General features: G+C 41.6%; 2 protein-coding genes across 2 annotated transcripts; one reads left to right on the plus strand and one right to left on the minus strand.

Annotated features, from left to right (window-relative positions):
* Positions 1-16,854: 16,854 nt before the first annotated feature.
* tdgf1 (teratocarcinoma-derived growth factor 1) lies at positions 16,855-18,956 on the minus strand. The gene is made up of 6 exons (XM_012840602.3): positions 18,775-18,956; positions 18,637-18,683; positions 18,375-18,530; positions 17,961-18,075; positions 17,738-17,847; positions 16,855-17,283 (listed from the first exon to the last, which is right to left on the minus strand). Exons 1-6 carry the CDS (start codon positions 18,876-18,878, stop codon positions 17,177-17,179), a joined length of 639 nt encoding a protein of 212 aa, XP_012696056.2. The 5' UTR covers positions 18,879-18,956; the 3' UTR covers positions 16,855-17,176.
* A 7,028-nt stretch (positions 18,957-25,984) lies between these two features.
* LOC105911840 lies at positions 25,985-52,583 on the plus strand. Its single transcript, XM_031558776.2, has 7 exons — positions 25,985-26,090; positions 27,166-27,295; positions 28,738-31,730; positions 37,842-37,889; positions 47,635-47,779; positions 48,851-48,880; positions 48,979-52,583. Exons 2-7 carry the CDS (start codon positions 27,177-27,179, stop codon positions 51,161-51,163), a joined length of 5,520 nt encoding a protein of 1,839 aa, XP_031414636.1. The 5' UTR covers positions 25,985-26,090; positions 27,166-27,176; the 3' UTR covers positions 51,164-52,583.
* The last annotated feature ends 19,506 nt before the right edge of the window (positions 52,584-72,089 follow it).

Below are 72,089 nucleotides of genomic sequence, written 5' to 3' on the forward strand. Positions count from 1 at the left end.
TGTTGCAGTAGCATACACGGTTAAAATCACCCTTTCGCATCACCACACAGTAGGAAGCCGATGTTATCGGGGAAAGCAGTGAAAGTAGCCTGCCCTGGTTTCCATCTGAAAAAGTTTAACGAATTTAGATTATTGAATTGAATATGTAGCACATGGAATCATGGATTTTCTTTTCTTTACAGGCTCAAAATCTCATAGGCACCGATATAACAGTCTGTTCGAAGGGATGTGGTAGGGCATTTTAAAACAGGTCTGACAAGCTACAATTGTTTCAACGAATTTAAGTATTTGGAACAAAAGAAGAAGCACTACAGTTTATTCCTTGTAAAACTGTCCATAATTCACGGCGATATTGCCATCTTCTTACATTGCAATCTCGTTTGACGCATTCAGTTTAAAAGGATTGCTCGACGTTGCTATTGGTCGGCTTTAACCAAACCTTTTACTAATTAACTGCAGCCTGGCTCTGTCCACGTAATGCCTTTGATTACACCTTAACGCTCGCTTGCACCGTTTCTGCCCTCAAAATAGGAGCACTTTTTTATTGATGGTTTGTTACAAAAACATATATATTCGCATTCATGAATACTATGAATAACCCACAGCCTGCTCTTTCCAAACTGACTTTCTTTATTTCCTTTTAGTTCATCTCTCTATTCTCCCATCTCCATAGGGCTGTGAACACTGTTCGAGATGTTGATGAACTGTTGACACAGTGTCCATGGTAACAGCAAATCAGCAAGGTTACATCAACGATCCTCTGTGGTGTCAGCTGTGCCCAACACAAACAATATGAATGTTTACATTAATACAATGTCTATATTGTCTTGAAACACCACTGTGTTTGTGTGTGTGTTTGGAAGCATGTGGTGGTGCTGAATGAGTGAATATGCAGCAATAACCGTTTCCACTGACCTACTCTAAGAAATGAATACCCAGGGTCAGTAGGTGATGTATTGGAAAGATTGCTGAGCAAGGGTTATTTTTTTGTGGCATGTACTACAAGGCTGCTCCTTCGTGATACTAATCTCTCACATCAAACATCAGGGACATTCATGCCATCAATAACACCTATTAGAGTCAACAGTATCACCTTGACTACTAACAAGGAGAACTTCTGACAGGTATGACCCAACTGTCATGTTGGCAAACCATAGCATGAGTAAGTTGAAAACCATCCTTTCTATTCCCTTGGGGTACAGATAGACAGATACATGCATTTTTCACCTCAATATAAGTCTTAATTGATAGATGTGTGCATTCATTTTTTTAAACGTTCATCTTTTTCACAACGAAAGGGTGCCATTTAGAAATCAAAAGAGAATTCTACACAGGAGCAATCAAAACTTCAACCTGGAACTTTACGGTGAACAGTTTTTTGTTGAGACTGATGTGGTCTAGATGTTTTATGTCTTTCTTACAACTTTCAGCTGAAGAGACAGCTTTTCAACCTAGAAAAAAACATTCTTGTCAAGGACTCATCCTTGAAAACTGTCAAGGATTCTTCCTGTTAAGACACTCTAATTATGTAGAACATAATTAGAGTGTTAAAATGCTTTGTGAGTGTGAAGGCTGGAGGTGGCTTTGTGCTGGATTGGCAGGCAGTCAAGGCGGTCTAAATCCCCAGACCGCTGTGTATCCTTTGGGCCTGTTTGACCCGCTCCTCGTGGAGAATCTCCAAGTGCTGGTTCCGGATCTTGAGCATCTGGACCCACTCTTCCCGTAACCTGTCATGAGAGAGCAGAGAGCCAGTCTGGTAAGCCCAACACCACAACTAGATGCTAGATGCCAGTGTATTTATTAGTTATGCCTACTTTTGTTTCCCCTTTGTGCAAATATGCACAGTTTATATATCTCTCTCTTGTGAGGATATCTAGATTCTCCCTCCACAATGTTTAGTTTCTGGTTTTAATGACTGATGGCTGGATAGATTAATATGGCAAAAATGAAATGACATAGGCTAAATGAAAATGTGAGTGTTTAATTGTTTTGTGAAGGTTGCTACAAGCAAACAAGCTTGACTGCATCTGCTGTTATAGACCTTCAGTGCCCACAGATAAAGATGCTTCATGGGGAGAAGCGAAAGTCTCTTCAAAATGCCTTCAAAGTAACACTTTCCCATTTCTGCTGGACAAAACGTATTTATTTAAACAGATTTATTAAGGACGTCCCTTTGGTTGACTGATTAACATTGTGTCACCTACTCTGGACCTCTTGTTGTTCACATCAGTTTGCAGCAGCTATGACATATGATCCCAATCACACCTCCCGTATGTCTGTCAACACCCAGCAGGGAATGTTAATTAGGGACAATGGCATCTACCAAGGCCCCAGGACACAAACCCATGCAGCATTGCACAGGGTGAAGCGCATCGTCCGTAAAAACAAAGGCGGATTTAAACCAAAGCTGTCTGAACTTCTAAACGCATGTCACAAATTGCATTACTATAAAATTAACTCAGTTTGACTTTCTGTCTCTCTCTGTCTCTCTCTCTCTCTCTCTCACACACACACACACACACACTCACACACACACACACACACACACACACACACACACACACACACACAGACACACACACACACACACACACACACACACAAATTCTAGTGTGTGTATTTCAAACTAAATATAAAAACATACTTGGACTCAGACCAATTATAACAAGTACACACACACACACACACACACACACACACACACACACACACACACACACACACACAGGTGCCCTTTGCCTTGCCACCCTATTGTATTGCTCCATGTGTGAACAATCTATATATTCATTACACGCTTGAAAGCCAGCCTGTCTGTGGAGCACTCCACTATCCAGCTGTTCCAAAGGCTACAAATTCCCATTGATTAGTCTGAGGTCCGGAGCAGGGGGATTACAGAATATTTGTACCGCGGCGTGCGCTAATCCCTGCTGACCTTACAGACGGGCAGACTCATGCCGCACGGAGTAACAAGAAATGTGATGCATTAAACAACAGGTCTGCTGAAGCCAGACACCTTTTGCTGCCTACATTATTAGACGAGTGACAGCAGTCTAGGCATCACACCACCAACCTGTCAGCCAATATATCACCAGTAAACACTCCACCACTTATTCATTCTCACTTACCTTTCCTTTCTAGGGAAGGTCAAATGGGGGATCATTGGAATTGCCATTATATGCTCGCTTAAAGTGATAGCACTCTTTGCCAATCCAACTGTGTGCTGGCAATCACAAGGGCATGGCCAGGGAGAGTACCAGGGAGCATAAATACTGATAAAAATGCTTTCCCCAGTAATTTATTTCAGGGATATGCTATGACAGTGCTTTCTGTCGAAACATGCATTAACTGAACTCAAACTCACATTGTGCCATTGATGGGTTAAAGCGACTAGACAGTAGGTAATGTTAGGTTAGAAACCAATAACACAGATTTAAGTCTGACCTGTTTCACATCTAGCAATCATTTTGCTCATATTATTGGCATTGAGTAGTTCTTGTAAATGCACAAGTTGCCCATGCTGTTGTTGTGCAAATGCAGTAAATAATGTTAGATTTATTCTGTGAAGTGTGAGAATCAATACTTAAGATCAATAACCTTTTTCCTGCCATCATCAGTGACCCCCCACCCAAGCCTTCACTCCCTCTTAATTATGTGATGTGACCAGCAATTTTTCGGTGTTGTCCTAGTTTATGATTCTGCCTCTTTTTTTTGTGATTACCGAGCTCCTCTATCCTATTATAAACTTGAGAGAAGTACATCCCCTCCTGGCAGAAAGGTCTTCTATAATAAAGAGCCGTTTCTACACAACAGAAAAATAATTTTAGTGGAGGCTGTTGCCGTGATGATAGAGATACCAACTTTGATAGAGCACTTCTCTCCATTCTCAGTTCCTCATTCCCCGTCATCTGACCATGACTCTCAATCTTCCGCTCCCAGAAGTTTCTTAGCTTGTGCTTGTCGTGGATTCGAGCCAAATTCATTTCCTGGAACAATGAGGATAAATCGCTGATGGCAGAGTTTCACTTAGTCGGATAAAAGTTAGGGTTTAATTAGGTCACTATAATTCATCTGGAACTCACAATGATCAGTGAAAGCTAACACATCTCTGTGACAGATAGGAGCTACTTCATAGGTCTGGGTTCAGAATGATAAATCACTCATACTGTTACCTTACTGGGGCATATTTTGGCATATTTCTTGAATCACATTTTTCCAAAACATTTGTAATAAATTACCCAAATAGAATAAAACGTCTCACTCTCACTCTCTCATTCTCTCACACACAGACACTCACTCACACACACACCTAGGAGAGGACAAACATGTACTGTGGGTGCATAGCTGAGTAATACGAATATCCACCAGTAAGCTTGTAAGAGTGGTCAACGAAGCAGAAAAAGACTTACCAGCAAATGAAGAGGTGCACAGTGGAAGTTATAGACCAGCACTCATCCTTAGCCACACAGGGTCAGGCCTCTGTTACCTCTGCATCTGCATCTGTTTGGCTGTCTCTATATCTGATAGGGGAGCACGAGGGTCTTTGAGTGCGTTTGGGGAGGGGGTGGCAGTTGTCTCCTTCATCCTGTTTTTATCACACACTCCTCCCCCTGGAAAAGGGATAGAGGAGTCAACCCAAACGTCTCCATTCCCAGCTGAGCTGGCAGCGAGCTGCGGTACAAAGCACAGGGCTTGTCTGGTGACACTTGGCTCAAAGCAGTTCCAATCTGGTAACATGGGACAGGCTGGAGCTTAGTCCGGGATTAGTTATTTTACACATGCTCCTTTCATCACACCTGCCACACACAGTGGCTAAACAAAAACAAAATACACCTTTATCGCTTTCCTACTTCTCTTTTCTCTGTTTTATGTGACCACTGATATAAATGCTATAGTATATACACATACACGGCGGCTATACCATCTCTACCTTTATGAGGCTGCTTTGACTTGCCAAATTGCACTTTAGATATATGTATACATGAAAATGCAACACACCTAGACCATATTCAGAATGATCCTCCCTCGCCAGTTTCGTATATATAATAGATGTCTGTCATAGATTTCTGTTAAACACTTAAACGTCCGGAAAATTCTACAAAATGGTGCTCTAAGCCCAAACTGGAGGCTTATTTTCACCCATTGATACAGTGTATCTTCACACCAATTACACTCTAATGCATTAACGTAAACTACAGAAAACGCATCTGGTAAATGTACTGCTCATCCTCATCTATATCTACAACTAAGCTTTTCATCTTGGCATTAGATTTGAAATGGATTTTGGCACAGTCACAAGTAGATAGACAAGAAATACAAAAGAAATATTGAGAACCAACCTGACAGCCACATTTTCAGATTGTGGGTAAGTGAAGCTGGATTCATACCAGGCATAGCCTAAAGTCCATGGCCTTAAACCTGGAAGTGATGTCCATGGGAAGTGATGTCAATGGGAAGTGATGTCCATGGGAAGAGAAAAAGAAAAATGTAAAAAGATATTATGGTATTATATATAGTATTACCTCTGATGGTGCTTTATTAGAGTCTGCAGTTTTCTTGGAACAGTGGCACTCTTCAGAAAATAATATGCAATTATGTACCACAACCCTAATTATCTTTTCTGCTCCCCTCATTATCTTCTGTAGACTCCCAAACTTCACTGAAAGCTTAAAAAATATGACTAAATGTAACAACTAATTGACCTCTTGTTTAAAAAAGACAGACGAATCAATCTCCTGTGACGACTCTCTTTAATCTTGTATAATTGCTGTCTGTTGATTAGGTACAGCTTTGATTGATTTAATCATTTTCCAGTCTCCCACATATTGCTGCATTTTGCATTATCATTTCAGCTTCAATGCCTCTGGCAATTACCAAAATAAAAGTGCCTAGGGAAACAACGTCAGCAACTTTAGCTCACAAATCTACTGCTATATTGTTATATACCGAAGTGACTGATATCCACAACTCTCAAGTGTAATTGCAAGAACTACTTCCACGGTCATGGCAAACCAGTGTCTCATGCTGAATTTGTCAAAGTACCTTCTCACTCTGGTCACAAACATCTTTTGGTTGAAAACTGACCTGTCACACCTACTACAGTCTAAGCAGTTCCCCACTTCAAAGTCTTTCCTCAGGTCATACAGCAGTACTGTCTAGCCTACCTTCACGCATTTTAGCACAAACCTCAGTTTCACCTTAGGGCATCTTTAAGGCCTCTCTGAGTCAGTCACTGGATCTTATTTTCAGTGTTTAAACAATGAGCTATCTGAGCCTGAAGGACAGGGCAGTCAAACGGAAGGCATGAGAAAACTGCAGTCTGATGTGCTGCTGCTGCTCACCCCGTCAGCTGCCTGCCTGGATTTGAGAGAAGTCACTTGGGTGTGACACGGAGCATCCGAATAGCATGCGACTGTATGCGCGTGTCAACCTGCAGCCTACAAACGTACCCAATAGGCATAAGGCCCTGTGTGAACTGTGAATTGATGGGCCTTATAAATGTTTCCTGGAATTAAATTTGATTTGAAGGGGGGTGTAATATGAGGGCTGCTAAATCCTGTCTGGCTCATAGGCACAGTGCCGCTTTTTGACTCCCTCCTGTTGCACTTTGGTCACAACTGTGTAGCTTTTATCATATGCTACTTGCTAAATCACACAAGCCTTGTCAGTCCCGTTTATTTACTGTACCTCACCGCAAGCGCACCTGGTTCAAGCAAAATTGTATCTCAGAATTTATGATGCATGTGTATTTCATCATTGCTTCTTTTAAAACAGCCCAGTGGCCGAGAGGGCTGCGTGAAAAGAATCCGTCGGTTACAGTCTCCCTCTCTCTCCGTCTCTCAGTCCGCAGCTCTGACCACAGCGCTGCTCATCCTCTCATCTGACATTTGACACCCGGGCGAGCCGGGCGGGGTGACAGCAGCACTGAAGTGGATTATCGGTCGAACTTAATAGACTGAAATGTGTCCTCCCGTTAATTCAGCAGGAATGTAACTGGCAGGAACAAACTGGTTATAAGTGAGGGCACAAGTGGCCACACTCCTACCCCGCCCTCACGTAACGATCTTTCTCTTTGAACTTACACTGTTATTTTTAATAACGCGTTTGCATCTGACCCATACCAAGATACAGCAGCTTACAATATAAACTGGGTCTGTGTCTCCACTTATTATCAAGACACATAGCGTACCTATGTCAGTTATCAGACAGTGTCAATCATCGGCCATTCTGTTTAAAAATGGATTAACAATCTATAACTTCAGTTTAATAATGGATTCACATGACAACGCGAACGTTTGCAGATAACGCACGCAGTCCGATAATTAACACCGTTACGATACTGCACTGCTCGCTCTAAATTCGATTTCTCCTCTTACAGAGTTGCCCTCCTCACATGGTGTTGATTATGAGCCACCTTTTGGACCTTTTCATCACCCATACTTTGATACAATTTCGGAACATTTTAATGAGAGCTACACTGCCGTGGTTCTCATACCACACAGTATGACTCACTGCTTGTGGCTTGTAGTGAGGCTTTTTTTGCACTTGGTTTACACAGCATGCCAGTCATTCTGAAACTGACAAAACTGAAACAGGTCTGTGTACTTCGATGAGTTTCATAACCAGGAGACATAACAAAAGGAGAAATAACAAATAACACCTGGTCAAGTTGACTACATACTCATTATAAACCTCCACTCATTAGGTCTATCTCATGATATAAGAATCCTACTTTTGAGGCAATCCAGATGCTCGCTTTGGACCTCACCTGGAGGAGCAGCTGGTAGCAGCTCAGATCTCTACCAGAGCCACCAGAGGAGACACTAGAGATGAATACAAGCTCAGAACGTCTGGGACGGATCTGACGCGGCCAATGTGTTATTCGGGCAGCATGTGGCTCTGGGCGCCTCAGTGTAAGTGTGAACCAGTAGCACACAGGGCCAGGGGATGAGTGATGGACCCATCAGCTCTGTCTGACCCCTCCCTCATCACCCCCCCTCTCTCAGCGACCCTGCAGCCAACTGCAGTGGTAAGAGCCCTTAATGTCAACGGCTGGGAGAGCAATGAAATGGAAATGACCTCATCGCTGGCCTCGCGCGGTGCCCTCCAACCACTGTGCCCGTGGGACGGTCTGGCTGCCGAGAATGGGGCGGAATGGGATGAGATGTCGGGGCGAGGCGGAGCCACAGAGGTCACAAGGGGTCACATCATGCATAACATCGCAGCAGCCAGTCGGATAACAAGATTGAACTCCGACCGCAGAAAAGAGCACTTAACTCAACTCGCCGTCCAGTGAAACTGCCGTGCTGTAACACACAGCCAGCATCTCAAGGCCAATGGGGAGGTCTGAAGAACTGATAGGGGATGGGGAGAGTATGGACAGAAGTATGGAGAATAGGAAAGCTATGTCCAAAATGGCAGTTGAGGATGAACAGGAAAACATCATGAACCACAAATGCCTCGGCAGACGATTCACAAACCGTGTCAAATGAAGGAGTGGGAGAGCAGAGAGCGTGGAGAAGGTGGGAAGGAAGGAGAACGGGAGATATACAGAGAGAGGGAGCAACAGAGAAAAACATCAGAGAACAACAGGATGGAGTGAGACAGACAGTAGACTATTGGTTGTGTGTGTGTGTGTGTGTGTGTGTGTGTGTGTGTGTGTGTGTGTGTGTGTGTGTGTGTGTGTGTGTGTGTGTGTGTGTGTGCATGTGCGTGTGTCTCAAGAGAGAGAGAAAGACAGGATGCAGAAGGTGAGTGGCAAAAGCGGGTGGGTGTGGACAGTATGAAGTGTGTCTCTTTGTGTGTGTTTGTTTGTGTGTGAGAGAGAATTGTAGAACAGGAGACAGAAGGGGCAGCCAGGCGAGAGTGTGTTGGAGGCAGGAGCTGAGTAACTGTGACAGGGCAGAGTGGCTGTAGAGTTAGGACTGATAGTTTTAATCAGGCAGCACTGATGGCCCATTGTTTGGGTCCCATCTACTCTCCACCCCATTCACCCCCTCTCTGGCTCACTGATTATAATGTGTGTCTGTGTGTGTGTATCTATCTCTCTCTCTCTCTCTCTCTCTCTCTCTCTCTCTCTCTCTCTCGCTCTCTCTCTCTCTCTGTGTATCTCTCTCTCTCTCTCTCTCTCTCTCTGTGTATGTGTGTGCGGGTCCTGTGTGTTTGTGTGTGTGTGTGTGTGTGTTTATCTCTCTCTCTCTCTCTCCCTCTCTGTGCGTGTGTGTGTGTGTGTGTATCTCTCTCTCTCTCTCTCTGTGTGTGTGTGTGTTTATCTCTCTCTCTCTCTCTCCTCTGTGTGTGTGTGTGTGTGTGTGTGTGTGTGTGTGTGTGTGTGTGTGTGTGTGCAGGTCCTGTGTGTTTGTGTGTGTGTGTGTGTGTGTGTGTGTGTGTGTGTGTGTGTGTGTGTGTGTGTGTGTTTATGTCTCTCTGTGTGTATGAGTGTGTGTGTGTGTCCCTGTGTGTTTGTGTGTATACCTGTGTGTATAATGAGAGAGAGCATGTATAGAGATGGACAGAGTGTGAGTTTAACTGTTAGTTGATGTATGTGTGTTTGTGTGTGTGTGGGGGGGAGGGGTGTGTGTTTTCATGTCTCTCTGTGTGTGTGGGGGTCCTGTGTGTTTGTGTGTATACTTGTGTGTATAATGAGAGAGACCATGCATAGAAATGGACGAGAGAGTGCGAGAGTGAGGTTGCGAGAGAAGGTGAAACTTTGTTAAAAATACTGATAGGGAAGGAAACTGTAGCTTGAAGGTTTCTTGACACTTATTGCAAACACAGCACAGAACTAATCATAGTAAGGGCTTTTAGTGCTGGCTGTAACACTGCTGTGAACTAGGCTGTTGTATATGTGTCTGAGATCTTCGTCTCTACTGGCATTAGGAGAGAGCCTTTGTTTTGTCACACTCTAAAGATGATGTTTTTAGTCACTCACCTTGTTATCATAGAGTTTGTCCATAACCCTCTCCACGCTTTGAAAAGGGTAAAAAGAAAGGTGCCCAGAGATTCTGCATTCTGCTGTGGCTCCACACCCACTGGCTATGTTACTCTGACTGGACACCAGGGGGAGACCTTGAGCTCTGGCCCTCTCTCACTGTGGCCATTTCTCAGCTAACCTTGCTGTCTTTCTTCAGTCTCTCTGTTTTTTTGCTCTTTCTCTCATTCTCTCTCCTCCCTCTTTATCTCCACTCTGTTTCTTTCTTTTTCTCTCTTCCTTTTCATTTCTTTCTTTCTCTGTACTTTTCTTGCTTCCTCTTTCCTTTACATTTCTTTCATTTCTTCCTCTTTCCTTTAAATTTCTTTCACTTTCTACTTTTCAGTTTTTTTCTGGTCTTTATGTCCCCCTGGCCCCCTGCCCCCTGGCCCCCTGCCCCCTTTGCCCCCACTCCCTCTCCAACCCCCTCAGCTCAGTGGCAGCCAGACGCTCCTGAGGAGGCCAGCCCTGGCACCTGTGCCCCTGATGTTGTACTGCATTAGCATCCAGACAGCTTTCACAGGGCCCTGCTTTTATCGTGCTGATGAACCGTGAACAGTGGAGACATCGCTCCGCCGATCCACTTGCTGGCTGCAGCTTTTTCTTGGTTGTGTTTATCATGTCAAAGAACAGAGCAGGGGCAGACGGTGTGTGTGTGTGTGTGTGTGTGTGGTACAGCTGCACTCAGGCAAGCGTGATCCCGTACTCAGGTTATGAATAGCCGGGTGTCTGGCCCGGAATGATTTAATCGGGTCTGTATTTTTCTCAGTGATGTTGAGAATATCCTATCCTCCAAAGAGGAAAACAAATCTAGGATCACTGTCAACCACTCTCTCTCTCTTACCTTTTCTTCCTCTCTCTCTCTCTTTCTCTCTCTCTCTCACTCTCTCTCTCACCTTCTCTCTTCCCCTCTCTCTCTCTCCCCCCTCTCTCTCTTCTCTCTCACCCTCTCTCTCTCTTCTCTCTCCCCCCTCTCATACACACAGACTTCCGAATACACACAGCGCCAACACCCACATATAGAGCCTTGATCTGGATCAGTGTCACTCAGTGTCACGCACTCTACAGTGCACACACACACACACACACACACACACACACACACACACACACACACACACACACACACACACACACACACACACACACACACACACACACACACAAAGGCACAGGCACACACAAGCCCTTTAGAGCAGGGTTATTTTGTGCCATCGACTAAAAAGCTGTCTCGATTTTCCTGTTCGTCCCACCATTTTGCTGTCATCACTGTGACGGCCCGGAGGACAGGCGGCGCTTTGATGAACTATAAAGTGTTCTGAACATAAAGAGGTGCCAGTCTTCTGCCATCTCTCCCCACTTCAGAAAATCCAAACAAAGAGATGTGCGGATTTCTTCTCCAATCTGGAGAAGAGACAGACTCTCAGAAAACATGAATGCAGCAGAGCGTTTGGGCATTTGGTGCTCCTAACTGGTGTCTTGACAAATTCTGTATATAAAAATGTCAGCCCTCACTGATCCAAATTATAATTAAATATATTTTTGCAAATATAACCCAAACAGGACATCCATTTCCACTCGTTATTTTGTTTCCTGATGAACTGTTGATCCGTCTATTAACAATATCAATGTGGTCTTTGAAAGTATACCATGTCAGTTCAAAAAGAAGGGACAAGGAAAGAACAAGAAAAAATCTGTCATAACACAACAATTCATTTGAACACAGCAGTTCAGCAGCTCTCCTCTTCCATGGCAGCGGGTCTAGGTCTTTGTAGTTATAATTCCTGTGAGGAGCCAGGTAGTTGAAGCACTTATTTATCAGCACTCACTCACAGTCCTTTTAGCTGTCAGAACCACCACCACCACCTATCGATTCACCCCCTGAAGCGTGTGTTCGCCAGTAGGTGGCAGTGTTAGAGCGTCGGCGCTCCGCTCTGCTCAGAGAGAGACGTGGATATCGGCTGCAGTGCAGGCAGGGTGTTAAAAAAATCCATCTGGTTCCACAGTGCACACACTCCCCCACTCACTAAAGCACCATACATCACCCGGGGTAAAGCCGCAACCACTCGCCCACATCTTTCATTGGCATGAACGATTACTGCCATTTATAGACAAGCACCGGACATGATGAAGCGATCGTCTGCCCTCTTTCCTATTTTCATGCCCTGTTTACAGTACGCACACCCTACATCTGTGGATATTTACTCAAAGACCTCAAGCTAAAGTTTACGCCAAAAGAGATTTGTCCTCAAAAAGACAAAGAATAACAAGCCAGCACATCAACAGCGAGTTAACATGGAGTTGACAATGAAAAATATTAGACTAAACTTGGCATATCAATCTGCCATCGCTCTTTATTGTCTGATGTTGCTGGAGCCAAGGCTCCTTGCCTATGTGCATAAGTCTCTTGACAGTAAGTGAAGATGCATTAGCAGAGAATACCAATGCCACTAAAGTATTTTAAACCGCGTACAGTCAGTCTCGAATAATTTGTTGTGGTGATGCTTAGTAAATGAGAACATGCTCAGAATGCGGCTAATTACTGCGTGTAAAGCTTTATAGGCAGTCTCATTTGTGTTTTTCTCTGTAATGAATACATTGTCTTTAGAAAAGTAAAAAATGTGTGAATTTCTAATGGCGCTGATAACCTTTTAGATACACCAATGGCATGATACATTTATTTCAATTATTACTTTCAAGTAATGTGTCTGTGATGGCAGGTATGTATATAACCTGTGGTAAGGAATGGAGCATGTGAAGGTTGAAATGTGTGCATGTATACAAGGCCAGAATCTTACAGGGCTATTGGTGGAAAATCTTTACAGTGTTATTTTGTCCTTGGATTGAATTAGAGTGTGGTCTGTCTGAGTAAACTGTATGTCTTAAAAGCACAAAGAGTCTGACCACTCTATTAAAGGGCTCGAATGCCATCAGGCTTGGAGGCCATTTTTTAAATGAATGAGCCCATTATGGACTCATCATTGATGCAATTAGTCTTATAGTATTACAACACTGTTGACATTGACAAGCAAAAACAATTTCAGTGTCAATGACAATTTTAACACCCAAGACAATGACCTAACATGATGCCCAATACACTAACCAAAACAGAGTTGTGTTTATTTCCCTGGCCATATTTGAATGCTTTGTTGATGTGTACTCCAAGGCCCTGGGTAAATACAGTGAGACATGTTTTATGTCTCAGTCCCTATATGAGTGCATTAAACGGAGGTGGTCACTAGCTGGTGGACTTGCGGTGTGAGGGAGGGGATGGGTCCTGTACCCTGTGATGCAGAGAGTTCCGGAACGTTCAAGCTGAGCAATCTCAAGGAAGAGTCATCAATCACGGAATCACAGTGCTCCTCTCCTCGCTGGAGTGATCACCTCCTACCTTCCTCCGCACCACACCACACATAAACACACTTTCCCTCCTTTCCTCTCCTCTCCTCTTCTCAGTCCTTCTCACTATCCTTCTCTCTCTTCCTCTGCTCACTCTGCCAGTTTTATTCTACTTGTTCTTGCTCTCTTGGTCTGAGACCTCGCCTTTTATTTTCTTATTTATGATTCTACAAAGAAATATGTATATCTTTGGAGTCTTCTCTCAGTCTCTGGATTTCTGTGTGTGTCTATGTGTGTGTGTGTGTGTGTGTGTGTGTCTATGTGTGTGTGTGTGTGTGTGTGTTTGTGTGTGTGTGTGTGAGAGAGAGAGAGAGAGAGCGAGAGAGAGAGAGTGTGTACACTGTATGTAAAACATGCATTAAAAATACTGGCTGGTGTTGTATCAAACAAACATCCTCTCTCTGCATGGGGAGTAGTTTGGTCTTAGTAGGCTAGCGTTATTTGGGGGGCTTAGGAACTCTAGGCTCCTGTTTTTTTGACGGGGGTAGGAGGACCCTGAGCCTGCCAGATAAAAACTGGATATCTGGTTCGGAGGAGTTGGGAGTTGGGGCCCTTATCACCCTTTTATACGTGGCGCTCCTCAAAGGTTTGCCCAGCTGTGTGGAAACCAGATGGCCCTGGGAAGCACATAAGCAGAGCTCTGTGAAGATAGCTCCCCAAGATAAGTCCCGCATCCTCATAAGGCAAAGAGCAAAGGCAGGACAGCGGGGGGAAAAAACAGAGATAGCAGAGATACACCGAAATAGGTTTGGCTCATATGTGCGTTACACTGCCCATATTTGTTGCAGTGGTCGTTCATTTCTGCAAAGCTCCAGCTGACTCGGTCTCTAACTCCTCAACCAATGCAACTGCTGTCTCCCAGCCCCCTCTGCCTTGTTAAGGGTAAATACAAGCTCCCGCCACCATGATATATTGCATTGTCTGTTGTGTGAGTTTAAGTCAGACAGCACTCTCTTGTTAAACCCCCACGCTTAGCCATCCTCCCTACTCACCACCCCCCTTCCCCCACCCTCAGCCATCCTCCCCACTCTCCAACCCCCCACCACCCCCACCCACATTAGTGGGGTCCTCTGCCTGTCTTCAGTCCCAGCACAGGGCCTGCTGACAAGCCCCTGATGGCTTTCCTCCTGTTTACCCTTCCAAGCCCTGTTTACTGCCACGCAAGAGAGGCATTTGCTACTGCCACACGAACGAAAGCAGCACAACACAAAACACAAAGGCCCACTCCAATCCCTGGGAGAAAAGAGAAAGGGAGAGTGACAGAGAAACAGAGGGAGGTAGGGAGAAAAGAGGGGAGAAATAGAGAGGCAGCTAGAGGTGAAGAGAATGCAGGTGGGAGGAAAACACTGGTGTAAATTTGAGTCAATTTTAATTGTGGTGTATGAGAGTTATTGATCTATGACATACATACATACAAAAATGTTCATTACATTTAAATAAAGAAACATTTTCATATTTCTTCTCAGGCACTAAAGGAACAGGAACTAAATTGTATATTTTGGAACAGCAGTTTGACTATTGTATGTGGAGATCAGAGAAAGTATTTTTGGTGATTCTGATTGGTTGGTTACCCCAGCTGCTCAGATAGCAGAAACCTCCAGTAACTGTTTTAAGTGAGGCAAACCACATAACCCTTCAACACTAGCATGTTTCCTGTTTCATATAAGATACATAGTTTCAGTTCCGCTTTTTCAGGTTTTAAGTCATTTTCAGTGCTCAGAGTGGTAAGCAAGTAACCTGTGAAATCATAATATGATGATAGCCTGTGTTCTCCAATACAGCATGTTGTGCTGGCTTTCTAGGCACATTAAATGAACATTACAGAACCTCAAAAGCTGAAATTAAAGATTCCCAAACAGGATTATTCAACAAACCCCCCAAAAGGACCACCAACAATCTTTTAAGAGAACACAAAAAAAAGCTACACAATGTCAGACCATAGCATTTAGCATATAAGCATTAGCCTCCCCCCACAGCTTTCGATCGACAAACTGATTCTGTGTAATCCTCCCTAACGTGGACCCATTTCCCAAAGCATTTCCAGATAAAGGCAAGATGCCCCGCATTCTCTACAAAGACTTTCCAAAGGCCTGAGCATCAGAAGTGATACCATTGATTCCCCTATGATGCGCCAGTGGGATGCAGGAAATGGAGAGGGGATATGGACATGTAGGGGGGACATCTGAGGCAAAGAGCACATGCTGGGTAAGGGCCTTTCAGGACAGACCAGCTGGGCAGCTACTCACTGCCTTACCTTTTAATCCCCTTTGAGGTGAATGAGGAGACCTAACTATCCGGTCTTCCCCATTACATTCAAGAAAAGAAAAGAAACACATTGTGCAATGCAAGTTCATTGTGCAATGTTGGTTGTTACCCATCACAAAAGTTCAAGATATCTATTAAGCCTGGTAAACCTCAGCTAAATAAAATCAACATTCTTCTTATTAGAAATTCAGTTACCCAGAGAGTCCATTAGTCTGAAACCAAAAGTAAGACAGATTGCCTGAGAGAGAAAAACATCTTGTTACCACAAATGCATAATATGTGGACAGGTTTAGCACTCTTGGAGATCATAACTTTGATGTGTTAATAGCTCAGGATGCAGGAATAGCACTGTCCTTTGAGAGGGTATCGGCCAATCCACAAAAAAACAGAAACCAGCCGTGTGTTTTGATCCAGTTTCTACCAGCCGGGTGAGTTCTGTCCCCACCGAAATGTTTCATTTGAAAACCAAATAGTTGAAGTCATGACCAAAATGACAAGGAGCAGGAAGCCACAACATTCTTCCAAATAATCTCATATCCCACTGTTTAGTGTCAATGCAAAGATTTTTTACTTTAAAACATGTTGGCTCCTAATCGCTATCTATTGCGACTACTGCTGATGCTTCACAACTGATACGGCAATGGACATAAAATCAAAGCTTTGCTTTCAAAATATCACGTGTTATGTCTGCAACATGATGTTTTGAATGTATCCACATATCTGATACCATTACCATCTATTGTAGTCTGTGTGGCCTTTAGATGAGGCACATATTTAAAGGCTTTCACACCATAGCCATTATCTCTCATGAAAACACACATTTGTTCAAGAGACAGAGAAACACAACATTAAATTGCTGGTCAATTAGATTTTACTTTCGGCACACACAAAAATAAAACACTGGGTTCAGTTAAGATAACAGAGCCAAATCAGCCCATTCCATGCTCTACATCTAGAAACATCAGCCACTGTGATTAATTGGCCAAAGTATCTGTTTATTTTAGATAAGGGGAAAATGGCATAGACCTCAGCAATGATCGGTCACCCAAGCTTTATCAACCCAACAGATACCAACAGTAAACAAACATTTCAGGCACAAATAAAGAGAAGATAACTCAGACAAAAATGTAGCTTTGGCAAGTTAAAGGTAGATTCAAGTAAATGAGATAATATACATACATATACAGCATTGAAGCAAACATTTCCCAGCACACACACACACATTTTAGGTTTACAAACACTAAGAGCGATCATATGCATGATAGCAGTATTAAGTCCATTTGGAAACCTAGACAACCAAGTTCATATTAAAAATCCAATAAAAATCTTATGTACAGCTCCCCTGTCTTTCATAAAAATTGCACTTTCAATTTTCACAGCATGAGCTTCCACTGAAAGCAAATGTAATCTCAAATTTTATTTCACTGCTTTTTAACATCTTAAAGCCTCTTTTGAGATTTTCCTTCACAGTCTTTCAAAGGTGGGTTTTTTATGTCACAAAAAAGACACAAAACGGTCTTCAGGATGAGCAGCTATAGGCCTTTCTCACCAAAAGAGAAGATGCAAAATCAGAGGAGCCACGCACCAGAGGAACTTGGTTTGAAATTGGCTGGGGGCATTTGAATGAAACCCCAAGACTTCCTGGGAGTCATCTGCAAGCAAAAGGGAGAAGAGAAAAGAGGCAGAGTTTTGCATGAATGAATGAAGGAAGGGGTACATGTGAATAAGGGGCACAGGAGCCATTAACACATACTCCAACCCGAACACCCTGCAGATGAATAATCTTTTGTGGGCTTCCTGAGGTAAAAGAGATATCCTGTGATGATACAAGGCTCCCTATTCTATGAACTACTCTGCTGTGAATGTTCCCTTCATGGTCTTTTCACAGCCAGACTGGCAACACCTCTGTGTTTCTCAAAGAAAAAAAGAAAAAAACTTAACCTGGGAATGCAGAGACTACTTTAAATAAATTGAAAGAGAATTTTAGACTTAACATGATGTTGTCCATAGAGTAACTGAACAAACATGGAAGCCTACATTTAGCTTTATAACGTCAAACTCCCAAGTGTGTGGTGCAGAAAAGACAGTATACAAACGTATACATACCACAGTCGTTGTGGAACACTTGGGGGAAGCAATGGAGAACTCCATATCCACAGCGACAGTAGGAGCAGCCCTTCTGAACCCACTCTCCATGAGGGATAACGCCACAGTACCTGCGCACACGAGCAAATATGTCCCATATATTACAAACCTACGAAAAAACAAGAGACTACCACAGATAACCGAATTATCACTTTATAGTCCTGTCAACAAAGCCAGTGCCTACCTCACGCGTTCATCGTATTCACAGCTCCGACCACTAAAGTGTTTAGGGCAGGCGCAAAAACTTCCTAGTATGCATCTCCCACCATTTTTGCAGCAGTCTCGACTCTGTTTAGCGCCTGCAAAAAGACATGATCACAAAACAGTCAGTTCTCCATCATGATGCTGATATACAGAAAATAATGGCCTGTGACGTCTGTGACAGTAACCAGAACGGGCCTGGCCTTGTCAAGTCACGTGAATGCAATCAATTTAACAATACAACCCCATAACTTCTATTACTGGACAAGATAACTTTAGAATTAACGTATGTTTTGTAGTATGTAGGTGTATGTATAGGCTAGAGCTGGCCTCCAGCTCGGGTGGTGTACTATGCGGTTTCTTGCCCCTTCATACGATCAAATGACCCAATACATACTTCCTGTGAGGCCGATGAAAGGTAAGACGGATCCGGCGTCGCTACGTTTTCGGTTGTCGGTGGGTGAATTCATCTCGTTGAACTGATTCAGGTACCCGGCATTTTGAGTTGGCTTCTCCGAGAGTTTAGCTTTCACACAATCCACCCCTTCACACGCTGTTAAGAAATAATCACAAAACGAAAAGGTTAATTTTGATGCTAGGCTGTAGGATAATAAAGAACAACCTACTTGACTATGGGTCGGTTTGAAAGCATGGCCTACCTGATCCAACAGCAATACAAGCAGAGCAGATGACGGACAGTAACAACCTGAAAAAGTAAAATAACGTTACATTATTAAGAAGCAGTCGAATATCAGAGCGTCTTATACATGTTAATCTAAGAACATTAATATACTTACATAAAGAAACGACTCATTCTGTTTCTGTTCTTCACACAGTTCTGAGAAATTAAGCTAGTAACCCAGTAACCTCCTAGCAAACGAAACGCAATCCTGCTCCGCATCCAACGTTCTTATCTCTGTCCCTGGAGAACAACATCATGATAAATCCTCAGACCTGGAGATGGCCCTACCCAACTCACACCCCTAACGGACAATTAACACCATGAGGCCCAGCCCCTCCTGTCCATAGTCATGCATGAGGTAACCATTTGCGGTGGTTGTCCAGATGTTATTGTAGGAATGCTAGCTTCTCTTCAGGCTTTGCAAGCAACTTTAAAACTTAAAGCTTAAGAAGAAGTTGAATTGCTATAATACCTCTTGAACTAAATTGCATAATTATTATTATGTACATTTAAAAAAAAACATGTTCAGATCTGTGCTTGCAATGCACTTGGGTCCTAGTTTCAGGTCTGATAGCAATGTTTGTTTATAGGCCCATTCCACAGAGGGTAGCCTATAAGACAATGTAAAAAAGAAAGAAAGAAATAGATACCAGGGGCATGGAATGTTGAGAATTACTGGGAGCTATCTAAAAGCTTTGTTATTTTGTTCTTCTTCTCACTTCTACTTCTCACTGCACCTGCAAGAGCAGCACACGAGTCAGGTTTGTGCCAGTGTGAAGCACTTTTGTTCTTGATTTAAACATCAGACACATTAAATAGTTAAAAATATATTTATATATAAAATATAAAACCAATAGCTTATCTGTGGCAACATATTTCCATTTTCAAGGCTAGTTTACATTCATTGTTGCATGGATTGGGTCCATATGAAAACACATGTCCAATGTACAGTAGTCATCTCAAACATTAACTGAAAGGGAAACGGTATTTTTAAAAGTGAGTTTTTTCAAAAGATGAATTTAAATCTTTTAAAGGATAATATAGCCTGTAATTAAATAAAGCAGCACTGCCCTCCTCTGCTCGTATGTACACTCACATCATCTGCCTTCTGACAGGTGATCTCTTTATAAAAGCAAAGGAGTGGTATTAAACTGAGATGTTCAATCTGGCCAGTTCTTGGCATTTGCTTGTGAAATGAAAATGTAAAAGACCTTCGAGTATTTCACTCACATGGCCCTTCTAACCCATCAGATGTGTCTGATTGCCATGTAATGACTCTAGCCTTAGTAAAGAGGGAAGTATGTAGACCACTTACATATGTTCTGTTACTGGCTATTGCCAGTTGATGCATAGTGTCATTCAGTAGTCTGAAGAAGTAGTATGTTGTGCACATGTGTGTTTTAAATGGAAGGACGTTTGCCTATTCTGCTATAAAGAAGCTCATCAGTAAACTCTTATTCAAACCTTATCTAAGGCCTATCACTCGTCCCTCAACAGGATGTGCGAATGGATACTGAAAATAAAACAGTTGGGTGAATATTTCCTTGTAAAACTGTAACTGTCCTTGCCGACAAACATTTAGCAAACATAGGAATGCAGTCAATAGATGAAAATTAAAGAAGCACTATGGAGTTTTGGTCTAAAACTAGCGGACTACCTACCTACTAATTTTTTTAGGTAGGTACATACAATATATATATATAATATGATATATATACGTATATGTGTGTGTGTATTTCATGCTGTGGTCAGTTATCTGCTGAATGAATTGTGAATTGTGTCTCCAGAAATATACTGCAATTAAAGGTGATGGCTGTAGCACTATGTGAGAATATGTGAGACCCCCCAACTAAAGGTGAAGTCACACCCCTATAGAGCCAGACAGTCAGACAGCTCTCTTCCTGCCCCACAGCAAACCCCCTCAACCCCCCCCCCCCCCCCCCCCCCCCCACCCCCACCCACCCTCATTAGATGAGCACCCTCTGCCTGTTCGTTACTAAATAAAGTTGGAGTTAATATCAGGGGGTCACATGGGCGCAGTGTGAAGGGTGACCTCATGAAGTCAGGGGCAGTGACAGAAATTATGTCTGGTGTGCTTGGCTGAGAGCGGTCTTAAATCACCCGCCGGACAGCGAGACAGACGAGTCAAGCCTCATCTAAGATGACCTGCTCAAGAGACACAGAGGCCCGGCTTGCCCCCTGAACACAAAATGGCTGACCTTGGTGTCATTGTCAAGTAAATAACCTCATCTATCATTCTCTCTCTGGAGTCAAACAGAGATATTTATGTGTGTGATTTCTAACAGTGAGGGGAGGCCCAATAAAGAACTATTTTGTGGCCAAATGATCATCACAGCAAGTGTAGTGGAAAAGACAAAATGTGATCATTTTTTCCCCCAACGATTCCTCCAGTCATTTTTAAGAGGGGAGATTGGGTATTGAATTCTCTCTGAAGACGGAGTTGTGCGCCCAGTGAGCTTTAATTACCGGGGAGAAAATTAGGCCACTCAAATGATGAATCGAAGTCGGTAGAATTAGACACTAAAGTGACCATGAAGCAGAAAAGGGACCTATTGAGCTGCCAAGGTCAGGGATCTTTCCAGAGTGTCTGCCTTTCTCTTAGCGGCCTCAGGGGCGCTGACAGTGTGACAGAAATAGAGGGAAGTCAAAAGTTGATTTACCCGGTTCTGTGCCCAGGTGCAACTCAGTGTGCAGAAGCTGACAGCCTGTCATGTTTTCCGTCAGGGGTGCATGTGCGATAATTAGAGTGACAGAGGGGGGATGAGGGGAATTGGATGTGCTGATTCGCAGGGAAGGGGGGCGATTGGGGGTTCAGGAAAGCGGTGGAAATAACAAAACAAAAGTGGACTTGGCTGGCCTGTGAACGCCTTCAAAGGAAACAACCATGAGAAATCACCATTCGCTCAACGGGGAGAGCAGGGAGTACTGACTGAGACGATCCACCCAAGGAGGGTTGTCATGCAAAGCAAGGAATGATCTGGAAGCCTGTGAGGTCCTGAGGCCATCCAGCAAAGTGCTAATAAACAGTGGAGGTGTGAACTGCATGTTAGAATATTATATCTATAAAGACGCTATATTCACTGACAGAACAACTACTTTTATATGCACAATAATTTGTCAGGCTCACCACCTTGTAAAGCTCTTCATTAAAACAGATTTTATGCATGCGCCGTAATCAAAGTAAACCCTATAAAATCTCATTTCGATATGAGGAGGAAATAAGAAACCTCTGGACTTTTATCTGCCTAATGTCTGCATGTGGCCTCTCACTCAGTAAACTTGATTTACATCATCTACAGCACCTCCTATTGGTTGCTTGGTTTTATTGCGGCTCATAAGCAACACCTGCTGGTGCTCAATTAATCCACACATTCTAGCTGGGTGGTTTTACTAGGGTAGCATACTGGCATGGAGGGACGGATAAATGCCCTTGTATGTTTATGCACAACCTGCAGTAGCAGCTGTTCTTGGATGGTTGTGTTGTCTCAAACTTTACAAGTCCATGTAGACACAACTGTTGATTCCTTTTGTTTCGGAGTCATTTCCTCACTTGCTAAAGACCATACAGACGTACAGTCATTCATGCGCTCACGCACACGCACACACACACACACACACACACACACACACACACACACACACACACAGACAGACACACACAAATACACAAATACTCCATCACCACACATTTGCACTGCAACCCTCCCACACAGACTTTTATTAATCAGTATGGCCTCTTTTCCCATATGGATTCTGCCTATGTGCTTACTGCACGCATCGGAGTAAGCCAAGCTGTTGAAGCGCAGCCAGCAGTTCTCAGGAAACTGCTCAGTGTTTGTCACTCCGCACCCTGTTGGACTGCTTCCAGGTCACAGGGGATAGTTAATGGTCTTGCTGTTAGGCTAGGCGTTTTTTTTCTAAACACACCAATGCGGATTGGAGGGAGGCTAATTCACACTATAATGGTGCTCCAAGTGTTACAACGACGATATGCCACATGCCAGCGCACGACGAGACAAATTAACAGTTTCTCAGCCAGGGAAATGCTATCTGTTTTTTTAGAATGGACTTTAAACCTTTCAGTTCAGTCAGTGAAACCTTACACTTACACAGTGTTATGTTTAGTCCATGTGAGAGGGAATAGGTCATGCCACATTGGGTGTCAGATGGCAGCTTGTGTTACCAAATGTGGTGCCTGTGTGATAGAGCTGAATGCAAAGCATTGGCACGACAGTGGACACACCGTGACAAGCGTGCTTTTTTTCTCCATGTCATCAGACTGGCATTCTGGTGTCCCTGTGCAGCGACAGATGAAGTTATGCGTAAGTGGGAGACAGTGATTATGTATGTTGCTGCCGGGAATGCACTATGCATCTCTTATCTGCTGGAAAAAGGTGAAAGCAGAATCGCAACCTTCCCTGCTGGCAGAGGCGAGGGGTGAATGAAAATTGAGAGGAATATTTATGTTGTAGGCTGCAGAAGCCAAGGCGAAGATCTACCGTGACCCAAAGGGCAATCAAATGTCGACAACTTACACCAGCTGATCCTGTGATATTCACACTATCATTTCGCTAATCCCTATTTTTTTTTTGATCACACCACACATTGTATTAATGTATTCATAACCCACATAGTGCACATAAGTCACTATCAACTAATGCTTTTGCAGTTCCTAATGGTCTAAGTAGTCCTGTTCATTGTAGTGTGTAATTCAATGTTCAATAGTAATTCAAGGACTTCCTCAGTGATTTTGTTTGTGCACACGCACACACATACATACAGTATATGTGTGTATATATATAATACTATAATAGAGGTAAAACACTTAAATATTAATACTAAATATCAATGACTTGAAATGGAATGTCAGAGATTTATGCTTTGTTAACCTTCAGTTGGACTTCTGTCATTGACTTTGCTGGCTGGTATTTGTCCCAGCTAGCAGGATCGCAGTGTTCCGCTCTCTGTGGGTAGACCACTGACAGACCTGATTAACAATTGGATTCATTTTCAGGGGAAAAGAAACTGACAAAATTGACGTATGAATCTTTATCAGACATTCAAAGGTTGACAGTTCTATTCCTAATGAGCTGTCTCTCCCCCTCAGCCATGATCCTCCTTAGTTCACTGAAAGGTTAAAAAAATCAAGTTGTCATCAGCTTCAAACAGACCACAGACCAGTGGGCTTCACAATGACCCACTGCTGTCAAAACTGAGTGCTAATCCTAATTAAAATACAGTCAGTTGAAAGACAAGTGACTCAAACGTATTCTAAGGTACCTGTGTGAATATAATTATATATATATCATAAATATCTTTATATCTACATATATCTGTAGTCAATGACCAGGTACTGCTAGTCACAGCAATCCCAGTGAAGTTAAAATATTGAATAGGCACTTGGGAAGGAACTTGGGAGATGACCTATGATACTACTATTTCTAGCAGGTATTACTCAAATAGTTGAAACAAGGGTGTGCATAGTTCAGTGTGGACATTAAAAATACATGGTTATGGTTATAGTATTTATACAATATCATTTATATAATAGATTTTTTGTCCAAAGTGACTTACAAAACAGCAATTAATAATAACAATAACAAATACCAAAACTATGACAATAGAGTAGGCCTCAAGCAAATAAACTAATTAGACAGATCATAGTTGAAAAGGTGAGGTTTTTAAGCACTTTTTAAATATACCAAGGTTGTCGCTGGAAAATACATAAAATCCAATTCCGTTCACATGAAGTCATCCTTTCTATACAGCAGTGCTCTGGGACTATGTGGTGTCACAGTTCTTACTCTTGCTGACTTATCTGTTTGATGTCTGTCTGGGGTTACACAGCACTTGCAAGGCCACTATTGAATCCTAATGCAAATAGATGGGAGCTGCAGTACCCGCATGCTAATTGAACCAGAGATGCACATTACAATGATGTTTCTGTGACTCTTTCCATTAGCAGCAGGTATACAAACACTGTAGGTTATCATCATTCCTGACAGGTGAATGCATCACATCTGAGACAGGGTGTGATGTGGTTTCTTGCTGCTGTGACATTCAGCCAAAACCCTGAATGAGGGAGGAAAGATGAGACACCTCAACAAAGATAACTCTTAATCCAATTCTAGCAGTCAAATAAATGTACCTTGCACCTTGAGATATGCTATGCGACGTGTGTTCCCCCTTACAATAAACTAAAAATAGAAATGCCATGGCTTATATAAAAGTAGTTCATATGATATCCTGTGTTAATGGGCATGGTGGTCACTCTGCACTCTACATAACATGTGGTCCATGCCGTCTGTACCGTAAAGGGACGAACAGTGCTAGACTATTTATATACCACGGCTAAATTCACTCCTTAGATGTAGCTGCATAGGTTGTCGTGTAGATTTTTCATTCTTAACAGGCTTCTCACTTACTTACATTTAGCATTGAGAAGCTGTGCAGTTGATCCTATTCCTGCGATCAGAATAAATATGGGTCACCCCTCAGCTATATCACTTCCTTAGGAGGTTGGCAGTCTTAACTGACGGTAGACATGAGTAATTCTTCCGAGGTTGTAATAGAACATGGACATTTTATATTAAAAAGTCTTACTGATACCTGTAACATACATGCTGGAAAATATAGTTGTACTATGTAAAAATGACTTCAAAGATGGGGCTGCCGAAAGCAGTCCAACCTGATGTTGTCAGGAAGATGGGGATATCCAGATGACCTAAACTTTTTCTCAGAAATCACAGCCAAAGGGAATTGGCCTTGTCCTCAAGCAAGTTCATTTTCATGCGGAGCAACATATCCATCATCCACTTGGTAACTCAAGCCCATTTCTTCAAAAACATGTAAAACACCCCATTAGGTGTTCTTGAAACGCCTCAACCGTGTCTGGCAAAACAATTGTGAATGAGAGGTGGGTCAAATGGGTGTGTCACCTCAACATATGACATGCTGCCTATTGTGGCACCAGGCTTTGTAGGAGACAGGCGGATTATAGCCTTTATATATATATATATATATATATATATATATACTATATATATACTGTATATATTCACTACTGTTTTGTCCAACTGTCTTTCCCTATCAGCGTGGTACAGAGCGAGTCCCTGTTGCAACATAAGGCTCTTTATGCCAGCAGATTTGTCTCCATATCCTGAGAATAGGCAGCTGAAGACTATGTCTGTAGTATGAAGTATGTCTGTTGTATGTACCACAGTAAGACGAGAGGGAGGGAGGGAATCATGTCACTCTTAGGGTCTAGAAATAGCAATGACTGAAGCATCCTGGTCACATGGGCCCAGTTAATTACAGTTGACACATTGCGATATATAGGAGTTGCTCCTGCCTGCCTGTGTGAACAGGCTATCTTTAAGTTTGCCCCAAGAGCTGTGACTCTGGACTCTGGTGAGTTTTCTTAATTGTGTTTGACTTAGATGCTTTGACTTAAATGCTTTAACTTAAATGCTAAAATGCAAAATCAATGTTGTCCCATGGGGAAAAAAATTAGTAATTTAAAGAAACTATTTTTAAAATGTTCTTCAGACATATTAGATTAGATTAGATTAGATTAGATTCAACTTCATTGTCATTGCACAGAGTACAAGTACTGAGACAATGAAATGCAGTTTAGCATCCAGAAGTGCAAAATAGCAGTAAAAGTGCTGAGTACGTATATGTAAAGTCAAATAAATGAATAAATAAGATATGTACAGTAAGAAATAGATATGTAATATGAACAGTATTGGGAGAGGAGTAGCAGCAATTGAAGTAAGAAGTGTAGATGTAGTATACGTAAGTATAAGTAAATGTAAAGTGCAGGAGTATTAGTCGTGGTAATAAGTGAAATTAAGTGAATGAGGTAGTAGTAATATTATATTTAAGAAGTATTGAAGTGATAGTGGTTGACTGAAGGGTGCACCGTTGGGCTTCTTTCTCCTTTGAATATTTTCAGTTACACGATGATTGTGTGCTCTTGAAGGATTACATTGAATGAAAAAGTGAACAGTATTTTAAAACACATGCATGTCAAATATTGTCCTTTTTAAATCAGGAATTGTCTTTCCTCCTCTAAGCATGGCTATGCATACTTTGGCAGGCAGATGGAGTTGCTTCATTTGCTTTGGTGTTTTATATAACATGTTGTATGGCGTTTGCTGTCTCTCTCCCTGGCAAAAGAAAAACAATACACAACAAGATGAGCAGGCAGTTTTATGGGAAAAAAACATGTCTTGAATATGGTTTGTTTTGGATTGCAATCCTAGGCAACAGGAATAAGGTTCACAGATGAAACGTTGAGGTGTTGATTAATACATATTTACGGCACTACAGAAGTTATTGGCACGGGAAACCGGTATCCTTACACCCCCACTTATGGATCAATTGTTCACAGACTTGTTCAAAACCCAACACATTTCACATGTTGTTTTTACACATTCCGTCGGACTCGCCTTGCTTAAAATGATCTTTTAACTGCCTACAGAGATAGACGGGATGGAATCAGTAAACAGTAATGCAGACCTCATAAAGAACGTGTGGGAGATCAGGTTCAGAGACCAGGTCCAGAAGCAGCAGCTTGAAGGAGTGCGGGCGGAGCAAAGTGCCCTGGAGAAGTAAGAATCTGTTGCTATACTTTAACTGGGCGGAACAATTACAAAAGCCACAGACAGGGGGGGCTGTTTTGAAGCTATGCATGTTAGTGGGACTTTACCACTAGTTGCAACGGTCCAATAGCATTGGATGAGGTTAGGTTAGAGTCTTTTTTTTTTATAAGTGAAATCTTGCTTTATACTGCCTCGGCACGCCAGAAAATGACATCCTCCTACACAACACACCACAAAACATGAAAAAGCTCAATGCGCAACACACATTAAAGGGCTTGTACTACATAATTGAAGAAATGATTTGAGTTTGTTTGTGCAATCCATTAATCCATAACTGGGGTGTGTGAGTTAATGTGCACTAGTGTAGTGTTACTAACAGACAGAGGTGCCAACAATGACGAGATAAAAGCTATTTTGGACAACAGTGTACATGAAGGTCTGATGTATCATATGAGAAACAAGAGGATTATTGGTTTGTAATTAAGGGCTTTCCTCTGTATGGAATGTAGCTAGGACAGTTTTTTTGTCATTTATTTTGGTCGGCTCTGCTAGCTTGGTCCGTGTTTGTTTTTGTCACTCACCCACATATCAGATGACCTGCATTATCCCAAAGAACCCAAGCAGGCATATGTCATTTTGCGGCACCATATGTTGCAAACTAAAATTAGACAGCACATATGAATAGCAGAGAAAGAGACCTCTGACCTTTTCTTACATAACTGACAGAAAAAGTAAAAAAAAAATTCTTCAGGTTTGCCACCTCTACCACACACACACACACACACACACACACACACACACACACACACACACACACGCACACACACACACACACACACACACACACACACACACAGAAAACATAATCACATTCACATGCTACACCTCTCAGTCTTTCTTTCATTGTTACAGCACTCCAAACTGCTCCTACATCCTCTTCGGATCAAAGCTTTTTAGAGTTTTACATTACTAAGGGAACTAGACCGGAACCCCTGCTTCATTTATAATTCTCCTGGTGGGCCAGCAGGGATTTTCTCAATGCTCTTCTGGACACTGAAACACTTTGCTCCAATTTCACAGGTTCTACATCAACATTGATTTCCATTACAGGTTGTCCTCTAGAAGAACATTACCCTATCAACCTGTGTCTCCTTAGGAAACCTTTCGGGACCTGCCTTGATAACCCCTATGATGTCACAGTGTATTTAATTGTACCCATGATTAGCTTTTCTGACTATTTGGAGGGAAGTCTTGTTGATCAATAAACCTTTTGGGTTACAAATGCCAACAGTTTGACATTTCTGAGGCCAGGAGTTCCAAGCCTCTCTATACTCCACATGAGAAATACATCCAATCACGCTCTTTTGATTTGTAAATTGCTTTATTTTTATATTGTTTTAAATTTTTTTGAGCATGTTAATAAAATTGCTTGTGTTATGTCTTTGCTACAGGATCAATCGAGAATGGCAGAACCGTATGGGCGACAAATACAAGTCTCAAAGGAGGCAGGAGAAGAAGCCTCCGGTACCTGAAAGTGCACCACCAAGACCTAGAATTTCAGTGAGCAAAACAAGGTCACCAGAAACCGATAACGGGCCTAGTGGCTTCCCACTTGGTCGTCGACCTCTGTTGAAGACTCTTCAGAAGGGTGACAAGCTCTCCTTGCTGAAAAGCTCCCAGCCTAGTGGGTCAGTATGGTCAACATCTTGGAAGTTCTCCAAGGCACCAGGAGAAGGTTCAAACAAACCAGAGGGTTCTGAGTGGGGAAAGTCATGGAAATGCTTGAATTTTCAACCACAGCTTGATGGCCAAGCTTGGATTGAGCAAGAGTGCACCAACTGTGAGCAGAGGGAGGTAAACTTGTGGGAAAAAACGGATAGGCCTATTGATACATTGCCATCTTTGGAGAATCAGTTGTCATCAGAGTGGGAGACATCTTGGAAGTATAAAAAATATGGGGGGAAGAAAATGGAGGGTGCAACCAACGAGCCCATGTCTGGGCCGATGGCTCGATTAATGTGCCTTGAGGCATCACAGCGCAGAAATGAGGAGAACTGCTCATCTGAATGGAGTCAATCTTGGCAGAGCACAAAACCCTCCGATGTGTGCTTTGAGGAAGATATGGCCCAGAATGAAGAAAGTTATCAACAGGGCAACGGAGAACAATCCGAATGCAAGTGGGGCTCATCTTGGAAGTATTTCAATCATCAGTTCCATTCTGTATCAAACTCCTCTGGAAAAACATCAAAGGTATCTGGATGGGCTGAGGCTTGGAAGATCTCAAAACCAGTTGAGAAACATGATGAGTCTTCAGAAACATCAGGCGATGTATTGGATAGTGCACCACTAGACCCCAATGTTTATGGCGTGATAATACCGGTATGCAGGCCTGAGAAATATAAATTAGGGAGTGCCCAGTTCTGTGAGGGAAATAACCCCATGGCTGAATGGGGAAATTCTTGGGAGGTTGCTAAAAACATGTCCATTCTAGAAAGTGTGAAACCCAGAAAGAAAGTGGAACCCAAGGAAAAGAAAGATGAGGGAATTAAGGTAGAAGAGAGTGAACCTGATAACGGATTGCCTAAAAGGCTCAAGCCCAAAGATAGATTGGAAATTCGGCAAAATCGTATGAATCTTCTTTTAAAATGTGACCTTTCTTATGAGTGGAATGAGGCTTGGAAACTCCCCAGATCTCAGCCTAAGAAAGACCATTGTGCAAAGCAAGATGCTGCTGTACTGAATGGCCCAATGATCCTCCAACCCCATTTGAAGAAAAGATGTCTGCCAGATTGGAAGGAATCTTGGAAATGCTCAAGGTCCCGGCCCAGTTTCGGCAAGCCCTCAGCCACTGAGTGGAAAGATTCAAGCTTATTAGGTTATGAGCTCAGAACAGGCAGAGAACAGTGGATGAGGGAGATAGGCATTGGGAAAATACAGGACAAATATGAAGTATTCTCTCTTCCAAAAAGGGGCATAAAAGCAGAGATGCTGAATTCCATTGGCACAAAAGAGAAGTATACTTTTTCTCCTGAATGGAAAGAGTCCTGCAAGTCTTTGAAGCATCAGATCAGAACTGAGGTAGTCAGAACTAGGCCCAATAGATCAAGGCAATTTAGAGAGCCTGAAAAAGGAGAAACACCTGCGTCTGAGTGGGCCACAGCATGGAAATGCACAAATGGTACACTGAACCAGGACAGCAGTCTTTGGGATCAAGGCTGGTCCTCAACTGAAAATGTCAGACAAGACAGAGGGGCAAGGGAACATGAACACCACAACGAAGAGGTTCCTCACAATGGCCCAACTGGAAACAGAGGATGGCATGACTCTTGGAGGTTCACAAGAGGACAGCACCGCGTAGAGGGCGCCACTGCAGCACAACCTTCAGCTCTGCCTGCTCAGCGACAGCAGCAGCGCAGGAGAAGCCCCCTTGCAGCAGGGTGGGAGGACTCCTGGAGGGTCTCAAGCACCCAATGCAGACAAACCCTTCATGACGGACCCTCTATGATAGAGTGGTCGGATTCATGGGAGTTCTCTGGAATCAACTGGTATGAGAGTCCACCACAAGAAAAATGGCTTGAAGAATCTATGGAGATCAGGCCCAGGAAAACCCTCCATCGTGTGCCAAAAGTGGGGCAATTTAGCAGATCTTTCAACCCTGATGTGTTTAAGGAGAGAGTTCCTCCATCAGAATGGATGGAATCGTGGAGAGTGGCAACCCTTCAGAGACACCACAAAAGATTCACTTACAAAAGTTATTCTCACTTGTTTGCCTCTCTTCTTGAGGCAGAAGAGGTTCCATCCTGGGGCAAAACCTGGAAGTTCGTGAATCTTCTCCCTCATCAGAACAAGCCACTCTGGGACAAGGGTTGGGAAACCTTTGAAGTGGAAAAGCAGCCTCCAGTGCCTGAATATGTTCCCCTCTCAGATGTACCACAGGGCAAACAGTCAGAATGGGGAATGTCATGGAAGGTTTGTGGCCCTCAGCCTCTGGAGTGGGATGACACTCCAAAAGTATTCCATCGTAAAGATAAAGTGCTGTGGTCAAGGAGAAGGTGCAACGATGACCTCTATTCTCATCTCAACTCCGAGGCCCTGTCACAGAAATTGTGGGGCACATCTTGGAAATTCATGAAGTCACAGAGTAAACTTGTGCCCCAAATAAGTAAAACCTCATCCAGTCAGTCAGATAGCTCACTTATAATGCCCAAAATAAATAAAACAAAGAAGCACATATATTCTGGAATAGAAAAATCCAGTCCACCACCAAAGAGGTGGACAGATGCTGCGGAACTAGCCAAAACCCAACCCCGGACAAGGAGAGGCCCCACCAGAGGAGCCAAAGGCAAAACAGAGGCTGAGAATATGGCACTTGAATGGGTTGATTCATGGATGTTTTCAAACGATTCAATGAGTTCAATGGAAAAAACATTTTTGTCTGAGTGGGGTAACTCCTGGAAGTTCCTGCTGGCGCCCTACCCTACTGAAAAGAAAAGTCCCTCATGTAAGTCCATTTAAGAATGTGTGGCATCTTGGTGAATCTTGGTTTATTTATTTACAGTTACAATTCAACTTGTACAACAAAGTGCCCTTGATAGCATGTCATGATACAAGTCAATCACCATATATTATAATTGTTTTCAAGAACACCATACACAAGAACCCTTTTTGGAGGTGGTAGTGGCTGGTTGAAGTATATTACCAAAAACCTACAAGAGGCTGATGATATTGATATTGAGTAGGCACACAAAACCTTACACAGTCTTTGAATGGTAAGATGTTGTTTGTGTGTGTTGGCCATAAAACATTTTCTACCAGGTGAAACTACACTGTAATAAAGAAACTGTGCAGATCAGTTGTGCTGTTTTCATTTGCCCTTCTTCAAAATTAGGAACAATAGTATGAAGGTAGACTTGCAGACTTTCTGATTTTTGCACAATAACAATCTGAATTTACATGTTTGAATTTGGGCTTAAAGCTCTGAAGTCAGAACATGTCAAATAAAATTCAGACTTTGTGTATACAAATGTCACAAGAAACCACACACTTGTGTTCTGAATATTAAACCCCAAATGAAAATTCACAAATGTGTAAAATCAGAGCTACTTGAATACAATACAAGCCACATACTTGCAATTTGAATCACTTGAATTTGATTAGCACTTTTCAGTACAACAGTACGACTTGACATCTTGCAAGAAGCACTTTAAAAATGGATTTGTGCACTTGTCATCTTGAAAGTGTCAGAGCAGGCTGGTCTGGGTGTATGCAGGGCAAAAGCCAAGGAGGGATAAATCCCTGACCGTTAGAAGCAGGAAGCAGTAGCATGGTAACTTCATCAGAAACATATAGGGCCTTTTCCAAACTAGCCCCTCGACTCACTCTCTACCCACTCCCACTCTGTTTGCACACTCACGTGGAGGGTCTGCCACATTAAGTGCCATCCCAAACCGATTAGAGGATAGTAGAAGCGGGTTATAAAACCCCTCCGACAGCGAGTCAGCATCTATGCAGGTTTCGTGAGCATATGCAACAGGTTTTTGTGTGTCCGTGCAGCACTTAATTCTACCTGCCAGTTGTTTTTCTGGCCGCATAGCCGTATTTGTGATGAAGAATAATTTGCAATATATCAGTGCAACAGCAGAAGCAGTAAAACACTGAATACTGAAAAGAAGTAGACCTACATAATACAGGTCTACAGGTCTACACATTGAAAAGTAAACATAAATAAAACATGATATTCAGCTTCATACACACATAATGAAAGGGGAAAAGAGGAAAGAAATAGTATATTTTCCAGGGTCTCCAAAAATGTATACTTGATGGTGTTTTTTTATGTTTATGGTTAATTTAAATGAAAACAACATCAATTTCCTTTTTCCATCGAGCGCTTCCCAAAGTTTGTCGTTGTATCAAACCCTGCCCCTTCATTAGAGTGGCCTCCACAGTCGTTAGTGTGACTACAAAACAGAGTTGACTCAAAGATGTTTTCTTTCTCAAATTGTGTCTAAGTCACCATAGAATGTACTATGATCCATTTTAGATAAAACATTGACAACAGGGCCATTATTTACCATTATTTGTTATGAACAAAACATTTTATGACATTTAAAGATTGCATTCTGGCACAGAATAACACTATTTAGCCAATTTGACATCATCGAAGTAGGAAAGCCCATGTTTCATGTTTCCAAATGGCACTGTGACGGGTTAGACTCCGCTCAGTTCTGCAACTAAAATCTTCAAGAGCTAGCATGATAAATGTAGCTGCATAAGGTGTTGTGTAGATTTTTCATTCTTAACAGGCTTCTCACTTACTTACATTTAGCATTGAGAAGCTGTGCAGTTGATCCTATTCCTGCGATCAGAATAAATATGGGTCACCCCTCAGCTATATCACTTCCTTAGGAGGTTGGCAGTCTTAACTGATGGTAGACATGAGTAATTCTTCCGAGGTTGTAATAGAACGTGGACATTTTAGAGTAAAAAGTCTTACTGAGGTGCACTGTGGCGTAAACAGTAGCCCCAACCACATTCGGGCTTGACACCCATGGAGGACACGAGTTCGAATCCGTCCCCAATGTAATTTCTCCTGTCCACTCCCCACCTCTTCTCCCTCTCATTTCCTGTCCCACTCTTTACTGATCTGTCAATTAAAGGCATAAAAGCCCAAAAACAAATCTTAAAAAAGTCTAACTGATACCTGTAACATACATGCTGGAAAATATAGTTGTACTATGTAAAAATGACTTCAAAGATGAGGCTGCCGAAAGCAGTCCAACCTGATGTTGTCAGGAAGATGGGGATATCCAGATGACCTAAACTTTTTCTCAGAAATCACAGCCAAAGGGAATTGGCCTTGTCCTCAAGCAAGTTCCTTTTCATGCGGAGCAACATATCCATCATCCACTTGGTAACTCAAGCCCATTTCTTCAAAAACATGTAAAACACCCCATTTGGTGTTCTTGAAACGCCTCGGCCGCGTCTGGCAAAACAATTGTGAATGAGAGGTGGGTCGAATGGGTGTGTCACCTCAACATATGACATGCTGCCTATTGTGGCACCAGGCTTTGTAGGAGACAGGCAGATTATAGCCTTTATGTATATATATATTCACTACTGTTTTGTCCAAATGTCTTTCCCTATCAGCGTGGTACAGAGCGGGTCCCTGTTGCAACGTAAGGCTCTTTATGCCAGCAGATTTGTCTCCATATCCTGAGAATAGGCAGCTGAAGACTATGTCTGTAGTATGAAGTATGTCTGTGCTTGTACCACAGTAAGATGAGAGGGAGGGAGGGAGTCATATCACTCTTAGGGTCTAGAAATAGCAATGACCGAAGCATCCTGGTCACATGGGCCCAGTTAATTACAGTGACACATTGCGATACATAGGAGTTCCTCCTGCCTGCCTGTGTGAACAGGCTATCTTCAAGTTTGCCCCAAGAGCTGTGACTCTGGACTCTGGTGAGTTTTCTTAATTATCTTTGACTTAAATGCTTTTACTTAAATGCTGAAATGCAAAAGTCAATGTTGTGCCATGGGGAAAAAAAATTAGTAATTTAAAGAAACTATTTTTAAAATGTTCTTCAGACATATTAATGAAGTGATAGTGGTTGACTGAAGGGTGCACCGGCTTCTTTCTCCTTTGAATACTTTCAGTTACACGATGATTGTGTGCTCTTGAAAGATAACAGTGAATGAAAAAGTGAACAGTATTTTAAACACATACATGTCAAATATTGTCCTTTTTAAATCAGGAATTGTCTTTCCTCCTCTAAGCATGGCTATGCATACTTTGGCAGGCAGATGGAGTTGCTTCATTTGCTTTGGTGTTTTATATAACATGTTGTATGGCGTTTGCTGTCTCTCTCCCTGGCAAAAGAAAAACAATACACAACAAGATGAGCAGGCAGTTTTATGGGAAAAAAACATGTCTTGAATATGGTTTGTTTTGGATTGCAATCCTAGGCAACAGAAATAAGGTTCACAGATGAAACGTTGAGGTGTTGACTAATACATATTTACGGCACTACAGAAGCTATTGGCACGGGAAACAGGTATCCTTACACCCCACTTATGGATCAATTGTTCACAGACTTGCCACTAAAACACCCCAACACTTTTCACATGTTGTTTTTACAGTATTTTAAAACACCTACATGTCAAATATTGTCCTTTTTTAATCAGGAATTGTCTTTCCTCCTCTAAGCACGGCTATCTCGTTATGCACACTTTGGCAGGCAGATGGAGTTGCTTCATTTGCTTTTGTGTTTTATATACCATGATTAGCTTTTCTGAAAGTTTGGAGGGAAGTCTGTTGATTAATAAACCACTCTCTTGGGTTACAAATGCCAACAGTTTGACATTTCTGAGGCCAGGAGTTCCAAGGCTCTCTATATTCCACATGAGAAATACATCCAATCACGCTCTTTTGATTTGTAAATTGCTTTATTTTTATATTGTTTTTTTGTTGTGTTATGTCTTTGCTACAGGATCAATCGAGAATGGCAGAACCGTATGGGCAACAAATACAAGCCTCAAAGGAGGCAGGAGAAGAAGCCTCCAGTATCTGAAAGTGCACCACCAAGACCTAGAATTTCAGTGAGCAAAACAAGGTCACCAGAAACCGATAACGGGCCCAGTGGCTTCCCAGAAGGGTCACAAGCTATCCTTCCTGAAAAGCTCCCATCCTAGTGGATCAGTATGGTCAACATCTTGGAAGTTATCCAAGGCACCAGGAGAAGGTTCAAACAAACCAGAGGGTTCTGAGTGAGGAAAGTCATGGAAATGCTTGAATTTTCAACCACAGCTTGATGGCCAAGCTTGGATTGAGCAAGAGTGCACCAATGGTGAGCAGAGGGAGGTAAACTTGTAGGGGAAAACGGATAGGCCTATTGATAAATTGCCATCTTTGGAGAATAAGTTGTGATCAGAGTGGGAGAAAAATCTGAGGGGAAGAAAATGGAGGGTGCAACCAACGGGCCCATGTCTGGATGGGCGGATGCTTGGAAGATCTCAAAACCAGTTGAGAACCATGATGAGTCTTCAGAAACATCAGGCGGTGTAATGGATAGTGCACCACTAGACCCCAATGTTTATGGCGTGATAATACCGGTATGCAGGCCTGAGAAATATAAATTAGGGAGTGCCCAGTTCTGTGAGGGAAATAACCCCATGGCTGAATGGGGAAAGTCTTGGGAGGTTGCTAAAAACATGTGGATTCTAGAAAGTGTGAAACTCAAAAAGAAAGTGGAACCCAAGGGAGAGGAAAAGAAAGATGAGGGAATTAAGGTAGAAGAGAGTGAACCTGATAACGGATTGCCTAAAAGGCTCAAGCCCAAATATAGATTGGAAATTCGGCAAAATCATATCAATCCTCTTTCAAAATGTGACCTTTCTTATGAGTGGAATGAGGCTTGGAAACTCCCCAGATCTCAGCCTAAGAAAGACCATAGGGCAAAGCAAGATGCTGCTGTACTGAATGGTCCAATGATCCTCCAACCCCATTTGAAGAAAAGATGTCTGGCAGATTGGAAGGAATCTTGGAAATGCTCAAGGTCCTGGCCCAGTTTCGGCAAGCCCTCAGCCACTGAGTGGAAAGATTCAAGCTTATTTGGTTATGAGCTCAGAACAGGCAGAGAACAGTGGATGAGGGAGTTAGGCATTGAGAAAAAACAGGACAAATATGAAGTCTTCTCTCCTCCTAAAAGGGGCATAAAAGCAGAGATGCTGGATTCCATTGGCACAGAAGAGAAGTATACTCAGTCTTTGAAGCATCAGATCAGAACTGAGGTAGTCAGAACTAGGCCCAATAGATCAAGGCAATTTAGAGAGCCTGAAAAAGGAGAAACACCTGCGTCTGAGTGGGCCACAGCATGGAAATGCACAAATGGTACACTGAACCAGGACAGCAGTCTTTGGGATCAAGGCTGGTCCTCAACTGAAAATGTCAGACAAGACAAAACCCTCCATCGTGTGCCAAAAGTGGGGCAGTTTAGCAGATCTTTCAACCCTGATGTGTTTAAGGAGAGAGTTCCTCCATCAGAATGGATGGAATCGTGGAGAGTGGCAACCCTTCAGAGACACCACAAAAGATTCATTTTTAAAAGTAAATCTCACTATTTTGCCTCTCTTCTTGAGGCAGAAGAGGTTCCACCTTGGGCCAGAACCTGGAAGTTCATGAATCTTCTCCCTCGTCAGAACAAGCCACTCTGGGACAAGGGTTGGGAAACCTTTGAAGTGGAAAAGCAGCCTCCATTTCCTGAATATGTTCCCTTCTCAGTACCACAGTCAGAATGGAGAATGTCATGGAAGGTTTGTGTCCCTCAGCCTCTGGAGTGGGATGACACTCCAAAAGTATTCCATCGTAAAGATAAAGTGCTGTGGTCAAGAAAAATCCAGAAAAATCCAGAAAAATCCAGTCCACAACCGAAGAGGTGGGCAGATGCTGCGAAACTAACCAAAACCCAACCCCGGGCAAGGAGAGGCCCCACCAGAGGAGCCAAAGGCAAAACAGATTCAATGAGTTCAATGGAAAAAACATCTTTGTCTGAGTGGGGTAACTCCTGGAAGTTCCTGCTGGCGCCATACCCTACTGAAAAGAAATGTAAGTCCATTTAAGAATGTGTGGCATCTTGGTGAATCTTGGTTTATTTATTTACAGATACAATTCAACTTGCACAACAAAGTGTCCTTGATAGCATGTCATGATACAGGCCAATATATTACCATATATTATAATTGTTTTCAAGAACACCATACACAAGAACCCTTATTGAATGTGGTAGTGGCTGGTTGAAGTATATTACCAAAAACCTACAAGAGGCTGATGATATTAATTGAGTAGGCACACAAAACCTCACACAGTCCTTGAATGGTAAGATGTTGTTTGTGTGTGTTGGCCATAAAACATTTTCTACCAAGTGAAACTACACTGTAATAAAGAAACTATGCAGATCAGTTGTGCTGTTTTCATTTGCCCTTTTTCAAAACTAGGAACACTAGTATGAAGGTAGACTTGCAGACTTTCTGAATTTTGCACAATAACAATCTGAATTTACATGTTTGAATTTAGGCTCAAAGTCAGAACATGTAAAATAAAATTCAGACTTTGTGTATACAAATGTGTACTCACGAGTCACAAGAAACCACACACCTGTGTTCTGAATATTAAATCCCAAATGAAAATTCACAAATGTGTAAAATCATAGCTACTTGAATACAATACAAGCTACATACTTGCAATTTGAATCACTTGAATTTGATTTGCACTTTTCAGTACAACAGTACAACTTTGGTGTTTACAACCTCTCAAATCTGACTTGACATCTTTATCGCTTTAAAAATGGATTTGTGCACTTGTCATCATGAAAGTGACAGAGCAGGCTGGTTTGGGTGTGCTGCAGGCCAGCTGTAAATGTCTGGCTGTATGCAGGGCAAAAGTCAAGGAGGAATAATTCCCTGACCATTAGAAGCAGGAAGCAGTAGCAGTAAAGTGGTAAAGTGTCAGAGCAGGCTGGTTTTGGGTGTATGCAGGGCGAAAGCCAAGGTGGAATAAATCCCTGACCGTTAGAAGCAAGAAGCAGTAGCATGGTAACTTCATCCGAAACATAGGGCCTTTTCCAAATTAGCCCTCGACTCACTCTCTACCCACTCCCACTCTGTTTGCACACTCACGTGGAGGGTCTGCCACATTAAGTGCCATCCCAAACCGATTAGAGGGTAGTAGAAGCGGGTTATAAAACCCTCCGACAGCGGGTCAGAATCGATGCAGGTTTTGTGAGCATATGCAACAGTTTTTTTGTGTCCATGCAGCACCTTAATTCTACCTGCCAGTTGTTTTTCTGGCCGCATAGCCGTATTTGTGATGAAGAATAATTTGCAATATATCAGTGCAACAGCAAAAGCAGTAAAACACTGAATACTGAAAAGAAGTAGACCTACAAAATACAGGTCTACAGGTCTACATATTACAGCATGTTGAAAAGTAAACATAAATAAAACATGATATTCAGCTTCATACACACATAATGAAAGGGGAAAAGAGGAAAGAAATAGTCTTCCAGGGTCTCCAAAAATGTATATTTGATGGTGTTTTTTTATGTTTATGGTTAATTTAAATAAAAAACAACATCAATTTCCTTTTTCCCAAAGTTTGCCGTTGTATCAAACCCTGCCCCTTCATTAGAGTGGCCTCCACAGCCGTTAGTGTGACTACAAAACAGAGTTGACTCTATGATGGGTTGGGAGTGGGGAGGGTCCATCTTGGAAAAGGCCCTGCCAAGAAAACAGTTTGGTAATTTGAAGGTAATCCGAAGAATGATATCAGATGACTCCAGCAAACCCCATACTACACATTACACATTGGACCCACAAAAAACATTTTCAAAGGTTGTAGAGTTGTGGAGTTACAGAACAAGACACATCGCTAATGCTCACTTTAGCTAACTAGTTTAACATATCACCACAACATTCTAACGATTCTATAACATTTGATATACCGCTGGCACCAAACACCTAAAATATCATATCTTGATAGTTAGAAGATCATAAGGCCATCAGTTACAACAAAAACTGGCTGGCTCGCCTCGCCTGATTTCTCGGCTAAAGCTCGGTCACACCTGAGGTAAGACACAAGAATAAGACATTTTCACAAGGTTTCATAAACAGCTTGCGGACAAAATTACAATAGACGTGAGATGATGCTTTAGACACTTATATCACTGTAAGATACTCCTCTCCATAAACAGTGCCCATCTCTCAATTTTGTTTATTAATTGGCCACCGTCTCCAATGTTATAGCTTAATATTTGAATCAAGCACCATGTTTGAGGTTTTTCTGGCACTCTCCCTGTTTAATACATGTTATTTCCTGCAATTTGATGCCCGGAATGAAAGGTGGGTGGGTCCCACAGATAACTATCGACAATAAGTCAAGCAGTGAAGTGGGAACCGCCTGCAAAAAAAGAGTTAGCTAAGTTGTTAATTCAGTAGCCTATTTATCCTATATTTATCCTATTTAATTTTAGTATCGTTCAACATTACCAAAGTCTCTGATGGAGTTCCACCTCGGCTATGCTTTCACACTCCTGTGATTATAAGTGCACCAATTAGTCTTTTTAAAACCATACCACTTGCTCCCAGCTCAGTTTTCACCTAGTTATAGTCAGGAAGTGAGTAATGCACAACTGTTTCTCCAGCCACCATGTGCGGCTAATCAATCAGTGACTAATGTAGAATGGCCCACAAGGACAAATTGTGTTCAAGTCACCACAGAGTTTATGATCCATTTTAGATTAAAAAAAAAACATTGACAACAGGGCCGTTATTTGTTAAGAACAAAGGGCGTAGAGAGAAAGATTGCGTTCTGGCGCAGAATAACACTATTTAGCCAAATTGACATCATCGAAGTATGAAAGCCGATGTTTCATGTTTCCATGTGACGGGTTAGACTCCCCTCATTTCTGCAACTAAAATCTTCAAGAGCTAGCATGATAAATTAAGTTAGCTAATCTAACATGAATGTATCAATGATACATGCTTTTGTTTAGAAAAACCATACGTTTACGGAGCTCATATTTTTTTTTATCTTAACTTACAGTTAGGAATTTGACACCTACTCAATCATAACACCTCTCTGCAGCCCATGGTCTACATTGCGGCCATTCATTCCTTTCGGCAGTTAATTACTGATTATTTTTTCATGCTAATTGATGCATGCTATGGGTGGGTTGATACACTGGCTTAGTGTAGGCCTACTGACATCATGGAATGCGAATGATTATGTGCACGTGCTACAACCCATTTGCCTGTGGTGCATAATATTATGCTGTGTAATTCCTGTCATTTTTGTTTTTTTCCTGTTATTGCACTGTGTTGTCACTTCAGTGTGTGCTGTCCATAGACTAAATACACACATTGTAGTTGTCTGGTCCAGTAATGATTCTGCTTACACGATGAGAGTTGTCTGGTCCAGTCATGATTCTGCTTACACGATGAGAGTTCATGTTGAAGTCACAGGCTACGCCCCTAAAAGTGCATGGACGTCTGCATAGGGAAACCTGAGAAGGTAGAGTGGAAGCTTGAGTGTTTAATTTGGGAACTTAATTCATAAATCGCGATGGCACGGACATATTTAATCATTCTTTTCATTAGGGTACAAATTTGTAGTTATCATTCAGAAAATTCTTTAGTTGTTTAATGACTGATACTGCCTGTCACAGCTATCATTAATGTCTGTCATATTTTGAAAGAAGTCATTGGTTAGAATTAATAATTCATTAACAGCCAACCCATGTGTTTGTACTGAGTACATTGAAATGTGCTTGTGTGGAAACAGAATATTTGCCATCCAAATTACCTTTTAGAGATGCACTGTTGTCAAGTCATGAAAGCATGATTGCCCAGTTGCATACATGGTAAGCATACCAGCACATTCCTTGCCAGAGTAGCTATTGAACATTTTGTGCAAGACTATGTTTATCCCTTGACAGAGCATGCTTTAACCATATATGATTTTGCAGGCCTGATATAAATAGCCAGTTAGGACCACATGGCATTGACAGAGACACATATGTGCAAAGTGAAATATTTATTCCTCATAGGATGGATTACATGACCCCTTTTTGTATTTGGCAGACTGCCAATTGGTATGGCAGATTGTACCTCACTGCTCACCTAAACGTTGCGATGGAAATGTGTGTTCTATATAGTGGCATGTAACCCCATATGTCGCTCAATCCTTCGACATGCAAACCAGGGAGCCCACACGCACCCAGTCACACCCAGTTCCCTTGCTTTTAAATAGCTGGACTGAGTGCATGTACCAGTAACATGCAATATATTTATCCGCATTCTCACTCTTCAGCACAGTGTCACATTTCATTCTCTGTGGACACTTTAAATATAATGTTTATGCCTTGGGATTCACACAGTCACATTAACAACTAAAGAAGCTCCATCAGTAGGCCATTTAGGCACCATCTGTCTGATTAGTCTACATAGTCATGCACATGTTTGTTGACTCCTGTTAGCAAATGCATCCATTACATCAGAAAACAAAATGAAAAAGCTTTTGGGCATCACAACAAAGTTGATAAATGGGTTTACTGAAAATGTACAGCCTTACAGTAGACAAAGGATTTTCAATAAACACTCTGTTATAAACACATTCTTCAGTTACACTGTCGTTGATTGAATTTCAGCCAAACCTTATTTACCTCTCTAGGTAAAATGAATCAAACTGTTTTAAAAATTGTGGCATAGAGTGAATTAGATTCTAGATTAGAATTCTGAATAGTGACCATAACCTTCTGGTCCAATGTTAGAATAGAATCCCACCAGTTTCACCCTGACATCTCTGCTTCAGTCAAAGTTCAAAGTTCAAAGTTCAAGTCGGTTGGGTTAGAGTTCTCAAACTTCTACGCCGAATACCCAGCATGCAAAATGGCTTCAGTTAAAATAGCACTAGCAGTACAAGATTCTGCTTAGCAACTACAGACAGTAATCGGGGGTGCAATTCAGACTTTTTTCAAAATCATGGATAAATACTGTTTTGCTGACTAGCATATAAAAACAATAAGAGTCATGAGGCTTATGACACATCACAAATGTATCAATGCTATGAGCATGGAGGGTGCACCACTTCTTACACTAAAAACATGTGAAGCCATGGTATATTCATGTAATATGCCTGTTGAGAATTATTGCCTTCTGATGTAATGAATTAATACCAGATCAATATGACTTATTGTTAGATAAACAATCCTTCCCTTCCATGGAGTCAAATCCACTTTATATTTTTACCAGCCACAAAATCACAAAGTAGTTTGCTCTCCAAAGAGACAGAGCTCAGAGCACCAACAGCACTCTACTTATGATACTAGCAGGGAATACTCCCTGCTGTAAGTGAGAAATCCTTGGGAGCAACCCGACTCAAGGACAGAGTCCATCTGCTTCTAGCTGTGCCAGGGAACTCAGAATGGAATTCATCGAAAATGACACATTAGTAGCCATGCCACAAAGCAAACAACATTCTATCGGTTATTCACAACTGTACTCTTCTCAGTGTATTGGCAACACGTACCGTTCAAAATGTATTCGTACATTTAACACCAATACAAGTTCAAGTTTAGCTTGGTTTTGGTTTGTTTACTTTGTTTAGAGTACATTATTCATGGTTCACAGTGATACAGCCTATGTATGCTTGATACAGGGTTGTTTGAACATGTTAAGCCCCAGGCAGTCTCTCATCTGTGCAGTATTTTTCCCTTTTTGATAACATTTGAAATGCATCCCCATAGAGCCTCAGTCTGTTATGAGACAGTAGCGTACCCATCAGTGCTGGAAACTAGAGCTGCAGTGGGAGGATATAAGTTGTCACAATGCCACACACGGAGTATCGAATGTCTTTAATTTATTTGTGATGGACATTAATGAAATATGAGAGATATATGATGAGAGTGAAGAATAAAAGACTAAAAGGTTAAAGTAATTCACCCAAGGAGTCACAAAGACAACAAGCCAGCAAAACTGTGTGAAGATCCTAGTTTTCGATTGCTGTGGCATCACGGAAAAGGCATTGGCAATGTGTGTTCTGCTTGGAATTACCATGTCACATCTGCACCCCCCCCCACACACACACACACACACACACACACACTCTCTCTTCCCCTCTTTGTTTCTCTCATTCTCTTTCTTTCGCACAAAATGCTCTCACTTGATTCTGGCTTATTCAAACACTCTGTGAGAGCGTGGTGTTTATGCCACTAATGATGGAACCATGTCGTCTTGCTAGTCTCTCTGGTGTTAGAGTCGTTTCCCTTCAGCCCGAGCCCCCCCAGCAGGAGCCCTTCATGTGTCACTTGCTCTGTCGGGGGCTCTGCCATCCCTCAAAACTCCCTGCTGGAGGGCTGGGCTCACTTGCTTTCGGGGAGCCAATTTAAGCTGGTTTCTGTCAGCACCAGCAGCACGAGTGAGAATACAGTGTACTTGTGGCTGTGGTGGGGGGTCTTTCCTGTGGGCTGGCCTGGATTCTTTTCTAGCTGCTGACTCAAAAGTTTGTGGTTCCAAGTCGTTTACCATGCTACGAATTTTGCAACGCTGTACGTCCCAAAACTGAAATTCGTTTGTCGTCTGCGAAGTTTTGGAGTTTTTGGAGTGTGTGAAACTTTAGTTTTGATGTTTAAGTCAAAAATCATCGTGGCATCTATGTTGTCTGCCTGAGGGCAATGGAAGAATATGAAATGTTGCTTTACACTTTCAATTCCCAATTAGCAGTTTGATGCATGCTGTACTATTAAGAAAACATGACACAGATGGTTTCATCTGAATTTGTATTCAACTATGTATCATGTGTATTGTGATAGAGATAATTAGTGTAATGTTAGCCTCCCAGTATAATGTGGATTCAACAATATGCAGCAAACCAGTCATTAATTGTTACCCAACCTTGACAGGGTGACCAGATTTACAAATGACATGAAGGGGCCGTTTGGGTACCATTACACCTTGAAGTGCATCATTTTCTGCTGCCCAAACACATTCCATTAATCCACCTGTTGCCACACTAGCATTATATAATCTGTAGATATAATTTACATGTTTTCATCATTAAAACAAACTTGTTTGTAGAACTACTTCTTTCAGCAACTCATTGGGTCTTTTTTTTTTATTACAGCCCAAATTACTGTTTCTGGTTCTTAATGGATTGTCCATAACTCCAGTCGTTAGTTCCACACTTCTCATTGCTAAACTAGCATAACTAGCCTTCAGTTTCAACTAGCTTCAGCTTTGTAAAAATCATTGGGGGCTTTGGCCTAGATATAGTGTAATGGTACATGTTATTTCACATTCTCTCTGTACTTCAGTAGATCTATTAATTTTTTACTTTGTCAAAGGGACAGTGAATTTAAAGCATTAACTACTTCATAGGTGTGCAAATATCAAAATGTTAGATGCTACAATTTGCTATATTCACTGTTGATATTATTATTATGTTATCTTATTACTTGGTTCCCTAGCAAAACAAATCAATAAATGATATATGAATATAAAGGTTGCATACTACCTTCTGTTTAGTCAGTTAGGCCGCAAAGCAAACAATAAAACAAGACCTGGTTACTTGTGGCAGAAGCACTACTGATTACATTTAGACAAAAGATAACTTAGTTAATACTATAACTTTAGCCATATTCCTTGGCTTGATCTTATGTGGAAGTGAGAAACGGAGTGAGGCAGGACCATACCCTCTGATTTGTGGCATTTTAGCTTGAAAGTGGAACTCTGATGATTTTCAACAACATCATTACATAAGTCAAATGAATATTTCAGCCCTTTAGAGTGAAAACAAATGAGCAAATAAAAAAACTGGTCGAGTTGTTAACAGTTTTATGCAAAAATTGTTCTCTTTATTGCCCAAGTTGGCACACTGGTGATATACTCCAGGCGGGCAGTGGCACTAAAGTCACATTTCTGAGCTGCCCTGCATTTTTAGTCTTGCAACCTATGCATGACAGAAGTGAAGTTAGATAGATAGATAGATGGATACTTCATTAATCCCGAGGGAAATTTAGGTCATCCAGTAGCTTATACACATATACACTTATACACCTCACCGACATACATACATAAATCACATATACATACACATAGGCAGAACATATTCACACAGAGTGTTTCCAGATACAGGAAAGGGTCTGACCCTATTGTACAGAGTGCAATTATTTTGACAGTGTCAAAATTATTTTGACAAGTTACAAAAATGTGTCAGTAATATTGGTAGTTTGTGAGTGGAAGAATAGAGGATAAGATGAAGAGTCGAACACTGTCAGGTCCATCTGCTGCGTTCTTCTGCTGTGTTAAACATTTAGCTTTTTTTTTTTATCTTATCTTGCAGTGATCATCAGCTCCATGGTAAATGCATTTATTACCTTATTGGTTGTTACTTAAGTTAAGTTGTACATTTGTTGGCTTCTTGGCTGTTGGATTTAGAAATGTAAATGCAAATGACAAATGTCTTAATGAGTTTGACTTATTTGTGGTTGCAGTGCAGGGTAATTGATATAAACATTCAAATATATCCTGAGCCAAGTTTTATGTTCAAATGGCAAATCATGTTAGTTCATGTGAATTAATGGCACTGCATGCGATCAGGCATGTAACTCTGGTGAACGACACAGTGTAACGTTACCCAGAGCAAATAAAAATAGCTCACTCATGGGATGCTGGTCATATGTACAGGTTATATATGAGATGCTCTCTGTCCATGCAAAGGCATTGTGGACTATCCACAGAGGAGGGTAGAGGAGATTTTTTGCCGTGATTCTACTCCCACGGTAAGAAGTGTTATGGTAACTGTATAAGGGAAGTGACTCTACACTCACGGTAAGCAGTGTTATGGTAACTGTATAAGGGAAGTGACTCTACACTCACGGTAAGCAGAGTTAGGGTTAGTGTATAAGGGAAGTGACTCTACACTCACTGTAAGCAGTGTTATGGTTAGTGCATAAGGGAACGGCTTGAAAAGCTCTAGGTTATTCTTAATATGTATGTGATATATACTGACAGAGACAAGTTGTTATTCAATGCAATAACCAAAATAGCATGGTGTTCAGGGATGAAAATGTTTGTGGACAAGTTTTAATCCATTTGCAGGATGAACATAACTAGCAGTAACAATAATGACTTCACGACCTTTGAATTTCTCTGACAATTAACATGAAAAAACAAGGGCTTTCATATAAGTGAAAGAGGCAACAAACTCATTTTGTAGGGGATATGAATTATGAGTGATGAGATCTGCATCTTTGCACGCTGTTAATCACATCACACAATGTTATTTAGATGCCCTGATTATCTGTGATTTATGATAGTCTCAACACAGAACTCGCAGGTGGAATATGATCACTTACTTTAGCCACCAATTATCCATGTTGAGCCAAATTCACTTCTTAATTTTATATAATCTTTATGAGTGTCATTATCTTGGTAATAATCTGTCATCAAATATTTGTTGTCTGTACCGATTTAGAATGTGCATACCTGACTGTTGATTGTTGATTTGTGTACTCTAACGAATGTCTTTGTTTATAGAAGAGGAGTTATTTCTGTTTCGGCACGTCAGTTATTTGACAACTGGCAGATGAGATTGCATGTGTTCTTTGTTTTTCTAATTCTTCAACCATGTCAAAGTCACAGAGGTCCATTCAGAATGCATGTGGTGTGTCTCCTTTATGACTAGCTGTCTGTGTGTCACAGATTTGTAATTTTTTTTAGAAAATAAACATATTACAAACAATAACAATGCATACAAATATTAAGTTATATATTATATACCTCACATCTCTTTTCAGCCCGGAAAGTTAAAATGGCTGAGAGAGTTGAAGTGACTGTCATTGACAACAAGCAGCTGCGCGACAGATGGGAGGATCGTGCCAATGCCTTCAGCGAGAAAGCGATATTTGAGCGCAAACGAGTGAAGAAAAGTGCCCTTAATGGGTAGGGATTCAACACATACTACACATACAACACTCATTACACCCATAGCAGGTGATAGTTCCAAATTGGGCTAAAAACTACAATCTCAGGCATGGAAGGCAGTCTACTAATGAGGAGACTTGAAGTCATGAGAAGTGAAATGTACACTGAATTGTCCTGTAATATTCTTCCCTTGGGGAACATGGTAGTCTACTGGTGCGGGTCCACATTAAAGGGTAATGCAAACATCATTTATTAATGAATACAAACATAATAATGCAGACCTAATTCTGAACTTTCTGTAAAAATATAACAAGATGATTTGACATTCAATGACGGCAGCCATTGCAACCTTTACCACAAGAGCAGTGCTTTCATGTGCTGTTCGTGGAGCCAAATAATTGGTTAATTTTGCCCGCTAGCCAAATTGATTGATTGAAAATGATGACCAATGATTTGGACGTCACTGGTGCAATAACATAACTCTATATGTATTGCAGACACAGAATATTTAAAAAAAATATGTTTTAACCTTCCAAATCTGCTAATTGCCATTACAGACATGGAACAGGCCCCCACACATGTACGTTTGTTGGTCACACATACAACAACAGACTGTCATTTATTTAGTTTTTTCATTTTTTTCTTAGGTGTTTTTTTTCACAATTTGTGAGGATCATACAGTTTTTAACCGATACGAGACCTCACTCCCTCTTTAAATTGAGGTTTTCCTGCCCATCGCAGTGACGACAGCTGACGACAAAGTTAAGAGATGTTCACAAGAGTTTACGGGTCCTGATAGAGATCATACTGTATCATATCGGTAATGTTTTGCACATTTTTGGCTAATCTCCTTACACCACATGTCTCACAGATAAATCACGAAAGGGCGGAAGAGGGGAAAACCTCCTGTATCAGCTAATTTTGCATGTTGGTCTACACAAAAGGAAAAAACGGAAAACACGTTTCAGTTGATGTCCAAACAAGTTACCAGACGTAATCTAGACACCCACCGCTACTGAAATATGTAAGATTGATAGATTCAAGATTTTTCAATCTATAAATGTTTATAAATGTTTGTCACTCTTTTAGCATGGCTGGAAGTAAAGACCGCTTCACTAGGTCTGGTCTTTGATCCCAAGGATTCAGGCTTTCAAGGTAACTTTTGATTTAACTTTGCTTTTACACCTCTCACTTTTTTCGCTTTGCGTTTTATTCAGGCTGTTTCAGGAATGGAATTACCGGCTTGCCCTCAGAAGTGGGCTCCCTACTTCGGGGGAGAAGAAGGCAAAAGAACAGTCGGATTTCAGAAAGATTGTGGTCGCAGCCCCGGATGAAGAGCAAGATGAGAAGGTCTTGCAAGCAAAGTTTAAGGTGACCGCTGCCCCGAGAAAACAGGCACCACCGCCTCCACCACCACCACAGAAAAAACGTGAGCCCAGACCTGCACCTCCACCCAAGAAAGACAGGGCACCGAAGCCAAAGCCAGAGGAGAAGAAACCTACCAGAGCATCACAACCAGCCAGAGCACCAAGTGCACCAAAACCAGCCAAAGCTCCGAGTGCACCAAAACCAGCCAAAGCTCCGAGTGCACCAAAACCAGCCAAAGCCCAGAGTGCACCACAGCCCATGACAGCCCCAAGTGCACCACAGCCCATGACAGCCCCAGCAGCAAGGTCAATTGTTCACAAGGACCTTCTGTCTGAGGCTGGCTGGAATGAGTCCTGGAAGATACTGAAACCCCTGATAAATATGGAGAGAGCTTTAGGCACAGGAAGAGAGGCCTTTGAATTTAATGTACACAAGTACCGCTCTGTTCAACTCCCACATGATGATAAGCAGCCAGCTTCGTCAGAGTGGAACAACTCCTGGACATCCATGAAAAATGGAGAGGGCAAAGATTATCAAGTGGAACCAAAACCCTTGAGGTCTTTCCAGCAGCCTGAAAGTCTCAACTGCTCAGAGTGGGAACAGTCATGGAAGTTCCAGAATTTTGAGTTTAATCAGCAAGTGGAAGCCTGGGGCCAGGAGTGGTCCGGTTATCGCCGACAACCCAGAGACAATAGCTCAGCTGATGCTCAACTCGGTGGAGATGCACCTCAGGGATGGGAGGAATCCTGGAAATCCTTCAAACCTCCACCAAAACAGGAAAATGAGCACCTGGAATTAGAGGACTACTGGTATAAGGAATTCTTGGACTTGTACAAACATGGAGTTTTTTGTCCTGGTTGGAATGACTCCTGGAAAGTACAAGAAGTAAAAACTCAATGTAAGGCTTTTGGGGAAGCATGTTTGAAAGACTGGGCTGAGTCGTGGAAATGCTCCTGTCAGCCCAGCTGGTGCGAGGAATCCATGCATCTCCGTCATCGCCATCATGTCTGGCTGATGTCAAAACGCTTGATGTGCAACAAACTAAAGAGCTCTCGGCTACAAGGAGAGCTGCCATCAGAGTGGACATCGGAGTCCTGGAAATGCCTGAAAACTCAAACTCAGTCACAAGAGATGGAGTCCATCTCAGCAGAAGTAGATGTTTCAAACGTACCTATGCATCTCCAGTTTCATATGTTGAACACATCGTTCCCTAGTTGGGATGAGTCATGGTCTGTCTCGAGGATGCCCAGGTCCAGAGATGAGACACAGCCAAAACCCCAGTGGGGAAACTCCTGGAAAATCTCCAACTCAAATCCATCCGCTAGATCTGATATCAAGCAAGATATTGTGAGTTGGTCAAACGAGCACAAAGCCTATATGGAATCAGACACAGATCATATGAAAGAACACATCACCCCAAGTGAGTGGAGTGGATCCTGGCAGACCATGAAGCCTCCAGCTCAATCAGAGACAGAGCCCCAGCAAGACTTTACAGAGGCCCAAGATAGTCTACCCAATCACGTACATCTTATCGAAAATCTACTTTTAGATTGGAACGACTCCTGGAGATCCTCAAACAACCACGCCAGCTCGAACACACTGTCACTGTCAAAATGGAGTGAGTCCTGGAGGTTCTCAAACCCCAACCACCCTGATGCTCTTCGACAGAAAGAAACCAACAGACAGAAGAACAGTGGCCTGAAGTATCAAGAAGGTCCCCTCACAGGGGAGCCACAGTTCACAGAATGGAGTGAATCCTGGATGTACCTGAAGTTTGACTCTCAGAAGCCTGAGACGCCTCGGGAGGACAATGGGGAGTGGGGGGAGTCCTGGAGGGTGCTGAATCCCCAACTCTACCTGAAGAAAGAGGCCTGGAGCGAGCAGGAGTTTGCCGGAGAGTTTGACGACCTCCGTCTGCAGCCGTCGTTCCTGTTGAAGGAAGATAAAAAAGTACTTAGCCCTGAGCTCAGCATGTCAGAATGGAATGAGTCATGGAAGTTTTGGAAACAGGAGGCAGAGCACGAAAAGAAATAGGACATTGAGATGAATCGCTTCAGTACTGGGTGGTGCTCCTACACTGTTGTGTGTGTTGATTTAATGATTTGTTTTTTTGTTGTTGTTGTTGTTGAGACAGTTGACTGATGGTTTTGAGTTCCACAAATGTGACATATAAACACTATTCATTGTTTGATTTCTTATTTGAAACCACTAATGAATCATTGCACAGCAAAGCTAGCAACAGTAGATGTGTTTGCTGTTACTAAGTAATATTGTATTTTACCTCAGGCCATAACACCATAAGACATTTCATCAGAGTTAAAATGGATAACACTGGGGAGAATATAAATCAGCAAACGTCTGGCAGCGAAGACTGCTTGTGTGTCTGCCATACACACATAAACTTAGGAATATACCTCAAGTTCAATAGTATTCATATTGAACAGAAAGATACATTTTGCAAAGGTCACTCCTCCACTTAATTGAAAGTATCAAGCACACACCCCTGTGAAGGTTTTCAGATATTATTCAGATGTCAAATGTAATGCAGCCAAAATATTCAAAGTACATAGCTTGCTGTAGTGAAATATTTCCTTTGGTACTAATTGTTTTACATGGCCAATGGATACATCTACTAAAACTTCTTGTCACAAAGTAATTGACTGATTAAGGTTTACTATGGACTATGATAGAGTTCAACCTGACTTTAATTACAGCAAGAATGATTTTCCATTCATACACTCAGTCTTACAGTACATGTTGGAAGGTTTAAAGTTAGCTTCTTTCTGAGTTTGATTGGTTTTTACATGCTAATATAGCTAATAGAAGTGCACTCTTATCAAGGTATTCAGTAATGTTGTCCAGTAATATCACAGCAGCATGCCAGTGTGGTCTCAAACCAAGGATGGATGCCTGTTATCAACAAAAATGAATTGCATCCTTTGTGCCAGCCATCTTGGAATTGAGCATAAAAATGCCTATAATGCTATGACTAGTCATCTATTTCAGAAATAGATTTTTTTGTTGTTGCTTTGTTTTGATCCTGAAATGGTGTTTATTCTTTATTTATTATTATAATTGCATCAAACCAGTGACTCAGAAGTAAAAATGTTACTCAGAGAACACAGACTATAGTGTACCAATAACTTAGACACAGGCCTTAACTGCTGTTTTACGCTGAAGCTGTTTCTATTAGTCTTAAACTGATGAAATTTGTGATGGATTCATATAATTTAATTTACTGTCCATGTTTTACATCCTAATATAAGCTTGCATAAAAAAAATGGCAATATTTTTCTGCCAGTTGTCATATATACTTTTTTCCTTTGTTTAGATACATGGTTTAGTACTTGCATTTCTCTATGAGGGGCCGTCTAGGACATAACTATTGAGACACTCTCACACTCACTACTGAGAAACTCTCACACATACTAATGAAACACTCTTACATTCACTACTGAAACGCTCTCACACTCACTACTGAAACACTCACACATACATACATACTCTGTAAACCTATGCACGCTCAGGGGCGGACTGGCCATCGGGGATACCGGGGGAATCCCCGGTGGGCCGACGAGGTTGGGATGGTCCAAAATACCAGCCCGCGTCCATCCGGCCCTCACACTATCACCACCGGCACTTTTAACTATTTTCCATACTACTCAGAACACGTATAATTTCCTCTATTGACTATAAAATTGAAGTCACTGACTGATTTTTATACTGCTCCTCGCGATCTGTATTCACACTCATGGTGCCTATTTTTCGAAAATGTTCTGAAGTGTCTTCTGAAATGTGTTCTTACGGACTTCAGAAATTCAACGTAAGAAACGATCTCCACCTTATTAATGAACACCTGAATGGGTTCTTACACAGCCGAAGTGTTCTCAGCTGTGCGGATTGAGGATGAGGATTCTTAAATTAAACGCACCTGGATTTGCATATACGCCCCACCAAGGCACGCAACCGTAGTGACGTGTGCCGTCAGCCCTTCCAACACGGAGCGGCCCGTGGGGCATCTGGTAGTTTTGAGGAATTGCATTTAAGAAAACTCTGGGCCATTTATGACTGTTATTTCGCGTGACAGTGACAGTGATACAAGGTAAATTGTGGCGTTGACTTGGCCAATGTTAGCTTGCTTTTCACAGATGAGGTAACGTTCACTACCAACTAGCCTAGCTAACGTTAGGTAGATAAATGTCCAAAATTGAGACCGTTATGATCTGGTAAAATAAGCAAGCTGGCGCTATTGTCATCATCGAGATGATCTACTTTAACATGTTAGCCGTAGTCACTTGTTTACAATCGATGAGCAAGCTATCCATGGTGGTAGTTGTAAAGAGGGCAATCTTATCATTTCTAACCAGCTAGCTTGTTATGCTAAAATCACCGTGTTACACACAACACTAACATTATAAACAATGTTAATATGTTATCTAGATTAGATAGTGAGGTCATACTAACACATGAGTATACTGATATTGGTTTTTATTATCATGTGACTATAATGCACCCGGGCCAGCAGAGTTAGTTTAGGTTCTGTTACTTAACTTATTGTTTTGTTATGCACCTTCAACACCCCTACACACACACACAATCACACACCCAGCATGCAATACTACTGATACCACTGATGTTCACACCCCATCGTATGTTCTATTCTGTTAATTTCTACAATATAGTTCATACTAATTCTACCCTCTGATTCCAGTTTCTTTATTGTGTGGATATTCATTCCTTAATGTTCTGTAGTTATACGTATAACCATCTGATACTATGATACTAGCCCAAATTTAAGCCTATTCATCTAGCAACCTATACCTACCTTGGAGTGTTACAATAGCCAGTATCATTTTATTCCATGTGTCCACCCAGGCAAATTGGTGGATCCAAATGTTATTAAAAAAAAACATATATGATGTAATTTTTTTGTAATCATCCAAAATAATGTTAAGTGTATGGGTATTTTTCCAAGTAGGCCACTGACTGGTCTATATGTGCGATGCATTGAATGGGCAACGCGCAGTGTATTGAGTGGGCAGCGCGCCGTGTACTGAGTGGGCCGCGCGCCGTGTATTGAGTGGGCCGGTCTGACAGTAACTCCCGGGCCACTTTTTCCCCCCAGTCCGCCCCTGTGCACGCTCATATATAAAACATTATACATACTCGTCTGAAACACTTACACATACATATGAGAAACACACACACATACATACATACCTCTGTGTCATATACACATACATATGAAATGCTTACATGCATACAAGTGAAACATGTATACGTATCTATCTGAAACACTCATGCATGCACATATGAAAATGCAGTATATATATATATTGTTGAACACTTATACATTCATAACTGAATCTCTTGCATATGATTACAAAGATAGAAAAAGTTTAGATACATGTGCAAGTGTTTCACATATATTTGTATAAATGTTTCAAATGTGTATGTATACGTTTTTCAGTTATATGTATGTATGCTCTTACATGAGGATGTGCAAGCGTTTCACATGTATTCATACAAGTAATTTCAGTAGTGACCGTGAGAGCGTTTCAATAGCGAATCTAAGAGCGTTTCAGTAGTATGTATGAATGAAATCTCAAGGTCAAGGTCAAGGTCGTCAGTTACGTCAGCTACGTCAGTTACACCTTACGTCTAGATATAGTTTTCAGTCCCACTATGTTGGCTATCTGTAAAGCATTGTAGGAAGCACCTGGATGATCCTCGAAGTAGGAAAGTATTCCTTCAAACACATTTCAAACATCTGAAGTTTATTAGGACCAACGGCAACGGTCAATGGTATAGCAGCGAGTAAGAGCGTGACATTTCAGGGTTATTTCAATCAATATTTTTTTTTGTGATTGAATATGAAGGTGCAACTTCTAACTATTTTGATCAGTCTGCAGGCTTTATTTGTAATTGGCAATCGCGATGACATCGTTGAATTTTTTCAATAGGGTGCTGCGCTGCGTTCAATGCCTACAGCAAGACCCAGGAGAAGAGAGATTTTTTAGAGAGCTTGATGACCACACCATTACCCTAAATTCTATGTTGTCTATGGTTCGTTCTAGGGAAGGACCTGATGGAGAGACTGTTGTTTTTTTGGAGTCAATATGTTTTTGTTTTAATAGGTTTGGTAACTTTAGAACTAGAAGAAGAGATCAAGAAAACTGCCTTCCTCCGGTTCCACCTACAGCCAGAAATGCCCTTCCATGTCGCCCACGATATGATTTATCAATTGAGCAATTTAACCAGTGCATGGGACTCGGTTTTAACTGGCAGGGAATTGCTTTTTTTTTATATATATATATTGATTGAAATAACCCTGAAATGTCACGCTCTTACTCGCTGCTATACCATTGACCGTTGGCGTTGGACCTAATAAACTTCAGATCTACACATTCAGCCTCTCGACTCTTGATTGTGGAATTGTAAGATTGTTGCTAGTTTCGCCGCAACAACCAGCACTATATCTAACTTTCCGAAAGTGTTGTTTGAAATGTGTTTGAAGGAATACTTTCCTACTTCGAGGATCATCCAGGTGCTTCCTACAATGCTTTACAGATAGCCAATGTAGTAGGACTGCAAACTATATCTAGACGTAAGGTGTAACTGACGTAACTGACGACCTTGACCTTGACCTTGAAATTCCATTCATACATACTACTGAAACGCTCTTACATTCGCTTTTGAAACGCTCTCACGGTCACTACTGAAATTACTTGTATGAATACATGTAAAACGCTTGCACATCCTCATGTAAGAGCATACATACATATAACTGAAAAACGTATATACATACACATTTGAAACATTTATACAAATATATGTGAAACACTTGCACATGTATCTAAACTTTTTCTATCTTTGTAATCATATGCAAGAGATACAGTTATGAATGTATAAGTGTTCAACGATATATATTAGTGCTGTCAGTTTAACGCGTTATTAACGGCGTTAACGCAAACCCATTTTAACAGCGTTCATTTTTTTATCGCGAGATTAACGCAAGTTTTATTTTTTTTTTAGATTAACATTCTTTTTTGCCTCGCAAACTGTGTAGTAGGCTAACGTTACGGTTTGAGTGAATGGTGAGCGCGATACGGCGAAATGGATGATAAAAAGCTTCTGAATAGAAAGTTTACTTTTAAAAGTTGTGCAAAAGAAGCGAGCCTGACTTCTATGTTCCCAGCAAACTTGGAAAAAAGAAAATATTAAGCCATGGTTTAACTGCACTATAGGCTGAGTCCTTGTTTACCTGAAATGTGCACTTTATAATTTTATTTTGTACCGCCCTGTTTGGCAATGTTGGTTTTCAATAAAATAAAACATTTGCATAAAGCAAGCCAATCCACTTTTCCATGTTGATAAGGGCATTAAAATAAAAATAAAATGATGGAAAAAATAAATAAACGAAGGGACATTTAGAATAGATACAAATTTGTGATTAATCGCGATTCATTTTGAGTTAACTATGACATAAATGCGATTAATCGCGATTAAATATTTTAATCGTTTGACAGCACTAATATATATATATATATATATACTGCATTTTCATATGTGCATGCATGAGTGTTTCAGATAGATACGTATAAATGTTTCACTTTTATGCATGTAAGCATTTCATGTGTGCGTGTGTGTTTCTCATAAGTATGTGTAAGTGTTTCAGACGAGTATGTATAATGTTTTATATATGAGCGTGCATAGGTTTACAGAGTATGTATGTATGTGTGAGTGTTTCAGTAGTGAGTGTGAGAGCGTTTCAGTAGTGAATGTAAGAGTGTTTCATTAGTATGTGTGAGAGTGTCTCAGTAGTGAGTGTGAGAGTGTCTCAATAGTTATGTCCTAGACGGCCCCTCATAGAGAAATGCAAGTACTCCCCCTCATATTTCTCACATCACTTCATTTTGGACAGAAATGTCTCATTAATATCATCTGCTTTTTATACCTGTTATGGTAGATACATTTTGTGTGTGTTTTTTTTGGTTTGTAACAATACAGTATACCTGCAGGAGTACACCACTATACTTCACAACAGATGTTTTTGCTGCAACCAAATGAAGGATTTACTGAAATGAGCCCATAAACAGAGCATCTGAGTCTGAGGAGCAGGTGGCATAAAAAAAGAAAAAAAAGAAAAGGTCACCTCGTTTTCTCAGGTTTCCTTTCGAGACATGCTCTCTCATGCCATGAGCTCCTCAATAGTTCAGGCTTGGTGCATTTCACTGTGACAGACATGTATGCGAGCGATGACTAATGTTGCTGAACTGGCCCCGAACATGTGACATACATGCCAACAGGACATGTGGGGCATACATCCCATGGGTAAAAATAGGCCACAGGTTATGTGAGAAAAGAAGGATTGCTGACAGGCCAGTATAAATAGCAAGTAAATCAGTCTCTGCCTCTGCTGAGACCACATGGACATAACGTTTTTCACAGAAAATGCTCAAGCTATTTGTCAAAACGTATCAGATCGAAGGTTTGCCTGTGTCAGGGTTTATGAATTTCAAATAGACCCCCCAGCCCTAGCTCATCCCTCAATCATTTTGTGACGCCTGACCTGCAGTTTCTGCAAATCTTCATTGCCCGTTCCCCTTTGTCCATTAGGGGGCGATCAAGAGGCCAGCATGGGCTGTGAAAGTCTGCTGGGCCAAGTGTAAGGGGGGAAAAGTGACAGGCTATAACACAGGTTGAGCAAAACTCCAGGAGGTCTTTGTGCCAAGTGTGAATGGCTTTTCCACAGATGTCAAATCCAGAATAGACAGACTGCAGAGTTCTTGTAGTCTGGCCACACCTGCCAAAAGGAGGCTGTAAATTAAATCTGTCACATTATAGAAGCTCAAAGCCTAAGGCAAAGATGTTTTAAAAGAGCTGCTGCCCCTTGTGTTGTAAGGGTTCAATCCTATGACAATCCCTGTACCATTTTGTTACATAAATAACACTTAAAATGGCAGTGCCCTCGTGGAACAGATGTAGCATGAGTAATGCCTTGTGGCTAGGGCGGCCCTGCTAACCAGTGAAATAAGTAATTTGTCCTGGTCCTAGTCCTCTTTCTTGAAAGAAAAAAAGAAAGACAAGCTTGTGGTAATTGGTGGATTAACTTTTTTCAGCTCTGACCTGAACACGATTCACCCAAGGGAATACACATATGGAGTGAAGGTTCATTCAGCGTGCAGTTGCATTAACCTCAATCAGTAAAAAATTCTGAAGTATTATGGTTGCCTTAAAAACACTTGATGCAGACGACACACATATTGAGACAATGTTATAGCACACAGTTACTGTTATGATATATATGTTATCATCCTCTGGGTGTGCGGTCTTTGATCAATAATAAAGAGTGTGAACCAGTTTCATGTCTTTGTGTTAAATGATGCTGTTGAACTTTTAACAACTTGTTCCACTAAATTAACACCTCATATGCGAGGAGACTAAGAGGCATTTATAGGTTAAGTACATTCCTCAGCTGAGAGAGAAGAGACAATGTGAACGGGGCCCACTGAATGTATTCACTGTTGCTGTCACCTTTTATGCTTTACTGTCAAGAATTCAGATAATACGGCTGGGATTATAGTTTTTTTTTACTGAAGTGGCAAGACATTTTTATTTGAAAATGCACAGTTGAAATGTGTGAAAAACTGTGGCACGCATCTGAAAATAGTGCTGACTGTTGAATAAAAGGAACAATGTCTCAGGGAGAAAAATACAATGTCGCCTGTTGATTTTCTTGTCAAAAGGGTAGGCAGAATTGAGATTTGAAGTTTATTATTTGCTTCTGTACAGCAGTTCTGCTGTTGTCATGGCTTTGGTGAGATGAGAGTTTATGCTTGGCCTTCCCTGAAGTTTGTGTCTGAATGGACTCAAGTTTGGAGAAGGACACGCAGGTCACATAGGTTGCCTGCACCAAAATATTGCGGCCTGGCCTATCCCCCCCCCCCCCTCAAAACTCTAAAAAGAATAATCTTTTTCTTATAATATATTATTATATTATATATTATATTATATTATATATATATATATATATATATATGTCTGCACCATTTGGAACAAATTCCAGTAACTATTGAAACATTCATTTGACCCATTTCACTTTCTACTTCAACAGCTGGAGGAATGTAGTGCAATAGCTAAGTCATCAGTTTCTTCACCAAATGCACCTGTTTAACCGGTGAAGCAAGACTTGAGCAATGCCAAGGTCACAGATTCATTTCCTAGTGAGGACATCAGTGCCAAAACTCCAGAGGAAAGCTACTGCCAAGAAAATGTTTGCTTGTTTTCATCACATTCCAAGTGTCTGGGAAAAAATGTATTCGGACTTCATTAAACACGAGCCTTTAAAACATTTAAAAAAAAAATACTAAACATATGACAAATAACAATTCAGTGTATTCCAGTATTTGTTTGATATATTTCATATTCTACAGAAAACTCTAGCGTATCTTATCATCAATCATGTGGATGAGGTCCAAACAATACAGGCTTCTTCGGCCCCTTTCGTGGTGGCATCAGCCATCATGCCAGTAAAGGTTTAGTACCTGAGAGTGAATATTAGAGAGGGAAGTGAAGTCCATTGTGGAGCCCATATTTGGAGCTGGTTTAGCCTGAACTCTGCTTCTTGTCCCCATTACTCACCTGTGACAAATGGGCCTGTCCTGGCAGATGTTTGCCAGCTGGCCAAGGCTCCTCTGATAGAATAAATGGCCTCCTGTCACCCATCAGAGAGATAATATCGGCCACCGAAAGCCCAAAAAGTGTATAGTGAGAGACTACTGTCCCTCACAGAAGAAAAAGGCATCTGTTCCTACGAGCACTTACAACATGAGAGTTTTGGTAGCTGGGGATTTTTGACAACTTTTTCTTATAAACATACACATGTCGTTGTTATATGGCTGCTTATGCTAATATCACTAAGGAATACATTCAGACAGTCACTTTAGTGGTTAAAGAAGAATGGATGCATGTGTCGTCAACCACAACTTTCTCCATATGAGTGATGAAGGCCTACATAGACATTTGAATAGTCACCTGTATAGGTGCGTCAGGTCAAACGGTGTCAATCTGTTTTCGGCAAGATGTCACTGTCTTTCTCATAGATGCTATTAAATGACACTCAAAAGCTATTTTCTCAAGAGAGGGGCCTCATCCATCACCAGGATCCTCAGAAAACGGCAGCGTGGACACCCCTGAACACTTTTTAAACAAGAGCTTTGCCTCCCCATCCCCCCACAGCCACATGTAAATCACAGTGACAGCTCACATAAATCTCACATAAACTCTCTGAAGCACTGATGTTACTCCCCCCCCCCCCCCCCCAACCCTTCCCTCAGAATGCTGACCTTTGGATATTCAAAGAAAGTTATTCTGTTAGGAGCAGCATTTTCTGTTTTTCTGTTCTGTGGCTTTCTCTTGCGCAGGCCAGTGGCACAGGCGCGTCGGGGGAATACTGCAGACAGCGGCACTTTCCTTGGCTCTAAACAAAATGCATGTCTGAGGTGTAATGATTAAAACCGGTGATGACTTTACACACAATTGAATGCTGGGAAAACAGCAAGAGAGCAGAGGTAGCAGAGGAAGTTCTTAAGAGGCAATACGCTCCAGAGCACAGCGGTGTGCCAACACACAGCAATAGTAAAATATTGATGAGGGGCCTGTTATTTCATACAGTTGTTTATTCACTGTGATCATACCTTCCATTTCAGTGCTGTTGTTTCACTGATTTCATACAGTAATAAAACTGTTTTTAAACTCATTTGTTGCTCTTGTTTAACATTTTGTCTCTGTCAATAATTACTTTTCATGATGACCTCATTACAGCAGTTTTTTTTTATCTAAAGATGACAGTGACAGAAAACATAGTGGTATACTTGGGTCAAAGCACATCTTAAACTTGGTGACAGCAACTGAATAAGACTGCAAGGTGACACCTTTTGATCTAATTATCTATTGTAGGCTGAAGGTTGGTGTTCTTCCTCTTGATATTGGACAATAACATTCTATATGCGTACACATTTTAGCCACTATCTACAATAATTCGATTTTGTGGCAGAAAAAAGATCTGTCTGAAAGGCAAGTCACTGAATTGTAGATTTTTTTATTTTAGTTTTTTTGGAAGACTGAGCTAATCGGAATTTCCTCTGAGTAGGCATTGCGACTTGTAAAGGCACACACACACACACACACACACACACACACACACACACACACACACACACACACACACACACGCACGCACCCACACACACACACACACACACACACACACACACTGTAGAACATTTCCACTAGATCTGGCTCCGCAGGAGGGGAGACCAAGACATAAAATAAATGCTGTGCGCAATCTTCCAAGAACAGATATTTTCTGTTCTGGCAATCTGACTTACAAGTGTAGTCAAATGGGTTATCAGCGAGGCTGTGGGTGCTGTTGAGAGCAGCAGGGAAGGTTTTTGGCTCTGGACAATCTGTTGGAAAAGCCTTTATTTTTCGCTGCACCATCATCACGTTATGCTGCAGCAATCTGCTTGTGAAGATCAACAGTAAAACATGCATTTTATTGATATTGGAATTGAAATTGGATAAAAAACCTTGTGTTTGTTCAAAGAATAGTGACCGTAAGAAGAACAGAAGGATTGAAAGAAAGGGTAAATGCATGATTTAGTAGTGTAGCACTGAATGGGTGTAGCTAGAGTGAGAGAGCGCAAAGTTGTTACATTTCATTTGTTTCATGTTGTATAATCCTGTTATATGATAGTTGTGCCGTGGTTTTCTGTGATTTTGTCTTTATGTCTGGTTTGGAAATAATCGTTCAAATGAAATACTTTAATGACTAATGATACCTAAACAGCTTTCGTAATATTGCAGTGTCAACTCAGATTAATAGGATTACTGAGTGCTACATTTTTCACATTCTAATTAGCATCAGCTCATCACAGCTGGTGCATGTGTTGTGTTAAGGGTGGGATAGTCAGGATGTAGCATTTCATTATGGTTGCAAATTGGTACATTTCCTAGATGGCCTTAATATATTGCATGATAATTTTCAGGGGGCTCCTTGAGTAGGTGTAACCCCAGGGTCCTTAGTGTTCCTAATTCAGCCATGCTAATAAGTCCTCTTTGCTAGTACTTAGGCAAGGAATGGGCCACACCTTAACATTAACTCTAACTGTCTGTGAGAAGGCTGACCTGTGAACCAGTGGTGGTACACCTAAATAGGTAGAGAAAGAGCCTTAAAAGCTTTAAAGAGGACCTATTATGCTCATGTTCAGTGTTCATAGGTTTATTTTGGGGGTATACTAGAATAGTTTAACATGTTTCAGTGCTCTAAAAACATATTGTTTTTCTCATACTGTACACTCTTTAACCCGTACCGGTTCCAATGAGCCCAATGTGCTCTGAATTGTCAGCTAGGCGGGCAATAAGGATTGTGTCACAAGATTGCATCATCTTGTAAGGAACAGGGCTGGAATTCCAACAGGGCATTTCAGGCAGCTGAGAAAAGTGGTTTCCTCTGGTGTGTACTTTGTAACTTTGCAGACCATTTACATGCACAAAAAGCTGCATAACAGAGTAAAGGAAAGGGGAAAAACAGAAAAGTCGAAAATAGTAGGTCCTCTTTAAGGGTTACGGTTGGAGTAAGAGTTATCTGTGTGTAAGAGGGATGTACGCTAACATGTGTGATAGTGAAACAGTGATAACGATCAAATTAAATTGTTTAAATTAAAACAAAGGAGGATCAACCCATAGAGATTATTGATTGGTCCTTGGCAACACTGTTTGAACATGCGCAGCTCATACACGTCTATGCCAGATGTTGCCTGGGCTGAGTGTGCTGCTCTGTCTCCGCCACTCACTGAACAGAGTAGACACAGAGAGAGGTGTGCCACTCACTGAACAGAGTAGACACAGAGGGCCTCATTTACTAACATTGTGACCGCAGCTTAATCTGCGCTTTTGCCAAACCGCATATACCGCACGGTATTTTTCCGTGGTATTTAGAACCTCGTCGTAATCAGTGCCTAACACCGCCCATTAGTGTTATTTAGCGCTCCGCTAAAATAGGGAAGAAAGAGCCTGCGTGTTCCTGCCACCATGGATGATGAATTAGAATTAGAGCTTTTGGTTCACGGGGTTACAGCAAACTAACCCGGGTAAATATAGAAACTCATAAATATTTCTCCGTTTAGCCCTTCCGTCCACACTAAAAGTTGTGATCACTTTTTATTCAAGACTGTCTTTTATTGGTGAGCTGATTTGGGGAAATTAATCTTTTCAGCGAACATTGAGTTTCTGGGTTGCTATGGTTACCCCCAGGGTGCCTGTGCAGTTTCATATTAACGAGTTTATGTTCACAAGTTCATATTCACACATATTAGTTAATCACACACAGGCAACTGCAAACTGTTAAGATGGTTCCCTAAGCTAGAGATAGCTAGGATACTTAATAGCCAGGTTAACTGCTCCATAGCATCCCGTTAAATAGTCTTGTAGGAATACACAACACCCCCTACTTTAAAACGGCGTATTCTAGCACTGAAAACCGTGCTTTTCAAAACGCTGCTCTAGGCGGATACATTTGAAAACTGGAGTTGTAGCCTGGACAGGGGAAACTGAAGTTTTCAGACGTTTGGTTGCCATGGCACTGGGGGTAGCTTGCGCTCGAGAGGCTATAACGTCAAAATTAACATGGAAGGTGAAATGAATATGCTGCTCTGTCTACAATTTACTTACCGGTAGTTTAGTTAGTGTACTTCGAGTACAAGTACTTTTCCTGAATAGATACGCATTACTCCTACTCAAAAGGTGTGCACTGTACTCGGTGTGCTTGAACTATAAGTGAAAATACGGTTTAAACCATGCAATGAGTGGTGATTCTGGGTAACAGCTAGCTGGTGGGACAGTTTGTATATGCCTATATTAAATTATAGATATATATAAAAATAAAAAAAAACATTTCTGATGTTCATATTTTTCAAATTTCTCGCAGGCACATAGTTTTCATTTAGCAGCTGATATGTCGTGCTAAAACACCTCTTGTTTCGTTACTAATACACAATTAGGCGCACTTTACGCATCTCCTCCCATCTCTTTGCGACGAACACCCACTTTCCCTTATACCCTCCCAGCAGCGGCAATATGCGCTTTTACTCAGGTGCGCCTCCTTTGGAAATACGGTTTTATGTCTTTACCCGCTATTTTACGCCTGAAATGGGCGCAATCCTGTTAGTAAATGAGGCCCAGAGAGAGGTGTGCCACTCACTGAACACAGTAGACACAGAGAGAGGTGTGCCACTCACTGAACACAGTAGACACAGAGAGAGGTGTGCCTCTAACTCCCGGTGCAGTACTGGCCACTGTCGTCTATGGATAGTAGCTAAGGTTTGTCCAAAAAGTCGCTATAGGGATCTGAAATGTTGCTAAATTGGCAACAACACCTCTGGAAACACTTTGGTGTAATTGCAGTGCGTGTCTGTAATGTGTTGTGCTGTCTAAATTTGCATCGCATTTTCTAAACGCTGTACATGTCAAATGTTTTTTAGTTTTTATTTGCTTGTGTTTGGTCTATTTACATGTGTGTTCTTAAGCTGCAGTGTTCTCAGGGCCACAGTAGGAACCGCTTGCTTATATACTTTACATTAGGGATGCACCGATACCACTTTTTTACAAACCGATACGAGTACGAGTATTTTTATTTGTGTACTTGCCGATACCGAGTACCGATACTTCTTAGATTTGGTCTCCATGAAAGTGCAATTAATTTGGAGGCAGATCTTATTTTATCCTCTGCAGATTATGTCAAGCCTATAGTACAAAATTAACAGAAGGCTATCCCAAGCCAAAAATAAACAGAGCTTTCTGGTTTTAACACACAAAAAAAAGCCTTCAAACAGACAATATCATCACATTAGACCAAATGCAAATATAACCAGGCAATTCAATTTGCTGCATAGTTAACAACACAGTCTGCTTAACAAAAAGTGAACAGAACTATGACTGGATTAGCACAAGAGCACATTTCAGTTACAACAGGATCAGAAGAATCTCCTGCTCAAGTACACAAACAATCACTTAACCTATGTGGCACAGTCTTTCTCTCTACCTCTCTCTCTCTCTGTGTGTGCGTGCGCTTTTTTTTCTTTTGAAAGACGTCAGTTAAAATTGGTTGCTTCGGTCTTGCGCCACTAGCATCAGTGAACTCTGTGTACTTAGCACTATGGTGTGTCTTTAGATGTTTAATCAAATTGCTTGTGTTAAACAAAGTACTTTCCTTTCCGCCCCTCGACACCGTAGCAGTGCAGCTCTTACACTGTGCCTTACTCCTGTCGTCGTCATTTATCTTAAAATGAGCCCAAATCGCCATTAAGGCAGCACAACGGAATTGCTAATCGCTAACGAGATGCTAGCAGCTAAATTTAGCGAAACCTGTATACTGAAATACTTTGACACTATGACAAACTTTCCTAACACAGTCAAACATCAAGCAAATGCAACACAAGACGGCAAATAAGCTATTTACTAGTCTGGCAGAGAGTGGTAGGACAGGTAGGACAATAAATCACATTTTGTGTCAGCATAGCCCGGCCAGTTTGATGCAGTGAAATACTGATGAGTGGTATCGGTGCTTGGTATCGGCAATTCAAAAGCGAGTACGAGTATTTCAACGACGTATCGGCACCGATACTGGTATCGGTATCGGTGCATCCCTACTTTACATTCATTGCCACAGCCCTGTTATGATTTAACTAGCTGTCTAGTAATCTTGTCATTGATTGAGTGAATGCTCTGTGTTATTATAAAGCCTCTAATGGGGAGAGATCTATAGAGACGTGGACATCAGTCCTCCCATTTAGGGATGTAATTAATGTTTTCATCTGAATACACCTTAAAGTTAAAATACCCCTAAAGCAATACTGAGCTACCATGCTTCCATTTACTAAGTTACAGGTTCATGCAAAGACATGCTCTAGCATGAGAGCATGCTAACCACCGTATGTCAATTTGAACTTATTTGTCCAAACACTGGCTATATTGGCATGTTATCACCACCGAATGTTTCTGAACAGGTTCACCATTCTTATCAGATTTTGTTGTGGTGAGAATGATCTAGCTAAATTATGTAGCGTGCCATTTGTTTTATATTCCATCATGGGACTTGTTCCAGGAGGAATTCCTTGTGCATATGGAGCTATTTCCTTGACTTGGCTTCTGCTTGTAATTCACAAGAGCATAAACACACAGAGAGGGGATGGTTTATAAGGCCAAACGTATCGGCAAGGATTCAACAGGATTGCAGGCCTAAGCGTCACTTGTAAAATTCGAATCCTCTTTAAAAAGACTTTGAATGACAATGAGTATTTTGGGCACAGTATGATCTCTGTGCTTTTTAATGTGATTCACATGACGCTGTGTTTGCCACTGGAGTCTCGAGTGGTTTAACAGCCCATTAATAATTCATAATACATCATTGTCATAACAAATCTGCCTCACTTCACTTTGCTTCAATTTAGCTGTTAGCAGAATGTCTTTAAATAAGGAGTTTAACCATATCGGTCTCACTTGTGGGTTCATAGGTCCTGGTCATATTTTGTAACATTGAGTGTGATTGTGGGTTGATAGGTGAGAACTGATCATTCTTGAGGTCTCATACAGTCTCATTCCACCTGACTCACAGTGGCAGCTCATCATCATAAATCATCACAACTGTCCTTCATTTGTGTGTGTATTTCAGTTTTCAGTTCAGCAAAACACAAACTAATCTCAAACATGATACAGTTTAACCTTCTGCTCTGTGAAATGTTACATTAGGTAAACATTCAAGACGTTCCATACCCTCCCTTCTCTTTCATACCTGTTAGCAAGCACACGCCTGGTGGTTGGTGTGTTCCGTGAGGAGCCCTGATCGCTGTCAGCGGGTCACACTTTGAATGTCTACAGACGTCCACGTTTCGCCACGGTCATCTGATTGCTTGTGTTGCTGGGGGGGAACCGAGCGATCCGTCACGGTAGATAAGATGACCGTCATGTCGAACATCCGTCGGCAGACATCTCATTTTCCTCGTTTGTCACAACGGCACGTGCAAGAGAGAGCCCAAGAGAACAAACATCCATCAGACACATCTTCCCCAGAGTAGCTTCAGAGTGCATGGAGAGTGTAGAGAGGAAGCAATTAGAAGGTTACATGTAGGCTATGTTCCTGTTATTGTATTCATGTCATGTCACTCAAACATTAAATATGTTATTTAAAACACAGAAAAGAGCAAACATTTGCATGAAAGACCAACTGGCATAATATGATTCTGCAGATTATATGATGCATCAAACATCAGTTTATTCAGATACGTTAGGAACTGCCATTGCACTTAAGCCAATTAAACATAACCTAATTCTAACGTTGCCAAACCAGCCAGAAGAGGCATTCCTTTGGTTTCATTCCTGGATTCCTTTGGCAACCTAACCTGTGTGAGTGTGCATTTAATCTGGAGAAGAGGTTTCATGAGTGGTAAAGGAGGAGTCCTGAAGACAGGGAAGGCTGCACACAAGTGTACATGTGGAGGAGGACAGAGCAGACGGGAGCCTCCAGTGAAGCGTGCGCTGTCCAGCCGTAATGAGCAAACTGAAGCTGGTGATAAATGACCGTGTCAGGATGCAGGTAACCACGCTAACCCATGTGCTGTTACATATGCATGCGGTGCTTTGGTGTAGGCTGTGGTGTGTGTCACATACTCTTTCTGTGTGTGTGTGTGTGTGTGTGTGTGTGTGTGTGTGTGTGGGTGTGTGTGTGTGTGGGGGGGGGGGGGGGGGACTGGGAATGTTATCTATAAGGATATGTTCGCTTTCACTAACCTGCTCTTTCTCCCCACTGGTTGTCCAATCCTCCCACACTGGACAGACACAGAAGTCATGGCTTTCCCTGTGTGATGAGCATTACTTCACTTTCTCCACCACCATGACTCACCAGGCTCCTTCAGCACGAAAACACGCATTTTCCAAAGCCCTTATATTCACCTACACCCTCTCTAAACCACTTAGCTCCTCTCAATCCATTGCCTCCTAATAACAAGGCCTTTGCACTGCTGCAGTGAGACAACCACAGTGATTTCCATCCCTTGTTTGGTCTGTGGACAGAGAAACCAGTTGAATTAGACAGAGAGAGAGAGAGAGAGAGACAGAAGGACAGAGACAGAGACAGAGACAGAGAGAAAGAGAGAGAGAGAGAGAGAGAGAAAGAGAGAGAGAGAGAGAGAGAGAGAGAGAGAGAGAGAGAGAGAGAGAGAGAGAGAGAGAGCGAGAGCAGCACCAGAGGCTCAGCTAGCCAGTTCACTGTTTTGAAGTACCATTCACCCCCTCTAATGGTGCCACAAAGGAGAGTGCTGTATTTGATGATGATGCCTGGTGGAAGTGGGAGGCTACTTTGGTCTGTGAAGGAAATCTTACCTTGGGCATGAAAGAGCTTGGCCTCAAGTAGGATGAGCATCGAAGGGCAAACTCTCTTTCTGTGTTCTGTGATTCTATAGGTGGATTCCAATTTGTAATTTGCATGCTTCCTCTGTCCTCCAGCTGGTGCCTTGGAAATCGTTCCAAGATAGGTGCCATTAAGCACGTCTCATTTCGTTAAAATGCTCTCAGATGATCTGAAGAAAGAGGAGCGAGGACCTGTGTGTGTGGACACAGAGGGGGGTATCCAACACAGAGGTGTTTCCAATTGGAATGCGTGACGTATGGCCCACGGTGGAAATTCCTCTCCTCTTTCTTCACGTCCGTGAACCTACAATTTAACTTAAGACATAGCGTATCAGTTTGACCAAAAAAAAAGGTCTTCATAAGCTTGCAATTATCATCAAATATGCCAACTTTAATGAAACATAGATGATTGTGTTGCCTACAAGAGTAGTGTTTAAAAAACAATATATTTATACTATGCAATTGGGTCTTTCTTTTGCACTATACTAACTTCTGCTCTGCTGTAGGCCTCCTCTATTTAGTTTGGAATGCAAGTAACACATTTAGCCTAGTTTATGAATTTAAATGGCAATTGTGATGTTAGCATTTGGCATAATAGACAAAGAAAATAATGATGATGAATAATGAAATTAAATGTAGGCCTGTGTCAGTGTAGCAACAAATCATTGCAACAACCCTAATGGTAATTTGTTGCCTCTCCAATGACAATTACATACAGCAGAATTAATGGTTTGATTGATTGAATTGTCCTTAATTTCTCATATGCTGTATATGACAACATGTCTGTTAAGTCTAGCAAGAGGAAACGCTGCTGTGTCATCAGTTGACGTCTCTCAATAGTGATGCGTGAGTGAGCAAGCACATCTCTTTTCTCACGTATGTCTCACGTATGTCTCCCCTTGATTCCTCCATCCTCCTTGCATCCCTTTCTTGTTTCCTTCATATTAGTCTTCAGAGGGAGGGGCTAGGGTGTAATGAAAGGAAGGAAGGGAGGATTGAGGAATAAGAAATTGAAATGTACCCTCCATTTTCTCTGCTGTCTTACTGGACAAATGGGGTCATCAGTTACACACAGACCTCCGCCCCAACACACACACACACACACACACACACACACACACACACACACACACACACACACACAAACACACACACACACAAACACACACACACAGACCAAACCATTATAATTTCAAAGACACTTCAGATAATTTTTTACATATAATTCTAACTAATTCATTGAACTGTACTGTAGCTTTTTAAGCTTTGTTTTTTTTGCTTTTATTATACATAATTAATGTGAGACTCTGTTAGAGTTGAGTTGTAGTTGCTCCCTGACTGGAACCTTTCGACCTCTTCTGCTCCATTTGTGTGTGATGAAATACAGTGTACTGCATATGTCTGCATAAGTTGTGTTTTGTCTCTGAATAAATAAATGTAACCAATGGCATATGAATACGAACAAGGGACAGGTATACATGAACTTAAATGGACTAAGTAAATTAAGGCATATGGATCATGAACTTAAACTAAGTAATTTAAGGCATATAGTTCATGAACTTAAATAGACTAAGTAAATTAAGGCACATAGTTCATGGTTTCTGATATTAGGTAGTTGGGTAATATGAGGTTTTCACTGAAGCTACAGAAACAACTGACAGACATACATTCCAGAACATGTGCAATTTCTGTTTTTAAACCATCCTGAACTCACAGTACTGTAAGGTAGTCTGCCATTGATGTCCAGCTAGACCCTCTGTTTTGCCTATAGATGATCTGTAAGGAGGAAATAGGACAAACTTAAAAAAATGTTTTTTCAATGTCTCATGCTTTATTGTTATTTCTGATGGCGTGTCAAGCTTTTGTCCTTGTCACTATGGTAGTCAAAGCATTTGCAGCTCATTGAGAGTCACATCAAAAAGCTAACAATGGTTCCTCAGGCTGTAAATGCAGCTGTTTGTATGAACAACTGGTTGCTGACATCACAGTTAGGTTACCTTGTTTAGCCTGTCTTGGTTTTGTGCTATGACATGATATGCCTCTGGGTGTGTGTGTGTGTGTGTGTGTGTGTGTGTGTAGGTGTGTGTGTGTGTGTGTGTGTGTGTGTGTGTGTGTGTGTGTGTGTGTGTGTGTGTGTGTGTGTGTGTGTGTGTGTGTGTGTGTGTGTGTGTGTGTGTGTGTGTGTGTGTGTGTAGGTGTGTGTGTGTGTGTGTGTGTGTGTGTGTGTGTGTAGGTGTGTGTGTGTGTGTGTGTGTGTGTGTGTGTGTGTGTGTGTGTGTGTGTTATGACACTGCGGACAAGCGCAGACACATGAATTGTAAAGCATTCGAGGATGCCAGCCCTTGTCAGAGGCAGTCAAAAGCATCTCCCTCGTCTCAGCCTCAAGGGGACTGGTGCCACTATTTTTTTTTTTGCCCGAGGCTTGCTGCCAGGGATTATCTTTAATAAAAGTGATCTTTCCCTTCACCCGAAAGGAAATAAATAAACAAGTTCATAAACAAACAAAGAAATATGAAGCCAGATGAATTCAGCCCACCTTCCAAATAAAAGAGATAGATGCCATTTAATACGCAGTATGCCTTATCATGCTAATTGTCAGACTGAATTCTTACTCATTTGTTTTTGTTTGTTGTGTACAGTAAAGCATGCATGACAACAGGTCATAAAATGCATCACATTGCACTTATCATGAGATTCCCTTCTTTAACGGTGCGGCTGCCCGTTACCAATATGGAAATGCATCTCTCGGCTGAAACAAACACACTGGACAGCGCGGAATACAAACACATGTTTTATTTGCACACAAACACTAACCACATATTTCACCGCGATCAGGACCGCATCCACACCGAACATTCCGAGACTGAATGGCCTTCCATTCAACGCATACAAACGTTGAACAAGGATGTACAGTGGCGGGAGTACTGGCCGTGCGGTTTCATAGTAAGTTCCAAATGCAGGGCGGAGGAAACGACCCGATTGGAGGTCGGGAAAGGACCTTTGAACTGTTCAGCATGAAACGTCAGACGTGCCCACGCCAAGTTGGTGGGATGAGAGGGGTGTGTAGTGTGTGTGATTATTTGAAGTGCTTTGTATTAATTAGATATAATGATTGTCTGTGGGTGAACCTGTCGGTATCATTAGAGGCAAAAGTATTTATTGTAGAATCGGAAGATTATTATTATTAGTCCGACAAATTGTTTACTTAACTTATTATGATTGATAGTTAGTTGTTTAATTTGGAGCTGAATTGTTCAGGGTTTATTTAGTTATTGAGAATTATGGTTTGGAGTTTTTGTTTTCTTTTTGATTTTTCTCTATTCTGGCGTGTTTGGCCTTCTGTGAAAGGATATTAAACATTTGCTATTGCCACAAAACATCCGAGACACTGCCTCCATTTCATTCTACATTGCCGCGAGGCCATCCCGGCTACACCTTCAAATCTTATGCATAGGGGCAAAATAAGCTGTCACCCAAAACATTTCAAATATGT

The sequence above is a fragment of the Clupea harengus genome, chromosome 21, assembly GCF_900700415.2.
Source record: "Clupea harengus chromosome 21, Ch_v2.0.2, whole genome shotgun sequence".
NCBI lineage: Eukaryota > Metazoa > Chordata > Actinopteri > Clupeiformes > Clupeidae > Clupea > Clupea harengus.

Bases quoted from the DNA above. Each gene is read 5' to 3' on its own strand.
- tdgf1 (XM_012840602.3), bottom strand. From the start codon at position 18,878: ATGCGGAGCAGGATTGCGTTTCGTTTGCTAGGAGGTTACTGGGTTACT. The intron at 18,684-18,774 runs GTAAGTATATTA...TTACTTTTTCAG, and splicing joins AGAATGAGTCGTTTCTTTAT to GTTGTTACTGTCCGTCATCT. The intron at 18,531-18,636 runs GTAGGCCATGCT...ATTTCTTAACAG, and splicing joins TTGTATTGCTGTTGGATCAG to CGTGTGAAGGGGTGGATTGT.
- LOC105911840 (XM_031558776.2), top strand. From the start codon at position 27,177: ATGGAATCAGTAAACAGTAATGCAGACCTCATAAAGAACGTGTGGGAG. The intron at 27,296-28,737 runs GTAAGAATCTGT...TCTTTGCTACAG, and splicing joins GAGCAAAGTGCCCTGGAGAA to GATCAATCGAGAATGGCAGA. The intron at 31,731-37,841 runs GTAACTCCTGGA...TGTCTGAGTGGG, and splicing joins AACATTTTTGTCTGAGTGGG to GTAACTCCTGGAAGTTCCTG.